Raw genomic sequence first — 60,948 nt, 5'->3', positions numbered from 1 at the left:
ATTTGACAGGATGGTCCGTCAAATTTCTCAAAATTTGACAGGCTAAGACCGTCAAATATGGGCTTTTTTCACATAGTGAGAATGAGTTTCCTATAGATATTAGGAAACTAATTTATCTCTAGATTCGGTCTTGAATTGTTTTAACTAAGTCCTCTTGCGATGCCACAGATGAAGGCTGTTTCAGCAGCGTTATCTTGAAGAGAATACTTAGTAGAAAAATCACCAAAATCAGCTACGTTATCTTGAGGAGAATCTGTAGAATAATCAGCATTAGATTGAGTGTGATTTGGAGCAGAAGTAACAACCTCAAATACATCAGATTGTGCGTGACTTGGAGCAGACATAACAACATCAGATTGAGCTACGTTTGGATCTTCTGAATAATCTGCAGCAACATTAGGATTGTCTGAATAATATGCAGCAGCAACAACATCATGATTGTCTGAATAATCTTTATTAACAGGTGCTTATATTGTTGTAGCCTTTACTTCAATCAATATTTATATTTTACTTGAATACATTAGGAAACTAGTTATGCCTTAACTTCTTCAATTTAGAATTCTCATTCAGCTCAAGTCACACTATTTTATGCAATACTTAACATACATTTTCTTTATAGAAGGAGCGATCAGTAGACCATCAATATTGACGTAAAAAGTTGGGCAATAATGTGTCAATAAAACCAGTAAAAGATGAACAGGATTCTGAGATGCTTAGTTCGACCCACATGTGCTCCACAAGCCATGTGTCAATTGGTGGAGGCAAGTCAAAGAAGAAATTAACTGAGGTACTAGAATCCTGATAGAATTTGTTTTATAGTTAGTGAGGTAAGTCAAGCTATGAATTTTTGTCAAGTTGTTATTAATTTTCTGAATGAGAGATTTTGTTTGGGCTTTCTCCCTACTAGCAATGGTCCATTTTTGTTTTCTTTTCAAAAGTTTGAGTTGGTTTAATATTTGGATTTTTTGTAAAAATATTTTAATTTTATGGACTCCCGGCTAACATTGACCCATTTTTTGTCTTCTTTTATGAAGTTTGAGATGCTTAATTTAATGGTCAAACATTAGACTCAATGGTGAAAGTCCAATAACTGTACATTACTTATATTTTAGAAGGAAAGTTTAATCACTCTGTCGAATTACTGCTTTCGATCTTATTAAAATTTCAAAAACTGTCACATAGTCAAAAAGTTAATTACCAAAATTAGCCTAGTTTGAGAAACTTGCATTACTATGCTTTCCTTATCCTTTTACTTAAAACAATTTCCTAGTCAAGTATAGTCTCTGTGGTCGTATCATTTGTAAGTGTCAGGCAGAGAAGGAGTTCAAGGTGGAAGTTAAAGCAATTGGAAAAGTAAGGCATAAGAACTTGGTTGGCCTAATTGGGTTTCCTATCACAGCCACAACTTAAGCATTATATGAGTAATAAAAATGCCTCGTGTGATAATTAGCATAAGCTATCAACAAAAAGAAGAAGAAGTGGTATTTGTAAGGGAATGGTTAAGAGCTGATAAGATACACAATATGGGGATTAGGCGTTTCAGAAGCTTTGCCCATGCCTGAAGAACCTCAATCACTTACACTTTTGGTTACATTGCTATTAAAATCCTTTCAACGGGGGAAACTAGCACTTGCTGGTCTAAGAGAGAGAAACTATCAAAAGAAAGGTCTAGGAAGATTCGGTTTTCTCCCTCTTTGTGGAGAAGAGTATTGAATCACCATACTTTCTGTGTGTAGTTTTTCCTCTAGGATTTAATGGCAGCCTCTTCGGCTGGAGTTTCTTGGAAAGATCTTCTAAAGGGTGGTATCCCTTCTTCGATAGAGAAGAGACTTGATTTTTTTCCTGAAGTATTCAAGGGTGAAACGATTTTGTTGCCAGAAGAGGAAATAAAATCTGAAGCAGCAAGATGGGAGAATTCTCTGGTGGGATATCTTCTAGGGAAACGACTTTATTTTTATGGATTAAAAATTGCGGTTCAAAGGATGTGGAAAATAAAAGGAAATCTGGAAATGCTATCCATGGAAGATGGATTTTTTTTATTTAAATTCAGCAATTCAGAGGACTGTAATATGGTTCTTAATTCGGCAGTATGGAGTATTGGAGGAAGACCATTAATTCTGCGAAAATGGTCCGTGGATGCTAAACCTATGCGTGAAATGCTCTCTTCGATTCCAATTTGGGTTCGGCTTCCGCAATTACCAATTCAATTTTGGTCTCCAATCTGCTTGGGTCGTATAGGAAGCAAAATTGGAATTCCTTTGCATTCGGACGAGGCTACAGCGAATAGATCTCGACTTGGGTTTGCTCGTATTTGTGTAGAGATTGACTGTCTATGTAAATTTCTAGACATAGTAGTTCTAGAAAGGGAGAATGGAGCGAAGTACAATCAACGAATTGTTTATGAATGGAAGCCGTGTAAGGTGTGCGCAACCTTTGATCATAGTCATGATCAATACCCGAAAGTGCAGAGAAAGAAACCTGTCATTATGGTCTCTGCTTGGGCTGCAAAGCAGTCAAGAGTTAATGAAATTGCAACTGATGTAACTTCAGTTGAGTTGGGCGGTAAAGAGGTTGAAGTAGGAGCAAATATGGTTAGTTTGGGTGAGTTTGGGGATGATGCAGATGCAGTCAGGGAGGATCGCAGTGGAGAAGAAGATAATGACGTGGCTTTAACAAATTCCAAAAATTTAGGAGTTTCAAATTCGAACTCAACGTGTGGTTCGGAGTTGGGTGGAGAAACAAAATCGTTTGTGAGAGAAACAAATCTGATGCCGTATTCCACTCCAACTAAAGATGGATGGAATCTCGTAGTTGGGAGACGTGGGTCTTCCTCAAAAAAACCTGGAATGGATACGGGTATACCAATTGGAGCGGAGCAAAATGTTGGAGCAGAGAGAGAAGTGGATAATCCGGAATTGGCAGCTAGTCTTGAGGTTGTTCTGAACGTCCAACCAACGCACATTGAAAATTCTTTTCAAGTACTGGATAATGAAACAGCAAAAGGAGGAAAAGAACATGGTCTATTGGTTGAGAACAGTAATTATTATGAAGCAACAGAGTCTGCTATCAATGGTAATTCTAAAATTGTCTAAAAACAGGGTGGAAAAAATATGAGGAAGAAGAATGTGGTGGAGGTCGCTAATAGAACCACGGGATCGAAATCTATCCCTAGTGAGGGAAATCAAATTAATAGTTCTTAATGTCAGTGATAATGTGGAATGTTCGGGGAATGAATTACGCGCGAAAGAGAAGGGCGATTAGCGATTTCATTAGTGATGAGAAGGCTGAGTTGATGGGGTTTTGTGAGACAAAAATTCAGATTGCAGATGCAGAAAAATTTCAAAAACAGTTGTGTAAAAAAATTGGAAATTCATCGATAACTATGAGTCGCACTTTTATGGACGGATTTGGGTGGGCTGGAATCCATTGTATTTTTTTGTGCAAAAGATGTTCGAATCAAGTCAAGTGATCCATTGCAAAGTCACTAGGATTCGGGATGGTTTTGTTAGTATTATGTCGTTTGTGTATGCTGAAAATTTTGAAAACGATAGAAGACTGTTATGGACAGACCTTAGCCACTTAGTCACGGCGGAACCATGGATTGTATTGGGAGATTTCAATACGGTTAGATTCCAAGAAGAGAAGGTAGGAGGGCGCCCTGCTTCAAGACGATCAATGCGTGATTTCAATGACTTCATAAATACGATTGGTGCTCAAGATTTGAGGACAAATTCTGACTGGTTCTCATGGAGTAATAAATCTACAGGAGGTCGACGTATTCTTTGTAGGTTGGATAGGATGTTAATAAATATGGCATGGATGGTTAAATTTCCTCAGATGTTCCTGAATTATTTACCATGTGGAGTTTCGGATCATGCCCCATTGAAATTGGAATTTCCAAGGAATTCTGCTGGCGGACCAAAAGTTTTTAAATTTTTTTCGATGTGGATAGGCAAACCAGGATTGCGAGAAGTGGTGTTCAATGCGTGGACTCTGGAAATTATGGGTACTCCAATGTTTAGACTCACAAGAAAGATTCGTGCGGTGAAAAATTCCATAAGAGTATGGAATAGGAATTACTTTGGTTCTATTCATAGTCGAAAAGAAGAAGCAAAGGATAATTTGTTTCGGATTCAAAACCAAATCCAGAGAGAGCCGATGGACAATAATCTTCAAGGCCAGGAGGTGGAGGCTTTGAGGGTCTATAATTCTGAGCTAGACAATGAAGAAAGTATGTACAGACAAAAATCAAGGGTTCAATGGCTTCGAGAAGGGGATAGAACTACACGGTTTTTTTACTCATCAGTAGCCGCGAATATTGCGAAGAATGGGATTATGGAGTTGATTACGGATCAAGGAGCATTACTCACAGATGAAGAAAAAATGGGACAGTGGACTACTCAATTTTTTTCAGCTATGTTTCGCAATCCGAATCCTACTGTAAGTATGCAAGTGCCTTTTATTTCAAAATTTTCTGAAGAACATGTGCAAATTTTATCAAGTCCTATTACAAGGGAGGAGATAAAATCTGTTATATTTGCTTCCCCAAGGAATAAATCTCCAGGACCAGATGGATTTGGGGGTGAATTCTTCGTCAATTTCTGGGATATTGTGGGAGAAGATGTGTGTGTGGCAGTGTTGGATTTTTTTAAAAGGGGGAAGTTGTTGAAGGAAATAAATGCCACTTTAGTTTGTTTAATCCCAAAGGAAGAAAATGCCAATCGTCTTGAAAAATTCAGGCCCATTGCGCTTTGCAATTTTATATACAAGATCATTTCCAAGTTACTAGCAAATAGGTTAGCCATTTGCCTTCCTGATATTATTTCTCCTAATCAATCAGCTTTTATTAAGGGGAGAAAAATCCAAGACAATATTCTTCTTGCCCATGAAATGGTCCATAATTTTAATAGTTCAAAATCTCCTGAAGCCTTTTGTGCCAAAATTGATATTAGGAAAGCCTACGATTGTGTTAACTGGTGCTTTTTGAAATCAATACTCCTTCAATTAGGTTGTCCTTCAATTTGGATAGATCGAGTTATGGAATGTGTGTCAACTCCCAGCTTTTCTATTCTTATTAATGGCACCACTCATGGGTTTTTCAGAAGTGAAAGAGGTCTGAGACAAGGAGACCCACTTTCCCCTTATTTATTTACGATGATTATTGAAGCCTTCTCTTGTATCCTTAATCAGTTTGTTTCTTCAAATTATTTGAGTATTCCTAGAGTTATGGGCAGTCCAGGAGTTTCCCATCTGATGTTTGCTGATGATGTTCTAATTTTTTCTAACAATGATGAATTGTTAGTAAAGTCTATTCGAGATATTCTGAACTCTTTTTACAACGTTTCTGGTCTCCAAGTTAATGAAGCAAAGAGTCAGATTTTTTTCAGTGAATCATGTAAAAATCAGAATATTATTCTTGATTCTCTTGGATTCTCTAAGGGAAGTCTTCCTATTAAATATTTGGGTCTCCCTTTATTTTCTTCAAGACTATCTCATACGCTATGTCAACATTTGATTGATAGAGTTTCTAAAAGGGTTGAGGGGTGGAGAGCAAATCTATTGTCGTATGCGGGTAGACTTGAACTAATCAAATCTGTTTTATCTAGTTTTCAAGTCTATTGGTTGGCGTCTTTCAATATTCCGGTGAGTGTTTTGAAAAAGATTGAGAACATTCTAAATAATTTTTGTGGAGTGGTCCATCTCTTGTGCGTTCTATTCATCCGATTAGTTGGGTTAGAGTTTGCAAAGCTTATGGGAAAGGAGGACTTGGCATTCGACGTCTAAGGGATATAAATAAAATTGGTATGGCAAAATTGTATTGGAGAATGGTGGAAAACAATTCCTTTTGGACAGAGTGGATGAGGAAGAGATATGTGAGGGATGCCGATATTTGGGAATGCCAACCTCCAAACAATGCTTCTTGGGCATGGAGAGGCATCTTAAATGAGAGAGAATTTGTTAGAAAGCATGTTCGATTTCTAGTTGGAGATGGGAAAGACACATACATTTGGAAAGATCCTTGGATACAAGAAGGGAGCATTATTTCTAAATTTGGAAATAGAGTTATAAATCAATTTGATAGTCATTCAAGTGCAGTTATTCGAGACTTTATTGTGGAAAGAAGGTGGGTGTTTCCAAGACCATACAATGATCGTATGCAAACAATTATTGATCTTATTTTAGCAAAACCAATTCCTAAAATGTTGATGAGGGATAAAATAGTTTGGAACCTAACATCAAACGGCCAATTTACTTCGAAATCGGCTCACGAAGAGCTATGTGAAAGGCAAGAGTCAGTGGGCTGGAAGAAAATTATTTGGAATAATTATATTCCAAAATTTTCCTTTATTGTGTGGTTAGCGGTTCAGAAGAAGCTATCTACAGTGGAAAATCTGAACAAGAGGGGTTTCAAATGGGTGTCTCGATGTGCCTTGTGTTATAACCATCAAGAGACAAATGACCATTTGTTCTTTCGTTGTCCATATACACGATGGATTTGGACTCAATGTTTGAAGAAGTTTGGAATTTTAAGAGTAGGAATGGGATCAATAGAGGACAAAGTACAGGTGATCAAGAGTGTGCGAATTCAGTGTAAACAAATTATGGAAATGCTTCATACATCCTTTTGTGCAGTGGTTTACTTTTGTTGGAAGGAAAGAAATCAAAGAATTTTTTAATACATTAAGAAATCAAAAGAAGCTATATTGACACAGGTTGGCGAGGCGATAAAAATTCGGTTTGATAGTTTATCAATTGAGGACAGATTCATGCATACTTATATGCAGATTTTGAACAATTGGAGTTGTTGTTATTCCATTGTTAAATCAGTTACAAAATAGAAATGTTGATCAAAACCAGAGGAGAATGTTGTGAAGATAAACACAGATGGAGCTCGATCAATGCAGCGGTCAGGATTTGGATTTATTGGAAGAAATAGCGTTGGGTCAATGCTTTTTGCAGGCTGGAGTAATATTGAAGCAGATGATATTATTCAAATTGAACTTCAAGCAATATTAGAGGCGATGAGGTTTGCTAGATCAAGGGGATTGAACCGACTTTTGATTTCTTCAGATTCATTATATTCAATCAAATGCATAAAAAAAGAAATCATTCCATCATGGAAAAATGATGAAAAGTTGCTGGAAATTACAGAACACAGATTTTTCTTTGCGAATTGTTCTTTTGAATTTGTTTGCAGAGAAACAAATCGGGCAGTGGATTTTTTAGCGAAACAGGGCACTTATTCAAATGGTTTTTTCGTTGATGAAGAAATGTGTAATGTTCCTCAAGAACTTTTGAGAATTATTGAGGAAGATTTAACTTGTATTTACACTCGACAGTAGTGTTTTCAGGGCGGTGTCCCTTTAACCCCAGCTTATCAATCAAAAAAAAAAAATGCCTCGTGTTACACATGGAAAATCAGCTTGATTGTTTCTTGATTTGTAGCCATTATACTTAATAAGAAGACTGATAGTTACTTAATCCATGGTCTGCAGAATGATGGAACTTTGTATGGAGCATCCTTTGATGGTAACATTAGTTGCACTGACATGGGGGTCTGGAATGTCATTTCCTTTGATGGACCTTAATCCTGATGGATGCGAGGTGTCTATTTATTTTTATTAACTGTTTTCATTCATCGGATCATGTTTATTATGTTAAAGAATCTGTTCTCTAGTATGTATGTGCAGAATATTCTGAGTATTTAATAAAGTTTTCCAAATTGGTACCTTGGCAATCTTGCTAATCTACATAAATCTCTTGTGTTTTGTGTTCTCTACTTTGAATTTTTGTAGTTTTCAATCTTGATTGGTCTAAGGAAGATTTTCCGCAATAGTAGAATACCCGTGTGTTGGGTGTTTTGAGGAATACACCGTTGTTGTATGAGTTGATGAACTCATTTTTCATTGCATTTATTATGTAAAGAAGCTTAAGATGATGATATTTAGGGTGTAACTATTCCACTAAAACATATATATATATTACAAGCACTAATACCGACATCAGCTAAAACCTGAAACAAAATAGCTCAAATTTCTAATTTGGTTATTTCAACTAAAAGTTCAGTGTACTAGTTCGACAAAGGAGAAGGAATATGGTAGCAGCTAATGTTGTCTGATTATTAAATAAATAATTTATTTATTTTTATTCCAACTCATTCTAAATTCTTTTTTTTTTTTTTTTTTTTTTCTCTTACCATGTGTATCCCCAACCTTTGGGTGAGACTAATCGCATGGTCACACGCACCGCCCCCTTGGAAAGTCCTGCGTGCAACTGGTTCTAAATACTTACTTTACTACTTTCCTGTGAACCTTGGCCTTCTTAGTGAGTCTGCGGCTATGATTCTGTACGAGATCTTATTTGTCCATTAGTATAACTTATGTCAGCGAGCATGCCAAAATGCTTTAATAATATAGGTTTCATATTTGAAGTATTTTCTTACCACATATTTGACAAATCTGGTGGGGGGAGGTTGGCCATGCCAAGTAGAATTTCACTAATGCATTTGAGTTAAAAATCGATGTCTAAAACACTAGATTTTAGACATTGCTAGTATAAACATCGGTGTATTAACCGATGTCGAAAACTTTAGTCATTACTTAAAAATCATTGTCTAAAGTCTTTTTTGTACTAGTGCTTTCTTCCGATTCCTAGTCTGTCACATTTTTCGGACAAGTTTACAGAGATACTAGGTGAGATAGGGGCTTAGATTATTTAAGGTTGTAATGCAAAATAACAAAAAAGAAAACTAGAGAGGGTGGGGGGGGGGGGGGGGAGAAGTAGGAAGGGCGAATACAAGTAAAATAAAATTAAAGCAATACTACCTTGGTCTTCATGACTTAGCTCCCGAAAGGTTTAAGTATGAACTTGGCCAGATTTTGGGGTCTTTGAAGCTCTCAAGAAGAAGATTTGTGACAAACTTTGGGAGGAGAGAATTTTTTTTTTTTTTTTTTTTTTGTCTTGGGAGGGTGCTCTATTTATAGGCTTTAATTTGAAGACCCTTGGGGACATAATAATCCATACATCACAAGTTCAACTTAATTATACTTAAACCACATAAAATGATCTTATTTGCCTTCCATCAAAGAGGTTTTGATGGTCATTTACACTCTTATTAGTCTTACCAATCAAGATGATCAAAAGATAAGAGTTTTAATGTCCTCCAAGTCTGTAGAGAATTCTTTGAGGAATATTATTGCCCAAAGCCTTGACGAAAATGATAATTTCAATAAAAAAATTGAAAAGGGCATGAATTTATCCACACTTAGAGGGACTTAAGGGTCAATTACCATCTCAAGGGTTCTAACAAACTGGGGCTAAAAGTGTAAATGCTCCCTAAGTTCTAGATAATTCATTTGATGGGTAAAAGGATCTATTTTCCATGAACTAGATCAAATTACTTTGATCTTTTGGTGCATGGCCTAGAATTATCCACAAGAGGAGGGACTCAAGGGTCAATTACCTTGCTTTGACTCCAAACAAACTAAGGTTAGGGGTAATTGACTCTTAAGAAGGTTGAAAGGATTCTACCCTTAAAGATTCACAAATTTACAAGAGAACTACAGAAGAAAAACTAAGAGAACAATTAATGAAGGGGTAAAGAGGGTAACTTACCTTGATTGTTTCTTGGGAATAAAGGAAATAGAGTGATTAGTGAGGATTAAAGTGTAAAATACCTTAACATAATCTATAACATATGGGAGTGAGAATCAAGAAACAACAGAAAATAGTTTGATCCTTACTTAAGGCATGGACCAGAGAAAAGTTTCAAGGTCCTTGGGGTATCCACAACTAGAGAAAAAATATAAAAGGCCTTGGGGTACATAGGCTAGGCCAAACTTTTGCATGGTCCATGCCTTTGGCACGGACAAGGTCAGATTTGGGCCCTCTTGGAATGGGCATGTGGCATAGATTTTTTGAGTCAAGCATTTCGAGCTCAGTCTATATAAATTGGGGTGTCTACAGCTACCTCTATTTCTAAGAGTTGCTTATAATAATTACAAAGATGTAGACTTAAACCTTTGATAGTCTGAAGAACCCTGAACTAATGCATTTTTCAATTTTATCCTAAGAAATTTAGATCACAGAAAAATTGATATAAATATTGAAAAGAATAGAAAAGAAAATGGCCTTCCCATGCTTGGACTCTAATAGGGATTTGATTAGTTGTTCTAAGCTTCCTGGCTCATGGTTGACGTTAAAATTTTTGAAAGAAACTACTTGAAACGGAAGGTAAATTGTAAAAATGTTGAAACTTGATTATTTGGCACTATGTCAAAACACGCCTAAAACGACTAGTAAAGACTATCGCTAATTGCGACAGTTCTTAGCAGTCATTTAACTGACGTTTCTTATTAGATTAATTGTATGAGACACCAATGTATCAAACAACTCTCTCTCTCTCTCTCTCTCTCTCTCTCTCTCTCTTTCACACATATCTGTTTCTGTCTCACATGCAAATCTCTCGCTTTCTCTCTCTCTTCTCTCTCTCTCTCTCTCTCTCTCTCTCTCTCTCTCTCTCTCTCTCTCTCTTTCGTTCTCGTACGCTCTCTCTCATTTTGCACTCTTTGTCTCTCGTCCTTGCTCTCTCTTTCTCTCGCACACTCTCTCTCTCTCTTAAAAACTCTCGATCACACTCTCTATCTTTGTATCTATCTCTCGCACACACTCTTTCTCCACAACATTCAAGATCTAGGGTTTGTGAACTCGCTTCCCAAATTTGTCTCAAATCTACAAATCTTAATCAGATCTAGGGTTTGCGCGCACACACACACACACACACACATACACATACATTTTCTCTCTACATAGCTTCCTAGACCTAGGGTTCACGCACTCTCTCCCTCCACGGATTCCTAGATCTAGGGTTCGCAAAGATCACAAAGTGAAAATGAAAAAACTCAAAAACTAGGGTTTATGTACTTTGATTGGAACTCAAGATTAATAGCATCTCTCACGGCTCTTCGATTCAATAAAAACAAAAAAACAAAACGACTCTTCCGATTTCTCTATTCAAGTAAGGTTTTACTCTCTTTATCTTTCGTTCCATCTTTCGAGATTTGAGATTTTGAGATTCTTTGATCACATGAGGTTTCTACACTAGTGGATCAAATTACTTTAGGGTTGTTGAATGATTTGAGTAATTTTTTTGGTAATTAGGGTTCGATTGGTTTTTATTGGGTTATGTCTTCTATTCTTGTATATGGAGATTTGTCGTGGATTCAAACCGGATCTTTTAATGATCCGTTAACGACCCACATGACCCGTTTAATTGGTAATGTGTCGGGTAAAATATTGGGCCCATTTGGTTTGGTTTTGGATCCGACCCGTTTAACCTCTTTATAACCCTAAGTATATGAAGGGTAAGAGATGAAACCCGAAAGGGTGTGAGAAATATATGAGAGACAGCGAGAAATTGTAATCTAGTTCTTCTTTGGTTAATATAGTGAAATCGCCATTTTTCGCCCGTGGACGTAGGTCGTTGATGTTACCGAACCACATATATCTTGTGTCTTGTGTTCTTGTTGATTTATACTTCAGATCATAGGGTTATTTTCTAACAGTTTTGTTATGATTTGTTGAGATTTGGTAATTAGGAAAATTGAAACTTTGACCAGACACCCAATTTAAGGCTGTTTTTTTTCAAAAAATTGTTTCAATTTATCTTACTTGAGCTAAAATTATTTTATTTTTTTCCCTATTTTGGGAGTTCTAGATTATAAAGAAAAATGTTGCAGGAAATAGCCATTTTTACTTGATTTGTTTGCTCTTCAAGTGCTCAAAGAAGATTTTGTTTGAATGTATTTATATTTGATTTCAAGATTTGATATACTTTTCCGCATTGGCATTAACTTAGCCTCTTGTCACATGGAGTACGTGTGCGCTCAAGTAATCCCCTAATATAACCTCACCCAAGAGTCCAAGGAGTTCCTTTGATTTCACTAAGGCACTCACATACTCAACAAAATGCTCACACACTTAGAAAGGGGGATCCACCATAGGTGTGATGAGGGAAAAAAAGGATTGAATATGTTTAGTTCATAGTTCTATTCATGTCTTCAGGATGTATGTTGTCTATGTGAAGGTATGTATGTTTAGGAAAACTACATGCTTTTATACTTTGCAGGTATGCCAAAGAGATACTTCAAAAGGAAATGCTTCCCCATGTTAGAGTTGAGGAATATTGTGAAACTAAGAAAGCTTATTATTTTGGGTAGGTTCTGCTTGTCCGTCTCTTGCTATTGTCGTGCTTTACTCTTTGTTTATGAGCAATTGAATTTTCATTTTGACATAGTGTTGTAAGCATTGGATTATTAATTGTGAGAGCATCCTATAGAACCATTCTGTAATGTGGATTACATAACGATGTTCTTGTTTTCAAGGACATATAGTGATAAGAAATGCCCATTTACTGGCAATGTTTCCTTAGGGATGTCCATGGTGATTTTCTTGCTTTTGACACAAGGTTCTTTGAAGGATATTTTTATTTTTTGTTAGATCATTCTTTGAAAGCAAAACATAATATTTTCCTTTTGGAAGGACCACTACTGAAGGGGGTGTGCATTCCTAGTTAAGGCTTTTTGATAGACTAGGTCATATGCTGCACACAAAATTTCTTGTTTTTGTTTTATTTGAACTTGATTCAAAGCTTTACAAATTCCCTACTACTTTAGTGTTTAGCATTTTATCTAAATTTTGTGCACGTATGCTCAAACGTTTGTCTCAGAGGAGCTGTGAAATTCTTTATTTTTGTATTTTCTATTTAAGTTGATATATGGACTTTGTTGGTTCAATTGTCAAAAGATGGTTGGATGTTTGCTTCTTGCATTGCACTGTTTACACATTCATAGGTCAAAAGAGGCATCTATTTCCCCATCACCACAGAATTAGTAAGTGTGGTAAGGTATTGAGGTGTTGTAACCACTCATGTTCTCCTGAAAACTAATACAGGAACCTAAAACACTAAAGTAGAAATGGTAAAGCCTGAAACATGAGGAGTTGCAGTCCAGGAAACTATGCTGACAGCAACTAGAACCTTTGGGAAGTTCAAATGTGGATAAGATGCACTTGGGGATTATTAGTTTCCCATAACTGTAAATGCCTTTTTTTGTGGTGATATATGATTTCAAGTGGTCCAAGGTGGATGACCTAGGAATGAAGCAACCTATTGTGGTCTTTCCAAGGCCTCAGCTTGCAATAGTGTTTCTAGATCGCACTATAAGAAAGTATTAGCGTCTTGAATTACTCAATGAATTTAGTCTAGTCTAGTTCTTAAGAGTCTAAAGCATATTAGTTTAAAAGCTTTCAAATAGGGGACATTAAATGCCACAAATCTGTCATTCATCTACAAAGTTATCCATAATCTAATCCTCTCTTTTTTATTGCTTCAACTCCCTCCTGTTGTTGCTGCTCTCACATATCACCAATCGCAACATGGCTTTGGCTACTCTCTTTGTAGCGAATTTATCCCTTTAGGTCCATTTCTTTTTCCACTTATAATTATAATGTGTTGTTCTTAATTATTAGTATCCTAGTTAGTAATGTATGATTATAGGTGATGTGTGTTTTGTTTAATCTTTAATGGTTATTGCATATGTTTTGCTTAGTAATGAGTAATGGTAGGTTACATTTGACAGTTAACCGTGTACTATTGAAATAGGTTATGTGAACTTGTATTCTTTGCATCACACGTGGTTATTGCATATGGTAGGTTATTGTCCATGTGTTCCCTGGGGTCATGACAGCAATGTAACACCACCACTAAAGCATAATTATATTAAATGTTTATGTTTCCTTCTTCAATCCTTTCTTCCTATAAGTTGATGCTTTTTTTTTTTGGTTACTTATTGATAAGGTCCCAATAATATCATTTTGGGACCGTAATTTCACCGAGATTACCATCATATAAATACTAGTTCCCTTAAAATAATAATAAATTTTATTAAATCTCAAATTAATGTGACTAACAATAGTTTGTTACTAATTTCAGGTGAAAAGGGCACATTCGGAAACCAACAAAAGAAATAACAATTATGGTTACAATACGCGGGCCGAAAGGAAGTTTCTAGAAAAATATCGATCGATTTGGGCACCACGTCACCGCGCCGCGGCTAGCCAAGACCGCGCCGCGGTCATTTCGAGGAATTTATCCTCGAGATTTTTACAGAAGCTTCTAGAAGCTTCGGTGGTTGTAACTGATTGGGTCATTTGAATCGAATTATCCGCTAAATCACCCCGATTACCCGAATAAGAACATTATAAATTTGAGGGTTGATTTCAAAGAAGGGGTCCCCTCTTGGGTTCCTCTTAGGCTCTTTTCTTCTATAATTTTCTTTAGTTTCCTCTCTTTAATTCTCTGTAATTTTCTATTGAGAGATCTCTTGAGTGTAGTGAGAACATCAAGAGTGCTCAATTCTTTATCTTTGTAATTTGTTGGAGAGCTATAAATAAGGATTTTAGATTGATCATCATCTTCTTCACCCATGTTCTTCATTCTGTTATTAATTTCTGCAATATGAATCTTGCGATGATCGGCTAGACTCTCCGTAGAGAGGTCAAGAATGCCGGAGCAATTTCATCCTACTTATGTTGTTTTAAATTCTTTCTTTCTGCTTTATGTGTTAATTCTGAAATTCCTCTTAGAACAAGACTAGCAAGCTTATACATTCAAATCAATCTTAGATGATTGTTACTTAGATAAGCTCAAGAACAATCATGCTATGTGAAGAATTGAAGTATAAGTCAGTTACACTTGTTTGAAGTTAGAATTCTCATGAATACTCTTTGGTTACCATCAATGTTTAACTCGATTTATCTTCCGATCCACGAGCAATGACTTGCTACGTGGATTGAGTTATAATTAGAACAAATCAGCATTTTGGATGAATTGCAAAGGTTGAATTGACCTCTCCACACCCTCTTTCCTCAATCTCTATTTGTAGTTTCAATTTCATTTACAAATTAGTTGTTAATTGCTTCTCTATTTTAAACAAATCAATTTTGTTTTTTTAAGAAAAATCTGTTTTCCAATTCTGTTTTGGTGTGTTTATCCGAATGAGTTTTTGAATCCAAACTGTCCCTGTGGAACGAATTCGACTTGCCCAAAGTCTTAGTTCAAATCTTTATCTCTGCATCTCTATTGCAAGCTTTACAACCGATCACTTATGTTCATAGGTTCTTATTTTATTTTACAGACAGGAATGCCAAGATTCTTTGTCGTCCCAAACGTCATGGAGAAGATCATTGGATATCTTAAGACCAGATACAACAACAAGCCAATGTTTGTGACTGAAAATGGTGAGTAAATCAAAGTGGTAGAAAGCTAGTGATGTAGATGTGGCTACGAATATCAGGTTTGGATCGGGGTAATTTGGGTATCCAAATCATGATAAGATAAATCCATCCGATTACTTGAATTGGATTCAGATCTCATAGATAGAAACCATATCTAATATGAATAAGAGTGAAACTATTATCAATTGGGCTTGGACGGATTAGGAATCCAATTTATTGACTACCCTTGATATAGGGTTATAAATTGGAAAGCTTGGCTTTTCTTGTACTTTAGTCATTCATTAAAATCAAATATCAAAGGTACTAATTTGGGGATTTTTTTTTTCCGAATCAGTAAGTTTCTTTTCTTCAATGTACAATTTTGTGTTTTTCAATTTTCAATTTTTTTTCCGGATCAAAGGTACTATTATCAATGGGATTCCTTTTTTCTATCTTTTATCCACCTTGTGACCTATATTCTGGTCTATATTTCCTTGGTGATCCTGAAATCATGAAAGTTTGGTTACCAAAGAGAGAAAATGTGATGTTTTGTCAATTTCAGGTGATAAGATGAACACCTTGAATTGCGAATTGTAATACATTGGGCGAAAAACTTTTAGGAATGGGATCCCTATAAGAAGCATTGTGGAAATTATTATATATTTTGGGGGTTATTGACTTTTTAAAGCGGTATTCGAAAACTCTATTCTTGAACTTGTGGCTCAACTGACTTGGGTTTTCTTGCATCTGTGCATTGAGTTGTCAAAGCTGCCAATTTTTTAATTGTTCAAAATCTATTCATCAAAATGATCTATCTAAACCATTTTAAGTTCTCTGTTACCTCATTAGTAAATTAGGTGTGATCGATGCTATGTAGATTGCATAAATGTAGATTGACCAAATATTAGAACAAAACTTGGGTAAATAAGATTCATTCCATAGGGACAATCGTGATTCAAATGTTCATTCGAATTGAAACCAAAATAGAATTCTGCAAAATAGATTTTTAAAATAGATTAGAAAATTGCAACTAAGAAATGAAATAAAATTGAAATGAGAGCAAGAATAGATATTGAAAACAATGTAAAATGAACTTAGAGAGATCAAATTAACCTTTGCAAGTCATCCTATTGCGGAATAATTCTCATTTTTAACTCAATCCACTTAACAAATTGTTGTTCGTGGATTGGAAGATAAATTGATTAATTACTTGAATGTAAGTAGAGAAATAACAATTATGAATCCTAAACTTAGAGGAGATTATCCAACTTATATTTTAAATTCATCACAAAGCATGATTAAGCTTGAACTCATCTAAGCAATAATCATCAAAGTTAGAATTGGAGTTACAAAGTGGATGATCTCACCTTAAGAGGTTTTACAAGAACACATTTAAAGTAGAAATGATAGAATTAAAATAACTATATTAAGATGAACTCGCTTCGGCGTCATTGACCTCTCTAAGAAAAGTTTAGCCGATCATCGCAAGGAACAAATTACAACAATAGTAAAATAAGAGAAACATGGTAGAAAAGAGAATGAGAAGAATCTATGTTGTAATTCGATTCCTTCTTGATGATCCTTCAGTAGAGTTACAAGGAAATTTAAAGAACAAAGATGAAAGAAAAAATACACTATTGAGATCTTACTTCTACAAGAACTCTTTCTCTCAAAGAAAAACTAGAAAATTGTAGAAAATTAGTAAGAAGAAAAGAGGCATTTCTCTAGAGATTGAGGTTTTATTTATAAAGAAAAAAATGTGTAGAAGAGTCCAAAAGTAGCCTCTAGTTTCTTTGTACAAGAGAACAAAATAGGAGAACATGAGTTAAGAATTAGGGCATTCCAAAGTGGGCCATAATGCTTTTGCCTTGAGATTTGGACTCCAAAATGTTGATTTTCTGCACAAGAAACACACGTAATCAAATTTATGAAATTATTTATGTATAATTAAGCCTAATTATCATCTAATAACATGCAACATGATGTTTCGAGGCTATCTTGATTATTATCTTAATACAGAGAAATATAGACAAAAATTAAGATAAATGTCCAGGAAACGTGCGTATAATTCAATGTTTCGAGACACTCATCAGGTGCATGCTTCTAGTTTTGCATCACATAAATTGGGATTTGTTAGGCAGGGTTTGGCGGTTTCTTTCTACTCAATATAGTTTTGAGGCTTAAAAATAGTTCAATGGCAGGACAATTTAACTGGTCCAACTACATGTAGAATATATAATATTTGCTAGTACTATGTTTTCTTTATCTAAATTAGTGTTCTTGAGAATTTTTCATAAATTGATATCTTATAGTTACTGTCAAATGCCAATCAAATGGGCCCCAATGTCTGTATTAAGCATATCTTTGTAACAATACAAATCAGGAAGTTTTCTCCCCCATGTTTTATTTAGTCTTGTTCAGTCACATGAGACATTGACAGTAGATATAAGGGTAATCAGCATTGTATAGCTCTTGAAGTATTTTTCAAATTTTTTGTAAGCTTTTACGAGGGTATGTATTTTCATATTTCTTGGCATAGGTTGTCAAGACAGTTGATTTTATAAAGGTTAAAGGGGGCAAAGTAACCAAAGAACCTGGTCCTGTCAAAGGTGGCAGTATTGTAATTGCTTTTGTTGAAGATCCTGATGGTTATAAGTTTGAACTTTTGGAAAGAGGCCCTACGCCTAAGCCCTTGGGTCAACTGATGCTTCGAGTGGGTGACCTTGATCGCACCATAAATTTCTATGAGAAGGCATAAATCAGAAAGCTTTCTTCATTTTAATTTATATTGAAATAGTTACTATCTGTATGTTTCTGTTCAACGATTATGATTTATAGGCTTTTGGTATGGAGCTTCTTTGTAAAAGAGATAATCCCGAGTACAAGGTAACATGGCATTTTCCTTATCAACAAGCTGGACAGAATTTCTTTGTTGATTGTTCTTTCTTCTATGTCGTCTTTATGAGTAATTTTAGGAGCCTTGCTTAGTATCTCGTCTTAATATTCCTGATGGGCATACATTTGGTATACATGTTGTTCAAGTATACAATTACCATGATGGGCTATGGTCCAGAAGATAAAAATGTGGTGCTGAAGTTGACATACAACTACGGGGTCATTGAGTATGATAAAGGAAATGGTTATGCACAGGTGGATACCCTTCTTTTTCTTCCCCAATTCTTTTTTGATTTTGTTTTGTTTGTTATAAGGTGGTTGTCAATATCCTTTAATGAAAAAATAAATGTATTTTTTCTTTACACTACTATTTTTTGGTAAGCAATATTCTGGATTCATCCCATTGTTCAATGGATTCCTTTAAGATGACTTGTTCCTTGTGTTGTACGATTTTACCATATTGCGATTGGAACAAATGATGTTTATAGGACGGTAGAAGCAATTAAACTTTGTGGAGGGAAGATTACACGTGAACCTGGACCATTACTTGGCATCAACACCAAGATCATTGCCTGCTTGGATCCTGATGGTTGGAAATCAGTATGTCTTCTAGTCATTTTACTTCTTCATGCTTATGCTATAACACTTCTTGTCTTTAACTATTTCTAGGGATTGCTTGTACCGCTCTTAAAGGTTTGAAAATGGGTGATAAAACTCTAATTGTCCGTTGTGCCACTACCAGGTTGGTGTTATTTAACTAGGAGAGCATGGAAAAACTGAAAATTTAACTATTTCACTTTTTTTCATAACTACCATATTTTTATGCATTTTTTTTTTTTTACGTTCTTCAATATCTTTAAAATGATTTTCCTGGACTAACATACTGGAAGTCTAGCTTTGATCTGTCTTCATCATCTCTTACTTTTTAACTTGTTCTCAAGTCTTAACAAGCTTTGAAATAAATTAAAATGTTAGATGAGGTTCGAAACACGGCTGCGTTCTTGGCATAACCGTTGGCTTCTACCATCACAGAATTGAGATGGTTTGGACAAAAGACAACCACGCCAAGAGGTACTAAGTACTGACTAATAAGCTAGTTTTATTAAAAGTGGAGCTTTATTTAAATTATAATCTATATGGAGGAGTGATGTTGATTCCACCCATTTTTCTTACAGTACATCATCCGATGGTAGCTGGTTAAAATCTGTTGTTTCGATATGAGAATGTTCAATTTCTTTTTGTCGGAATAATAATTATGTGTTGGTATGAGAATGTTCAATTTCTTGCTTAGTTCATGTTATTAACTGTGCTTCTCTTTATATAAATAGATTTGAAATTATAGTTGAAAAATCTGTCTTTGAGTTCTAAATGTCTTACTTGAGTTGTGATCCAGAGCGGTGTCCCATTCAATTAACAATGTACAGTGTCTATGTGACACATTTTGTTTGGAGATTAAACTAAACACATTGGTCTGCATGTCATATAAATATGTCTTGGTTAGGAACGACTCTAGTTTCAGCTATTATTTTTGCTTTCTATTTTCAATTTTACACTTTTGTTGATTTCTGCCATTTCTAACTCTTTTGACAAATATATTGTTGTAGTCAAAGATAAATCATTCTTTGAGCACTAAATGTCTTGGAACTCTTTTTTATTATATAAGCTTCGATGTTTGATGTGTGGCACTCAATTGTTGATGCCTTGTTTTGTTAGAAAATTACTAAAAACTTTATTCTTATCTTCTACTTCAGCTTGAACATGTTGGATTTATGTTATCTTGTTACAATGCCGAGCTTAGGTATAGGATGGGCAAGTTAGGGAGTTCACTGTAAGAAAACAATGAATGAGAAACAAAATTATAAAACGGATTGTATCCGTTTCTAATTAAAAATGGGTTTAAACTGTTTTACCTATTAAAGCCGTTTTAAACGCTCATTTCCCGTCTCATTATTTGGGAATGAGCCACTCACTGTCTCTCTCTCTCTCTCTCTCAGTCGCTCTCTCTCGATCTCTCGCACTCTCAGTTGATCTCTCGCACTCTCTCGCTTTCTCTTTCTCTCAGTCGCTCTCTCTCGATCTCTCTCTCTCAGTCGCTCTCTCGATCTCTCTCTCTCCGTCCCTCTCTCTCTCAGTCGCTCCCTTGATCCACCTCTCGATCTCATCTCTCTCTCTCTCTCTCTCTCTCTCTCACTCTCTCTCTCACAGTCGCTCTCTCAATCGATCTCTCGATCGAACTCTCGATCTCTGTCTCCATGGAATATTACATCGTAACTCTTTATGGAGAGATTTAGTCCAAATCTCAGAGCGCCACAATGTCAACTGTCTAACCCTGAGAAGGCACATCTCTCTCTCTCACGGGTTAGATTTTCATTTTATTATTTTTTACATTTTGATATTCTCTCCGATAATTTTTAATCTGTAATTTTGATTTTTTGTTTTGCATTAAAAACCCTAATTTTCCTCATATTTTTTATTTTTTTGATGATATGTGGATGCTTAGTTGTAGAGATTTGAAGATAATTGTTTTTTATCTTTCTTCCTGGAGCTAGATTTACATGGATCACGTCTAGTTGAACATGGAGCAGGTATGTAATCGAATCGTTCTTCGCTTCAATTTATTTTGTAATTTCTGATTCTGAATTTGAACATTTGAAATTAATTTTTTGGCATTCGACTTGGATTAATTGTCTTAATACAGTAATTATTGACCTGAGATCAAAATTCAGTGTTGTGTGGTTGAGAAAATACTTCATTGTAAACCCAAAATTTGATTTAATCTGGATAGTTTTAAATTATTATTATTAATTTAATATTAATTGAAGAGAAAATGATTATAACTAAAATGATCAAGGATTTATTTGAAGAGAATTCAATTTATGGAAGATATGATGAACAAGGGGAGATTTGTAAGACTTGTGTGATTCACACTGATTTTTTTATTGTAACTAATTCACATAAAGCATATTCCATTAGCTTCATTTTTTGAGATTTGTTATGAATCTTCATATCTTAGTAAATTTCTATTTGTAGGTTCTTAATCTAATTCTTTGGACTGGGAGATATTGGAATGGGACTGCTACTCATTTCGGTTATGTTGTTCTTGGGTATGTGAAATATTATTTGATTTATTATTTTTATTTTCTTGTTTTCAACCTTGCAATACGTGACAACTATTAGATCTTTCAATTTGGACTACCACTTTGTTGCAACATTGGTGCTAAGTTGGTAAGGCAGGCTGGGGATGTGACAACCACCTCTATTGTTTTTGCACAAGGTCTGATTGCCAAAGGTGTTAAGGTTTGTGAAGCATTCCTCTTACTTGATTATCTTAATTGGATCAAACCTAAACTTGTAAACTTTTCCATGGATGTGCATTCCTTCTTCAAGGGCTAATAGATGAGAGCAGCTCTTAAGAAGTGTTGGGTATGTGAAGTTGAAGCCCAACTTGATGATTTGTACATAGGCTTGCTTGAATTCTTCCATACACCTGCACCTTTGTACAAGAGAGTAGTTTTCTTTCTCTCTTGATCTCCGCACTAGGCTTTGTGATGGACCCTCTTGTGTTATCAAGAGATGAGTCTGGGGAAGGACTGATGTCCTAATCATTTTGTCACTCAGACCATCATATATCAAACTAAGTAGCTAAATTTAATAGAGCATAGCAAAATATAGAGGAAGACTGATGTAGAACATATTGCATGAAATTCGGTGGCTGATTTGGACTCAATGTGCTGTCCAATACTCTTGCTGTTAGCTAGGATCTATGATGTTTTTCGAGCAAGTTCCTTCATTTTACTATTTTTGGCAATAATGTGCTGCTTAATTTCAGAAGTTGCCATTTGGAGTTGTCCTTTTCACTAGATTGCTGCTTAAGTTTAGGACTTTTGATTTATGCTTCTAATTAGATCTTTCATAGTTTTTGAATTGTTAGCATTTTTCCTTATTTTAGTTATTTCTTTCCTAAAGTTATAATTCCAGCAGAAGTAGATTTTGCAGCCTATATAAAGGCTGTTTCTTTTCATTGTAAGGAAAAACTCTTCATTCAATAAAGAATCTTTTTTTTCTTTTCTGAGATCTTATTCTCTAAGCTCGTGGATTCGAGTGTGTTACTCTTTTGGTTCGTGGATTCGAACGATTTTCCAAGAAGCAAGCAGTGCCTACTTCTTCATAAGCTTCCACTACGTCAGTTGGTATCAGAGCAAAAATCCTGTTCAGATGACAAATGCACGAAATGATAGCGAAATTCTTAACGGCGGTAACCGTGAAAACAATATGGTTACAGGGGCTGAATTCAGAATTTTCCAGCGTGAGACCCAACAAGCATTGCAAGAGGTCCAAGCGACTCTTGCGAGGCTTACGGCAGGGACTAATCAGCGGGGCGACGGTCCTATGGGTCGTCAACCTTACCGAGAGAGGGCTGAAGATGTTCGTGAACGCCATCCAGAGATTCCACGTAGGCAGCTAGCCTATGAGGATAACTTGAGTGATGATGAGGAAGATGTTGAAGCCATACTTCGGAATAATCGGAGGGGTTACCAAGGGGAACATGACCGACAAACCTTTCGTATGAAGATGGACTTGCCCAGTTTTAATGGTCAACTTCGGATCGAGGGGTTTCTTGATTGGTTGGTATTAGTCGAGAGGTTTTTCGATTATATGGATATTCCTGAAGATAAAAAGATGAAATTAGTCGCGTACAGACTATTGGGGGGAGCATCTGCTTGGTGGGAGCAGTTGCAAATTACACGGATGCGACAAGGAAAGGGGATGGTTCGGACATGGACTAAGATGAGACGATTGTTACGATCTAGGTATCTACCTCCAGATTATGAGCAGATTCTGTTTCAACAATATCAAGATTGTAAGCAGGGAAGTAGAACAGTTGAGGCTTACCTAGAGGAATTCCATAGGCTATCGTCGCGTAATAACTTGCTTGAAACAGATGCGCAACAAGTTGCTAGGTTTGTTGGGGGGCTACGTTGGGCTATACAGGATCGAGTCGCGATGCAAACAGCCTACACCTTAACCGAAGCCGTTGCGTTGGCTATTAAGGCGGAAACTCAATTGGACAAATCGAAGGCGACAGTCATAGCAAGAAATTCTTTTGATTATAACCGTCCTGTAGTAAATAAAGGTAAAGCCCCAATGACTCAGCCACCTGTGTCTAACACCACTCGCGGGACAGGTAATAATGGAGGTCCAACAAGGCCAATAAACACTGTTCCACCAGAAGTGGCACCTCGTAACCCTTATGCTCGTTCGGGGTCTGACAAGTGCTATAGATGTGGACAACCAGGACACCGTTCCAACCAATGTCCTAAAAGAGGTACCGTTAACCTAGTGGAGCCAGAAGTAGATGGCAGATTTGAGACAGAGGAGGACGAGAATGAAGCAGCTTATAATTATGAAGAGGAAGAGGTAACGGGTGGTGACGAAGGGGAGCTGCTGTCACGCTCTTTGGTAGTTCAACGACTTTTGTTAGCACCAAAACGGGAAGAACCATCTCAACGGCATAACATATTCCGAACCAGATGTACTGTGAACAAAAGGGTTTGTGATGTCATTATTGATAGTGGCAGCAGTGAAAACATAGTATCGAAAGCAATGGTTACCAAGTTGGGCTTGCAAACTGAGAAACACTCTTCACCATATAAGATTGGTTGGATTAAACGGGGAGCTGAAGTGAAGGTAACTGAAATCTACCGCATTAATTTTTCAATTGGAAAGAATTATGCAGATGAAGTTGTGTGTGATGTGGTGGAAATGGATGCTTGCCATATGATTTTGGGACGACCATGGCAGTTCGATGTGGATGCTACATACAGAGGCCGTGCCAATGAATATGTTTTCATGAAGAGAGGCTTGAAGATCGTTTTGGGGCCCATAAAAGAGGAATTTTCAATTGTTGAACCGAAGTCAAAGGGCAAGTCAGTATTTCTAGTGGATGGGAGCGAATTCATAAAGGAAACTAAGGAATCCGGAGAGATTTTTGCTGTGGTAGTTGGGGAAGAATTTGGCGAAGAATCTATGGAAATTCCCCCTGTGCTTAAACCTTTGTTAAAGGAATTTCAAGAAATTATATTGCCAGAACTACCAGATGGGTTACCTCCTATGCGGGACATACAACATCAGATTGATCTCACGCCGGGAGCCAGTTTACCTAATCGTCCACATTACCGGATGAGTCCCAAAGAAAGTCAGATTCTACAAAAGCAAGTAGAAGAGTTGATTAAGAAGGGATTGGTGCAAGAGAGCATGAGTCCTAGTGCTGTACCAGCCTTGTTAGTCCCAAAGAAAGATGGCACTTGGCGCATGTGCATTGACAGCCGGGCAATCAACAAGATCACTATTAAATATAGGTTCCCTATTCCTCGATTGGAAGATATGCTAGACATGCTGGCCGGAGCCAAAGTCTTTTCGAAAATTGACTTGCGAAGTGGGTACCATCAGATTCGGATCAGGCCTGGAGACGAATGGAAGACTGCTTTTAAGACCAAGGAGAGGTTGTACGAATGGTTAGTGATGCCGTTTGGACTCACCAATGCGCCTAGTACTTTCATGCGGCTCATGAACCAGGTATTAAAACCATTCACTGGAAAATTTGTGGTGGTGTACTTTGATGATATATTAATATTTAGCCAAAACAAATCTGACCATTTTGCGCATTTGAGGGAAGTACTTACAGCTTTGCAGCAAAATAAATTGTATGTCAATTTAAAGAAGTGTAGTTTTATGACCAGCAGTTTGTTGTTTTTGGGATTTGTGGTAAGTGCTGAAGGGATTAAAGTTGATGAAGAAAAGATTCGTGCCATTCGGGAGTGGCCAACTCCACAAACAGTGGGCGAGGTTCGTAGTTTTCATGGTTTGGCCACATTTTACAGGCGGTTTATCAGAGATTTTAGTCGGATAGTTGCGCCAATTACTGAATGCATGAAGAAGGGAAAATTCCATTGGGGAGAGGAAGCAAAACAGAGCTTCACGCTGATCAAGGAGAAATTATCATCTGCCCCAATTTTAGCACTGCCAGATTTTGACAAGTTGTTTCAAGTAGAGTGTGATGCTTCTATTGTTGGCATTGGTGCTGTACTTTCTCAAGAAGGCAGACCGGTTGCGTTCTACAGCGAAAAGCTCAGTGAAGCTCGCCAAAAGTGGTCCACTTATGAGCTGGAATTGTATGCTGTTTTTCGCGCCTTGAAGGTTTGGGAACACTATCTGGTGCAGAGGGAGTTTGTCTTATTTAGCGACCACCAAGCGCTGAAATTTATCAATAGCCAGAATAGCATCAACCGGATGCATGCCCGCTGGATTTCTTTTATACAACGCTTCACTTTCATTTTGAAGCATAAGGCGGGTCAATTAAACCGAGTAGCTGATGCTCTAAGCAAGAGGGCATTGTTACTGGTCACAATGCGGACTGAAGTTTAGGACTTTTGATTTATGCTTCTAATTAGATCTTTCATAGTTTTTGAATTGTTAGCATTTTTCCTTATTTTAGTTATTTCTTTCCTAAAGTTATAATTCCAGCAGAAGTAGATTTTGCAGCCTATATAAAGGCTGTTTCTTTTCATTGTAAGGAAAAACTCTTCATTCAATAAAGAATCTTTTTTTTCTTTTCTGAGATCTTATTCTCTAAGCTCGTGGATTCGAGTGTGTTACTCTTTTGGTTCGTGGATTCGAACGATTTTCCAAGAAGCAAGCAGTGCCTACTTCTTCATAAGCTTCCACTACGTCAAAGACACAACAATTTTGTCTTTTGTACGTTAAATGAGGACTGTTTACAATTTGGGAGCTTATTTGTAATGATTTTTTTACAATAAAACGTGGTATTAGTAATCAGTAGAAACATTTTCAAATTGCTCAAAAAAAGATCCTTTATAGATATAAATCAATAACACATACCAAGTTTCTGTCAATAGTTTTGCTAAAATTTATGCAGAATCAAGTATACATATTCTGTCTGTTTGATGAAAATTTTCAATTTTTTTCTTTATTTTTTCTTCATAATTCTTCTATTACTAATAATAAAGTTAGTAGTTGGAATGGTAATGCCTGTCATTAGGAAACCTCATATAAGAATTACTTTGGAGTTACATCTGTTGATAGCATGCAAAAGAAGATCACTTGGAGTTGAGACAAGAAGCTTGTGACCTGCAAGAGTACTCTAAAGCAAAACTTGATCAAGTTACACGCTATCTGGGTGTTCTTGTAGATAGGGTTCGTAAGCTTGGTAAGCACTTGGAGTATAGTGTATAGTGCACATCAAAGACTTCAGCAATATATTTGTTTAATTTGATGTACATTCTTCCTTTTTTTTTCTGAAATAAAGTTATACTCATAAAAAAGAGAGTTTGTTAGCCTATATATATATTAGAGATAACATTTACAATTTGATAAGTAATAACGTTTTCGTCAAGAAGGGAAGAACCCAAATAACCAAAAAAAAAAAAAAGATGAGCAAGATTCCCGTCCACAAAAATAACTTAACAGATAGATTATGGTTCATGTACATTCTCCACCCATTGGTACACAAAATCTTCAAATCTAGGATCCTTATATAATGGAAGAATAGAGGAAATACTAGAGCTTTGGTTACTAAGATTAGCCATCGCTTTTTGATCCTTTTATTACTTCACATCTTCTTTTGCTGGATAGATGGTGATGCTATGGTATGACGACACTTTCTTTTAATGATAGATGAGTATTAATTATTGGCATTGGGGACTATCTTTCTTTATGTTACTCTACCATTTCTATAAATGTTGATATAGCCATTTTTTTCCTATTTGTTAAAAAATTCAGGAATTTTCTATGTCATCTATGGCTTTCCCTGCATTTTTATTTTTGATAAGTACTCCCCTACATTTGTATGTGTAACTGTGGATACTTCATTCATTTACTGGATTTCTTCTACTGATTCGACTCTCTCTGTCCCTCACCTCATACTTCAAAAGCCAGATCCGCTGCATGAGTTCTCTTTGTATGCCCATGTTGTTCCTTGTTTTGGTGGATTAGCAGGATTAAATTCTGCAGAATATTTTTGCTAATTTTGAATTGAATCACTATCTAAGCAGTGTCTTCCTTTCTCCCAATAATTCAATGTGAATTCCTATGTAGCTTCTAGGAAGCACGTATCTTGGCTTTTGCTCTCATTGAGTTTTGCTTTTAATCCCTGATTGCAACTAATTCATGCTTGTGTGTGCACTCAATTTTGTGGCCTTATATCTGTGAAAGAAAATGTTATCCCTACTACTACTTTACTTAAAAGAAAATGCTTGTGTGTGCATTTCAAATTTGTGGATCTGCATTGGTACCTTTATTGATTTGTGTTTTTTTTTGTACTTTGGTATCGATATGGGTGCATTTCAATACTTCAAGTTATCTTGAACAGAAGCCGACTTGTTGAGCTTGTATTTGATGCTGTTGAGGAGAAATGGCTTGACTAATTTGGCTCATCTTGGGAAATATTGCACTTCCCCACTCACCCTAGCAAACAGTAAAATGGATAAGCTTTCGCATGGTCATGTTTTGCTTTGTGTTTTGGTAGGTCACCTCAATCTCCATCCTCTGTATCTTCCTCTCATTTTATAGGATCTCTTTTATCTATAAACAAAATGAAACTAATGAACTAGTGGTCAACTTGATCCTCCACTTCCTCAACCAATGAGCGTCACAAGAAAGAAACATGTGAGGCAGTGACCATAATAGAGACAGTCCCTATGATTATCGTTGGAGTTGTTGGTTATGTGAAAACTCCTTGTGGACTTCGTTCTTTGAACACTGTTTGGGCTCAACATCTTAATGAGGAATTGAAAAGGAGATTTTACAAAAACTGGTGCAAGTCGAAGAAGAAGGCATTCACCAAGTATTTAAAGAAATATGAAATTGAAGAAGGGAAGAAAGATATTCAGTCCTAGCTGGAGAAATTGAAGAAGTACTGTTCTGTAATTCGTGTTTTGGCTCATACCCAGGTATTCCCTCTCTTCTTAGAGATTATTTACTCTTTTTTTTATATTGAGTTGGCCATATTTATATTTTACATCCCCATTTGTGGTTTTATAGATTAGAAAGATGAAGGGACTAAAGCAGAAGAAAGCCTACCTTATGGAGATCCAGGTCAATGGTGATGTATCTCGAAAAAGAGATTCCTGTTGTAAACACCCCATTTTTGTATCTGCCTAATTCGACAATTCGTCACTTAGTTACTGTTAATTCCTAATGATGATCGCAAAGAACTCGAAGGTTTGTGAGTACTATCCTTGATTCATTTTGTTTCCACTCTTTTCATCTCCCCTACTCATTACGACTCGACATAGAAATTTACACACGCTTAGGATCGTTACACCTTACACCCGATTTAGCAAGTACATACGTTTAGATTCGCTACACAGTTTGATAACCTAGAGACTTCGTTGTGTTAGGAAAACATGACTTTGAAACTTATAAATAATCACGTTGTAACTGAAAGAAACCTCATGTTAAAATTCATAAAAATCTGCAAAAATCGACAAAATGACAAAAATACCCTTTATAAATTTTGGACCTCCGAAAGACTTCGAAAGTACTACCATTGCTCTCATAATAGGATTTTGGATCTAACGGGACCCAAACCGATGAAAACAGAGAAATTTAAAAAAATTCATAAAAATGGCCGAAATGCCCCTCAACCTCCAAACTCAACTTAGAGATCTCGATCCTTAGAAAAATATAATAAAAATTAAAGTCAAATTAAAAATTAAATAATTAAAACTTAAAATTTAATTCAAAATTATACAATTAAAATCTGATTCAAAATTAAATAATTAAAACTTAAAATTAAACAATTAAAATCTAATTCAAAATTAAACAATTAAAACTCAAAATTAAACAATTAAAATCTAATTCAAAATTAAACAATTAAAACTCAAATCTAATTTAAAATCAAACGATTAAAATTAGAAATTAAATCCAAATCGAAATCAAAATAAAATCAACGAACAAATTAAAATTGAAATCGGACTCTCACCGACCAATTAAATTGAAAGTAAAACTCAACCACAAATTCAAATCGATCGACAAAACTAATAAATCAAGTGGCCGATTAAAACTCAAAGTAAAAATTGAAATCAAATTTAAACCAATAAAATTGAAATCAAAATTAAACCAATAAAATTTTAAACAAATTTTTAAATCAAAACAACCAAAATCAACCAATCAAGATGTAAGCATCGAAGAATTAACGAACTACGAGTAGCGTGGGATCGTCCCACCATCATTCTCCTAAAAGGGAATAAAGAAATAAAAAAAAGAAACAAAAAGAGAAAAAAGAAACAAAGTTTTTTTAAAATAGGAAGTTGTCTTCCATAAATAGAGAGAGACGTTTCTCTCTCAAAAGGAGAAAAAGAAGGATTCTCGACTCTCTCTCTGCATTCTCTGCTGGCTCTTGACGTCTTCATCTTCTTCTTTCTCATTATCGAACGGACTCTCCCAGACGCGGCGCTCTCTTCTGGTTTTTCTTCTCTTCTTCTTCTTCGTGGGAGAAAACACCTTCAGCTGCAATACACCCATTGCCATAATCACATTGCTGTCTTCTCATCCCTTACAGTCCACTGCAACAGCCCCCCATTCCCCTCATCTCTCTCACGTCCCTCACACCTCTCTCTCCCATCCCTGCAACTCAGTCCATTGCAGCCATTGCTGCAGCTACATTCCTTGCTGCCCAACGCACAGCCACCTCTCTCTCCCTGTAAAAACGTCTCCTCCTCTCTCTATTGATTGCTGCCCAACGCCCAACCACCTCTCTCTCCCTGTAAAAACGTCTCCTCCTCTCTCTATTGATTGCTGTACCAACACCTCAGCCATTAAGCCTGCTCTCTCTCTTGCACCCACGTTTTGCCCAGCCCCTACGTGATATTGCTACAATGTTACTCTTTGGCTCACTGCTACAGCACTTACGAGAACACAACTCTCTCTGCCTGCGCTCTTCCTCAGCCTCTCCCCTAACGGCTCTCTCGATGCCCTCATCTCTCCTCACAGCAACGAATACTCGCAAGCTTTTGGATCGGACCTAAAGGAATTGACTCGGCATTATTTCATTCTATAGGTAGGTCGTTCTTTAGTTTTTTGTATTTATTTTTTATTTTTACTTACTTTTGCTCGTAGGTAGGATTGGAAGGAATTTTTTTTTATTTTTTTTTATTTTTATTTTTATGTATTTTCTATATTCTTATTTGTTTTTTTAGCATGTTGATATGATTAGGGGTTCCTTTATATTTTTTGCATGTTGATAAGGTAGGTAGAATATTTTTGTATGCCTATTTTGTTTTTCTCTTTTTTTTGTTCATTGATAGGATTAGGAGATGCTTTTAGTTCATGTAGTTTTTCTATATTTTTAGATCGATAAGTCAAGGAGAATGTTTGTTTTATGTAAGTTTTATTTTTCTATTTTGTTCTTTTTGTTGTTGATAGGTTAGGAGAAAATTTTTATGCCTCCATCTTATTTATTTTCATTTGTTATTTTTATTTTATTATTTTTACATGTTAGAAGGATTAAAGGTTTTTTTTTATTATGATCATTTCACTCAATTTTGATTTACATGATTTATGATGATGTTCAAGTTTTTTGTATTATCTTAAGATTTTTCTATGTGATCAGTGTACCCCTTGACTTGACAGATATGCATGTTGTTAAATGACTACTATTGTGACAAAATCGAAAGTCATGTATGCATGCTTGTTTTGGTTAGTTTAAGGATTCGATGAACATTAAATTTTTCTTGTGGATTTTTCTTTCAAATTTGAAAATTTTATGCAATGATATTTGTCAATCTCTAATTTGGTAAGTACGATATCCTGGATTTTTTGTTGTTTGATAAATTTCCAATTTGGTGATTTGTGGCAAATCCATAATCTTCTAATTTGGGACTTCATTGTTTGTATAATTCTCCTTTTTAGAAATTATTTGTGGATCATTGGAAAATTCATATTCGGAAACTTTCTAATATGGGATTGCATAGTTTTTTATTTTGGGAGAATATATTCATAAGTTTCTAATTTAGAAATTTCATATTTTAACAATTTTCCAATTTAGAAGATTCTGCATTTTTATGTTTAGAAGGTTCACATTCATATGGAAATTTGGAAGTTCCTAATTCAAAATTGTGATATCTTTGGAAATTTTCTATTTTGGGAAAGTTCTATTTTTTTAAAAATTTCTAATTTGGGAATTTTGCATATATTTTTGAATCATAATTTGGGAACTTCGGATTCCCAATTTGGAAATTCTTTGAGTTATGATTTGGTGGTTCCTATTTGAGATAGTTTGAGAAATACTTGCATGTGAAACTTCTTAATTGATTCAAGATCATGGGACTAATTATGGCTTTTTCAAATCCTTCTGTTTTTGTGGAATTCAAAGAATAATCATGTAATTGGAACAATTTTAGCCATAGGATTTGTTTGGAAAACCCAACATAAATTGATGATGATGATTGGATTGTGACTTTGACCGTAGTCTTTGTATGTTAACCATAGGATGATTTTGAATTGTAGTAGAGACCAATCATCTTGATCAGGCGGGTTCAGTACATAACACCTTCTGAAACTCGTAATCTGACCTCTTACCCATATCTTTGATCCGTGGACCAATCCATATCCATTTGGAGTTATTTATGATTCCTAGACCTAAACTAGGTGGCGACTCCCATTTCTCAAAAGTCTCCCATTTACAAATCGGACCCCTATCCACTATTTAGTGAAGAAGGGTCGAGGCGATTTCAACTGTTGATGCATTATTTCAGAAGGATGAGATGATTAATATCATCGGGGTAACCAAGGGTAAGGGCTATGAGGGTGTGGTCACTCAATGGGGTGTCACTCAACTTCCATGCAAGACCCACCGTGGCTTGTGTAATGTAGCCTGCATTGGAGCTTGGCATCCAGCCAGGGTTTCTTTCACAGATGCCCGGGCAAGGCAGAATGTGTACTATCATCGGATGGAGATGAACAAGAAGATTTACAAGCTTGGGAAGGCTGGACAAGAGTCTCATACTTCCATCAATGAGTTTGATAGGTGAAGCAAATTTTCTTTTGTGGTCTTTTTTTATTCTGGATTTGTTTTTTGGAAGCAAAGACATTACATCTGACTTATTAGTTATTGACCTTAAGTTGGCTTGAGAGATTAGGATTGGGGTATTTGAAGGTATTCACACTTTGAAAGGGTGTTGCATGTGGAAATGTAGAGTAGGATTGGCAGTGCTTGCTTACATGACTCACTTATACATTTTGGTTTGTTTTGCTCCCGATTATTTTCATTTTGCTTGAAGTACTTCTCTAGGCTCTTAATTCTTGTCGTGACCATATGCATCTCGCTCACAGAGGAATTTTTTTCTACTGTATACAGGCAAGGTATTTGATGTTGTTGAAGTAGCTGGAAAGAGTGTTATGTCCTCGACATCCACTGTGACAATTGGACTTGTTTCCCACAGGTAAATCTCAGGCAAAATCAGAGAGGTTTCTCCTGCTATTCTAAAATCCAAAAAGCATGTCTACCTGGTTGACCCTCACCAGGCCAGAGCAAGCCCTGTATATAGACTTCCGAAGACCCTATTTATTTTGGTTTCTGTTCTACATTGTTTCATCAATTATTTTGATTTTGTTCTCTTCATTAGTTATTTGGGTCTCATAGTTACACCCAAAAAGCATCTCTTTATTAGTTATTTTGTTCCTCAAGAATGATTAATTGTGGGTGAGTGTTATGTTGTTCCATTTGCAGGCATGGAGAGAAAGCAGCTGAGACGACTAACCATGGGCTAGATGCTGCGGGGCATGCCATATGGACTGCGTGGGCTATCTTCAAGATACACAAGGCACTCGACCCAAAAAGTGTCATGAAATCCACTACTCTTGCAAAATCTTTAATATGTAGGAGTAGCTGATTATGAATTTATTCAAGTGGATTTTTATGTTGGTTATTAGTTCATTACAGGTTGGTGAACTAAAAGGCAGCAAAGTTGCTCAGTCTATTCCCTCCAAAAAGTGGAAGGATCTTAGAGACAATGACCCGAGCAAAAAGGCATCTGCAGATGAGTTTTCAATATTCTCATCAAGAGCATCATCACTGGAAAAAGATAGGGAAGAGTTGATAATGCTGCAAGAAAAAGTGGAGAGCCTACAAAACAAATTATTAGAGAAAGACGAGCTGCTCAGCAGAGACTTCAAAGAATCAAATGGCTTTGGTTCATGCCAAACTTGATGAACTAAAATGCCAAACTGCAGAGAAAGACTCATTACTTAAATCTGCTCATTTGCAACTCTCTGATGCAAAGGTATGTTATCAATTAATTGCACTATCTTTATTAGTGATATGTGTGGCCTTTTAATAATGTGGTGTCATCATTAGTTCTTTTCATCACCAATTGTAGATCCTTCTAAATTTTTATGGTAACAGGGATATGGCATTAGAACAAATAGAGAAACCTAGATATTATACACATTACATAATCTTGTGTTTAGAATATTACTGAGGCTGATAGGTGGATTTTTTTTTTTTTTTAAATCTGGACCATCAGAAAAAGTTGATTCATAATGTAAATATTTTTAGTAATGATGGCTTATCAGCCAAAGTGACATTATTTCTCACCACCTAAATTTTGAAAGGAATGCCTTGCTATCAACCATTGTTTATAGCAGTTTGTGAGTTTTACTGAAACTGAGATGCATTTTAACAGCCTCTGTATTAGTTTTGTGAATTTCTCCATGGGGTTCATGTTGTTGAAATCTCCTTAATGGCTTTACCTTTTGGACCATGAGTATTATTACCAATTGATCATATAAGTTAACCATCACACTATCCCATGGGTTAGTAGACTCATCCAATTGAAGCAAATCCACATGCAACTCAAATGACTATATTTTCTACTCTAATGCTAACTGGAGTTCCAATATAGTAATCAAACTTTTGAAAAAATCTAGTAGGCTTGTGATATGTTTTTTCTCTATGTACCCTATGAGAGAGCTCACACTTCAAGAGCTTCTTAATAAGAGTTTGTACTGTGTGTGTATGAATGATAGATTTATGATGCTTTGGTTCTATATTTCTATCAACAAGTTTTAGTTTGGATTCTAAAGTAAAGCTTACTATCGTTGCAAAAAAACCAAGAACAAACCAAACCAAAGCAGTGAAGTCAACCATGTCTGCCAACTGGCCATATCATCTTATCAGCATTATAAAATTAAAGGTGCAAACAATCGGATTAGAGAGAGAGACCTCACAAACTGCTGTTCCAATAACATCACCCTTGTCATCATCCAACATTCCAGCTGGCAATTCTAAGATAAGCCTCCCAACAGGAAAAATGTACTAGGCAAAACCAATATTAATGGTGCCTTATCCTAGCTTCTTAGGGTTAGCAATACAACTCTTGCCCATCAGTCATTTCTATCTAGATCCATATATTTTGAATTTCATCCACTATCAACACCATCTCTAACTTTGATTGAAGAAAGCATGGAGAGTTCATGTAGGAACTTTTGTAGTGGTCAACACAATTTGATTGCAGAATAAACACATTGGGCTATCTGCATGGCTTTTGGTTAGGAGCCCAAGGTGTTTTAAACTCCAATTAAAGCATGTCACTTAGACACGAAATTTGAGTAGTCCTTTAGTTTCTTGAGGTTTTGTTTCATATTTTAGTGTGATTTTGGTAATAATGGAGATTTCTTACATGCAAGCTAATTTTATGGTGGAAAACATCTATCATTGAATGGTTTTATTAGTTATACTTACCAATCTTGATAAGTGGCATTGGCTTCATAGTTACTGCAATTTCATGTTGTTTTAGGTTTTCTTTTGACATTGTTGCTGTGCTTTCTTTTCTTAAGGTTTCCAATCCCAAATGTTTCCCAATAAGTAGATCTGGTTATGAGCGTAAGGGACAAGCAATATATTCTATTGCTAACCAATAGTGAAGTACTTGGGAATGGCAGCCGTGGCGGCAGTGGATCTCCAAATGAGGGACAATTGCGGTTTGTTTGTAATATTATGCGACATTTAGTAATTTTGATGGTGAAGTATTTGTAATCGTCATATTTGTTCGTATTGGCTTAGGAACGGTTATAAACTGCTCCTAATTGCCATATTTGTTGTAGTGGTTGTTTGCTATTACAGATAGGAAAAACAAATTAACATATTGGGTTTTATCTAATGTCTGTCTAAATTTTTATGTTCTCTGCTTGGTTAGGACATATCAAATATGAATAGAAGTCGACAAGAGTCAAATGTGGAAGAGGAATCCGAGGTCATAGTTGATGGTCCTGATACATCTTCTTTTACAGCCTTCCTCTACTCTCTAATGTCACCTTCAGAATCTGGCATTCTTTCTAATAATTTTATGTGTGCTTTGTTCTTAGTTGATGGAACATATCAAATCCATAACCAATGCCGATGAAGAAGAGAGGGTGGTGGGTGTGGTTGACCCAAATCACTAGAGATAGGCAGTAGAAACCACTATACATACATGAGCTCTCTCACAACTCCTTGCAACGAAAGTGTTGTTTGGACCATTGTTCAAAAGGTCTGCTCTCTCTAACTAACCTAAGGAAAACACTACTATCACTGGTACATTATCGATCTTTTCAGGTCTTCTAATCCAAATTATTTTGACTTTAATTTAATAGGTGGGGACGGTTTCAAAAGAGCAAGTCAGATTACTAAGGGCTACTGTTGACTATGTGAGTTGCTACGCTTAATTTCAGTTACATACGTTCATGTTGTGATAGATACGTGGTGATTGATTCACACTAAGCTGTAAAATGTATCTCGATTTATCGACATTTCATAACATCTTTACAATGGCAATTCCAAATCACATGGAGGAGCCAAGACTTTTTCTATGTAATGTGGGGGCAACTATGACTCCTACATATTATTTCATTTAACAATTTATTTCTTAATTTCATGGTTTGATTTTGAGTTTCACGCTAGCTCACAGTTAATGAGTTTTTTTTTTTCTTGTAGGATTCAAATACAAGACCACTACAACATGGTTTCAAGATAGTTGTAGATAGCAAGAGATGTGTGCAGGTGGAGCTTCACATGTTGAAGGAAGAAATCCAAAGATCTGGTTGGGTTGTTAGATGACTAAAGATGACACTTGTAAATTCAAGTCAGCAAACTAGCTTTTGATGCTTCTTTTAAGTTTTTTTTTCTTTTAAGGTCTAAGATCATAATAGCCAACAAGTTTTGTAATGTCAAGATATCATCCATATATTTTTTATTTTTTGTTTCATGCATATGTAATATTAATAATAGTAGTAGTAATAACAATAGAAGCAAATGAGGTTTCAATTATTTGAAGGTGAGTGGTTTTGTATTTCAAAAAAATAATTTTTTTAATGATTCATTTTTTTCAATTTATAAATTCAGAAAAAAAAATTTCTTTTATTATAAATCAAGAAAAACGATTGTTTAAGATCGTCATTTTAACGACTGTCAAAGATAGTTGTTTTTTTTTTTTTGCGACTGTCAAGGACAGTCGTTTTTTCCTACTGTTTTGGTCTGTCGCAATTAAAAAACCACTCCTTTGAAAACGACTCCTTTTGCAATTGTAGGAGTAGTGGTTTTTACCGCATTATGGCATAGTGTGGATTTGCTTTGGACGGGATTGGTTCGGGATGAGATCGATTATTCTAAGCTTCTTGGCTCGTGAATGACGGTAGAGATTACTTGTTATATTGAGGCTTTAGATCACAAGAAGATCTTAAGAAGCAACAAGGATGCTTGATTTTTATTTTAGGTTGTTGATCAAGGAAAAGAGATTGATTATGCAAACCGTTGATATGGAGAGTTGGAACACCTATCCATCGGTCTTTTTCGAGAGCACAAAGATTTTGTAATCTGTCATCAGCTTTCCTTAGTTGGAATCATGGAGCAGAGGGCCTCTTTGAGTTAGATGTATGCATTTCTTTGGGATCATTTGTACAACATCTGATTGTATCCCTTTCCTATATTTGGAGCTCCTAAAACACTAGAAAGTTTTATTAAATAGTAAATACAATGCAAAAAAACAAAAAAAATTAGAGGATATTTACACTCTTAACCTTTGATCATCCAGATTGGTAAGACTCATTAAAGGACTATCAAGGCATTTTTGGTGAAGGCAAAAATGGTCATTCTATGTGATTTTCTGGCAATTAATTTTACCTTGTAATGTGTAGACTATTATATCTCCAAAGGTCCCCAAAGGCCTATAAATAGTGAAGTCTCACAAGGTAAAAAGGCGAGCTTCTTTCCTTCCAGTGAGGGAAGAAGATGAAAGAAGGATGTTACAAGAATCTGATTTCGATGATTTTGGTTTTTATTAAGAATTTGGGATTGAGTTATGGGTTTGAGTACAATAAGGTTACTTCAAAAGTTTAGGATAAATCCAATAATTGGATCGTAGGATTTGAGTACAATATTTTGAAATTACGATTAGGATTTAGATTTATAGGGTAAAGGAAAGAGGTAAAGTTACGGTTTGTATAGGATAAGGATTAAAGGTTGCGGGAAAGAGTTTCAAGAATTCAAGAATTCAAGAAAACCAAGAACAAGAAAATTCAAAGAAAATAAAGAAAGAAAAAGATTAAAAGAAAGAGATATGAGATAAAAGCATAGAACCTTAGAATCATAGCTAGGGCTTCTTGAAACTACCCCAAGAATTCTAAGAAACTCTATTCAAAGAAAACTTCTTTATTCATAAACTCTTAGTTAAAAAAGTCCTAATACAATCTACATATAAAGAAAATAAATTTAAGAATCCTAATAAAACTAAAATATCAAATAAATAACCTAATTTTCATAATTTTCTCTCTTCTAAATTTTTAACCATTATAAACTTAAAAAAAAAATTAAATTTATGAAATTACCCCTAAACATTATACTAAACCTTGTGATAATAAAACAAAGAAATAAGCCAAAAAACATAAAATAAAAACCCAATGCAAAAAAAATTTAAAAATATAAAAAAATTGACTCTTCAAGCTTTGATGCCCCAATCAATTATCCCTAACTGCAAAGATTTTGCCATTCACGAAATAAAATTGTTGTAATTCCTCAATAGATGAAATCTCAATGGTTCTCGTACATTATGACTTCTACTTTTCTCCATAACACAAGTCAATGCTTCCTAGGATGGTGTCTTCCACTTTTATCCATCTCGAAGTGAATTTTCAATTCGATCTCTTCCTAGATGTAGAAATCATCAAAACAAATAGATAATTTTTAGACTCTCATTTTCTAATTGGAATCAAACCTTGCAAAACTCATTGATTTATAAAAAATATTATCTGCATTTTCTTTTTCATGGGATAAAACTGGTGTAAGAAGGAAAAGATGTGTTGGCTCAACAATTCCTAGTTCCATTAGTTCAAATTCTTCACACATAGATTCTTCTTTAAGAATTAATAATGGTAAGTCACTCTCACTTAAATCAGGCTCATAGATTTCTTCATTACTCGCCTTGAGTTGAGGTGCATGGACTTTGATCCGATCAGTTTAATTATCCCAATTAAAGCACTTCAATTTATATTGTCCAGGATGATTGCACTTGTAGTATAAGTTTTGTTTCCTGAGTTCTTCATCCCATAATGCACATAGTTGTCTATGCTCTTTATTTTCCTTTATAATATGGTCACAAACAAAGTTAAAACATGCTTGAGAATGACGCGTTTAAAGTGTTACAACATATTTGTTAGTTCCTCTAAGAATATCTCTATTGAGTCTATCTCCCTGCAATGCAATCTACTAATTTCTGTTGCCTAAACCTAGGCTTTGATATAAATTTGATGTAGGACGGTAGAGAAGAAAATGAAAGAAGGGAGTTACGGGAATCTTGTTTAGGTAGTTTTAGTTTTGATTAAGGATTTGAGATTAGACTAAGGACTTGACTACAATAGGGTTACCTCAAATCCTTAAGGTAAACCAACCCCCCCCCCCCCCCCCGCCCCCCCGGCTCCCGGATTTGGTTGTAGGGTTTAATTATAACATTTTAAAACTACGATTACAATTTAGGTTTATAGAGTAAAGGAAAGGGTTAAAGTTAATGTTTATAGAGTAAGGAGCAAAGGTTGTGGGAAAGGCTTTCGAATTCAAAAATTCAAGAATTAAGAATTCACGAATTCTTGAATTCAAATAAAATCAATAAAAGAAAAAGAGATGGATAGAAGGATAAAACCTTGGACTCACACCAAGGATTTCTTAGAATTACACCAAGAATGATAGAGAACTCATGCCCAAAAACTCCATTAAAAGAAAACTTATTTATTCATAAATTCTTTGTTAAAAAATCCTAATACAATCTATATATAAAGAAAATAAATCGAACAACTATCATAAAACTAAAATACTAGATAAATAACCTAATTTTCATAATTTTCTCTCACCTAAATTTTCAATCCTTATAAATTTAAATAAAAAATAAACTAAATTTACCAAACTACCCATAAATATTATATTAAGGTCATGGGCTAATAAAACATGAACTAATTAAACCTAAAAAACATAAAATAAAAGTCCAAAACAGGAAAAAAAAAATTAACATAAAAAATATACTCTTCAAACTTTGATTTCCTCATCAAATACTTTATCCAATTCTCTACTTGAGAGCCTCAATGTCCCAGCAAATCTTTTCTAATTTGATCTCAAGCCTTTTTGAACCTAAGTTTTGAAGATCAAAGTAAAAGAGAAAGAAGATGAAGTAGAATCGTTGTTTAATTTCTTTATTGCTACCAACATTCCCCCTTCCCACTTTTACCCCCTAACTCTTATTTTCTTTTCTCTTTTCTTTTTTTTTTTTCCTCTTCTTCATTTTTTGTTGCATTAGAGCCTAATTAATCTAAACCCCCATCTCACCTAGTGCCCCGATAAACCCACCCCAAAAATGTGACTGAATGAAAATCAAAAGAAAAAGGTAAATATGATCCTTTAGAACCTTTTTGGAACCCAAGCATATGGTATAATATCTTCCATGCTCATCATCATGAAGTGTAAGTGTTTTACAAGGATCAGGTAAATATGGGGAGTATAACCTCTAGGAGGTGATCCCCTTGCCTTTGAGTTAATAATAAGCTCCGTGAGAGTATCTTTTCATAGCATATAGTTCAAGTCCTACAACCATCATCATCATCCATTTAATCTAGATTTCATTAATGGCTAAGTAAGGCTAGGGAGTATAGCCTCATGAAATGATCTCCATAATGAGTTCACACACACTTAGACACATAGTTCACCTTATGCATTCGTACAGTTTACACATGAAAATGGTAAATATAGAAAAGAGCATTCTCATTCATGGAATGTCTCTAGAATTCTTACCTAAAACATTAAATCCAAATCCTGGGTATATTTCCATCATTCATCATCATTAAAGAGTGCTATCCTCATTGATTGACACTCCCAACTCCAAGCAAACATGAAGACTCCAACTAGTGTGAACATTCCATTTACACCAAATACACACCAATTTAGATTCTCATGCATATACATTCATGCATGCATTATCATCTTACTAAATAAAACGCTTTCCAAAAACAATAATTTAAGTCTTCACATATAGCCAAACCTAGGTAACCACGCACCAACTTGGTCGGTAGGGTGGGGTGCCTAACACCTTCCCCATCCTTCAATTGAACCCCATTACCTGGATCTCTCAGTTAGGACTAGTTTGGGAGTTACTTTCAAAGATAAAATGATTTTACAAAACTAATTTTAGGTGACCATTCACACCTTAATTTCATGAATGGTGGCAACTTCAAAAACTAAGTAGAGTGGAGGCTTCTTAAGTGAAAGTTACACGTGTTATCTACATGTGCAATTCAGTTAATGTGTTGCTTGCTAGCTTTATATACTTGATGATGATGAGGAACTAAGAGGAGATAAACTCTGTGGTTCATTTGAAACAAAGCTCAACCACACACCAAATTATAATAAAACCAGTATTACAAATATATACTAGCATTATTACCCAAGTCTTGTACATTACATTCCCAAACATCCAGAATCCCTGACTTGCAATTTGTGACACGAAGGGAATCTGTAGCCTTTCTTGTACCTATTATGTTTATGAAATCCAACCAATTTATACCTATCTATATCTACCACCAAAAGAAGCTAAACATACTGAGACCAAAATCGTAACTTTCTAAGCTTTTAGGTAGAAATTAAACAAGAATAGAATCACCATAACATTCAGACTAGTGTACCATCTTTATGACTTGAAACTCACTGAAGAGGAGGTATTTCTGGTTGAAGAAGCGATTGAGACCCTATTCCGTGCTCGGGTACTTCTTTCAAACAGAAGACTCCTCAGGAACTTCGTTCACAACTAGCTTGTTCACAAATGGTAGGAAAAATTCTGGGATAGGAGGAATATCCACTTCTAAGACTCCCTCCAGAATCTGAACCACATGTCCCATTGTTGGTCTGTCCTTCTCATCGTCTTGAATGCACCAACATGCAACTCTGCAAGCTCTAGTAAGCTCTTCAATGTCAGCATTACCCACCAACCTTTGATCCAACAAGCTAAGAACTTCTTCTCCATTGTGTACTTTCCACACTACCAGAGTAGGAAAGTAATCAACCATGTCATCACCTGATATGGCCAAATTTCTCCGACCAGATATAATTTCGAAAAGCGTCATTCCATAGCTGTAAACATCAGCTTTGGGTGTGATAGGTACGCCTGAAATCCACTCTGGCGCAAGATAACCTCTGGTTCCTCTCATGGTTGTCAAAACCCGGCTGAAGTCCCTACCAAAGAGCTTCGCTAGCCCAAAGTCCGCAACCTTTGAACTAAACCCAGCATCCAATAGTATGTTTTCCGGTTTTATGTCACAGTGTATTATGCAATCTCTGCACTTCTCATGTAGATAAGCCAATCCTCTAGCTGTCCCGAGTGCAATCTGGTATCTTGTTTTCCAGTCTAAGATGATTGAATTCTTACGAAACAAACAAGAATCTAGTGAACCATTTGGCATATAATCATAAACTAGCAACCTTTCACTACGTTCGGCACAAAACCCCCGAAGGCGAACCAAATTGGCATGTTGGATTATACCAAGGGTGCTCACTTCCATTCGGAATTGCTTCTCTCCTTTTCCTAGGCATTCAAGTTTCTTCACAGCTATGTCAATTGAGTTGGGCAATTTCCCTCTGAAAACAGAACCGAAACCTCCTTTCCCCAACTTCTCCGAGAAGTTCCTTGTAGCACTTTTAAGATTCTTGTATGTATAAGTCCTCAATGCATCCTCAGCGGTGTTCAGTGTACCATTGAATTCTCTCCTCCTATAATTCCAAAAGAGTGCCAGGACAATGGCGAAGAAACTTACAACCCCTGCAATTCCACCGACAACGATCCACATCGTGCTTCTCTTGCTCTTACCTCCAGAGCCTGAATCTGCAATTCTTATGTGGAGAACTGCTCCATTGCTATCACCAATTAATAATTCTTGCAAATCCAACAGATCTTCATGCCAAACTAAACATCCATTTCCATAAAAGTACGCCATACAAGAACAGTTTCTTGAGCAAGCTAATTCACATTCTTTCATGTTCCCAACTTTTAAAGACTCTGAACTTGCCGGCAGTTTCATGTTGGGCATCGTAAAAAATGTGTCTTTTCCTCCAGACCCGCATCGTAATGGGGTTTTCCTCACACAACCACCCCACCAAACACTCAGATTGTTCCAATCTTTCAACGAACGTGGTTCAAAACCTTGCAAACATGAACAATACGGCAAAGCTTTCTGATTACAGCTACCAAAGGGCCCACAATAACCGTAGACGTCACAGGGCTGTCTCGGTTGAGTATAAATTAAAAGCCAATCTTGAGTTTCCTCCCCCCAGATAAAATTCTTCAACTGACCTGAGTAATCCAACACCATTCTAGACAAAAGAGAGGTGTTATAAACAAACATTATAAAATAGCTTTCCCTCTCGTTTGTAACATAGCTGTAATTGTACATATAGGCTTTGCTCATTTCAGGAATTGAGCTGAAACGTTGTCCGTTCCAATTCCCACTAGAGTGGTACCTTTTAGATCCGTTCCACTCTAGAAAATACTGACTACTTCCACTCAGGTCTACCTCGAGAGAGAATATTCCACTCCTGGGATCTTCTGAACTTATCCATGAAATGAGGCCTTGTGTTCTGTTAGTGATTTTATTCAATCCAACCTTTGAACCAGGCATAAATGTATTCGTTTGGTGATCAAAGCTCTGCCACATTATATTGGAGGAGTTCAACCCATCTTTCAAAACAAGATTCCCACTGTCAAGAAGCACTGCTATTGTAGGATTAAGAACTTCCGATGCTAAATTTGTTGACCAGATTGGGATTTTTGACTTGTTATTAAAGAGGACTAGATTACCATCTTCTAAGAGTTTTAATTCTGAAGAAGATGAGTCAGGGAGGGGTGTATCTCCGTTTGCCACCCAAACTATAGTTTGAGGTGATATTTTTTTGTACCAGATGCCTATGTAATACTTCTTAGAACTGTTACCTGGTGTGAAGAAACCAAGTTCAAAGATGTTACCTTTGGAGAAAATGGTCTGGTTTCCTGAGAGAGATTGGCCAACAGAGATGATGTCACCTCCAATGGAGAACTGGGTTTTGATAGAGAAGAAGAGAATCAGTACATGAATGAGGAACCATGGATTGCTTCTGATACCCATCTCTGCAAAAACTTGCATCATAATGCATTCAAGAAGAATTGAAGAAATGAAACAAATTTCTTATGAAGAAGGAATAAAAGAGGAAATCCATGTACTGTACTGCAGGGAGTTGGGTAGCTAATTAGGTCCAGGTTTCTTGAGTTCACTGATCATAAATGTACAGACCCACATATTTGATCTCATATGTGGGTCTATGAAAGAGTGGACTAAACTAAACATTCATGACAGTAGACCAAAAATATTGTATCATATGGCATGTAATAAAAACCTGGAGTGGGATAGGGATCTAACTACCTGGAGTGGGATTGGGTGATGTGTTGGTCAGAATAAATGGAGACATACCTTCACTTGAGTGGATTACAACATCCACAACCATGGATAAATAATCTGTACCAAAGCTTAGAAAATTTGTGTTTGGAAGAAATTTCCATTGCTTTTTTGGCGTTTAAGTGAGATTTTTTCCTAGACAGTTAAAAAGACTGAGTGTCATGACCATTGACCACAACTACTGAAATTAGTTGGTTTGGATCAAGCCTAATTGGGTTTGAGTCATAATAATGTCGACCTGTCTAACACGATTGTTAAATGGGTCGTGTCTAGGTTAGTACCATGAACCTCCTTAATTCATTGACATGCTTAATCACGAGCTATTTACGAAAAAGTGATCAACATTAATTTGATGAATTTACAATTCTAGCTCACTGTTCATTTAAATTACCAAAATGTGATGGATAATGAATTCGGAGGTTTTTAAAGTGACTATTTCGGCGGTTTAAAGTGACTAGAAATTGTCACTTTAAACCTGCGAAATAATTACTTTAAAATCATAGAATTCGTTATCGTTCTGAATTTTTTTAACGAAAATATGATTATTCATGTTTTGGTAATTAAAATGAACAGTTCTCCCAATAGTAAGTAACACATTTTCAGCTCACGAAATGATAGTTCACTCTTTAATAATCATTGTGTCCTTTTAATTCATGAAACATATGAGGTATCTTAAATATCAACAATTATTAAAACTTTTTAAAATTACCCATTTTTTTACTAGAATTATGTAAAACTTTTTCATAATACATTTTTTTCCTCAAATTTTATATAATATAGAGAATATTTTAAGATATGTTTTAAATAATTAATGGTTAAGCTTTTAGAGCATTTCCAACGGACTCTTTAAAGTTTGTTGGCTTTTTACTTAGAGAAATGTGAAAAAACGACCTCCAAGAGACTCTTAAAAAGTAAATGTTAAAATAAAGAGGGGGCTTCCACTCTCTACATGTAGTGAGCCTCCAAATCTAGCTATTTTAATGTTTAAAAAAACAAATGAAAAATGCTTTCCCTACTAACTTAGTAAGATTTAAAATCTTAGAAAGATCCGTTGACCCACATGGATTACTACATTGGCAATCCAACACAACATCTTCCTAGATTTTACAGAAACACTCACATCCAAAAGAAAAAATTCAAAAAAAATTTTAGCTTGATCCAAGGTGTTGAAAATGGATGGCTACCGAACTCCTAAAACTTAAAATTAAAATTTAATGATGAAAAAAAAAAAAAAAAAAAAAAAAAAAATATATATATATATATATATATATATATATATATTTCAAAATTCTTAGCATTTCATTCTCTACAAAGCCTGTGGCATCAGATCATATTTTTGGATGTCAAGATGTGTGTTCACGACCGTTAATAGGATCTAAGTAGATTTTAGTAAATATTTGTTTGTAAAGTAAAATAATATTAGATATTAAGAATAGAGAAAGAAGTGTTGAGTCTACTGGAGTTTAGATCAAATTTTATAGTAGCTACAATAACTGTTGTTACTTTTTTAATAAAAGATGCTAAAAGAACATTGTTGGAGACGCTCTTAGTTTAGGAAAGAAAAACACTTTTCATACTAAGTAAGGCAAGTTTCCTAATTGCATTATTTTGTGGCATCCAAAAATATGATCCGATTCACATGATGTAGAGGATAAAATTTTAAGAAAGTTGGAATTTTTTGGGTGGTGGAAATGGAACTTATTTTTTCTACTTAAGATTATAATATTACTGAACGAGTTACATGGATCAGGCTAGGTTACCTATTTAATCTATGTATCAGGTTGGGGTTTATGTTTTTGACAAGATTATTAAATGGGCCAAGTTTGGGTTTGGTAAATCAAGCCACGCCTAGCCTTCACTCTCATCGAGCTCTGTGGTGAGCTCGCTTAGGGGTTAGAGGGGGGCCAACGGCCTCCCTAAGGGGGTTCAAGGGTGGAGCCCCCCAAAGAAATTTTTCCAAAGGTATTTTCGTAATTTTCCTAATATTATGTAAAACCCTAATTAGGTTTCCTAGGGTATTTATATTTCTTATTTTTGGTGAAAGCATGTAATCTGTAACTACGAGTTTTTCTTCATTGTAGAATCGGTGTGATCCATGGATGTACCTCCATCTAGAGGGAACTACATAAAATATCTATGTTTCTTTGTGTTATTGCATCTCGTGTCTGATTTTTCTATTCATTTTCTTTGTTTAGATTGCACCTATTTTCTTAACAACTGGTATTAGAGTTAAGTTTTAGTTTGAGTAGGAGCAATGGCCAAAGAGAAAGTAAGAATCAAGAAGTTCAATGGTTCAAATTTTGGATTGTGGAAGATGCAAATCAGGGATTTCTTTATTATAAAGACCTTTATTGTCCTCTGGGAGAAAAAGTGAAGAAATCAATGAACATGACAGATGAAGACTGAGAGATTCTCGACAAGAAAGCCCTGAGTATCATTCGATTATCTCTCGCTCTATCTGTGATTTTCAATATCTCTAAGGAGAAGACTACAATAGATTTGATGGCCATTTTGTCAAGGATGTATGGGAAACCCTCTACCTCAAACAAAGTTTTCTTGATGAAAAGGTTATTCAACATGAAGATGATCGACGGTGGTAGTGTGGCTGAGTATCTAACGAAATTCAATACAACCACAACACAGTTGGAATCTTTTGAAATTATCCTTGAAGATGAAATCAAGGTCCTATTGATTTTATTTGGATTACAAGATAGTTGGGATAGTCAGGTAATAACTGGGAGCAATTCTTCAGGTTCTGGAAAGTTGAAGTCTGATGATGTTGTTGGCGTCATCTTAAATGAGGAAACTAGTAGAAAATCCTCGTAATCAACTAATATTTCAGGGAATGCCTTGAGTGCTAAGGAAAGAAGAACGAAGCCCAACAAGAGAAACCAAGGTAAAGGCTGGTCAAATTCGAAAAGGGACAAGTCTAGAACTACATCGACAAATGGAAATGATTGCTGAAATTTTGGGAAGAAGGGTCACTTCAAAAGGGACTGCAAAGCTACAAAAAAACCTTTAGAGATCAAAAATCAAGAAGGTATTAAATCTGTTAACTTTTCTGATGCTTTGATCTTATCTGTTGCCATATACGATAACATATGGGTAATAGATTTTAGAGCATCATTCCATGTTACTTTCCATATAGACATTTTACAAAACTATATAGAAGGTGATTTTGGTAAAGTATATGTTGGGGACAATAAGCCTTGTAGCATTGTTGGTAAGGGTGATGTGCAAATAAATTTGTCGAATGGAATGTCTTTACAGTTGAAAAATATGAGACATATTCCACAGTTGAAGAGGAACCTGATTTCAATAGGGTAGCTTGCAAAGTTGGGTATACTCACCACTTTCTTATGTGATTCCTAGAAGATGATCAAAAGGTCTATGGTGGTAGCTCGTGGCAAGAAATAGGGGACTCTTTATGTTACATATGGGACTTACAGTTCTATAACAATGACTTGTACATGTGTGAATGCTAATACTTGGCATCGTAGGCTTAGACACATGGGCGAGAAGGGGGTGAAGGTAATGTACTCCAAGGACAAATTATCTAGGCTAAAAGAGATGAACTTAGACTTTTGTGAAGATTGCATCTTTAGAAATTAAAAAAAAAAGGTGATTTTTTCTCAAAGATTAGAAGGACTCCAAAATCAAATAAATTAGAATTAGTTCATACTGATGTGTGGGGTCAGCCAAAGTTTCTTCTTTTGGTAGTTCTCACTATTTTGTCACCTTCGTTGATGACAACACAAGAAAGCTCTGGATTTATTTTTTGAAACAAAAGTTTGATGTATTTGATATGTTCAAGAAGTGGAAAGCCTTGGTTGAGAATGAAACTGGGTTGGAGTTGAAGTATTTGAGGTTAGATAATGGTGAAGAGTATTGCAGTGATGAGTTTGAAGACTGGTGTGCACAGACAAGGATTAGAAGACAAAAAGCTATTCTTAAAAAATCTCAATAGAATGGCATCGCAGAACACATGAACTGAACCATTGTAGGGCACGCTAGGAGTATAAGTATACATGTTGGGTTGTCTAAGTCATTTCGGGTAGATGTTGTGAACACTACAACCTTTAGTTCCTTTGAAGTTTGGTTTGCCAAAAGAAGCTTAGGTAAGAAAAGAGGTAAATTTATCTCATTTAAATTTTTTTAATTGTACCTCTTATGTCCACATTGATTATGATGAAAGGAACAAATTATATCCTAAGTCTATGAAGTGTATTTTCATTGGATATTGCATTGATGAATTTGGCTATCGATTTTAGGATTCTGAAAAATCAAAAAGTCATTAGAAGTAAGGGTGTCATATTTAAAAATACAATGTATATGAAGAATGTAGAAAGAAGAGAAGCTCATACAAATTCTAGGTATAATGGGAATATTGAGTTTGATGATGCACCATATAGGGATGTGTTTAGGTTGGTGGATGAAAATAGACAGGAGGAAACTAGAGACCCTCTTAATAAGGTTCCTCCACTTGAACTTAGAAGATCTACTAGAGCTATACACAGAAAGACTCCAGCTCGATATATGTCTTCTATATATTATTTATTACCGACTAACAATGATGAACCATAGTGTTATGATGAAGCTATGCAAATTGAGAACAAGGTTAAGTGGGAGCAGGCAATGGATGATGAGATTGACTCATTGTCCACAAACCAAACTTAAGATTTGATTGAGCTATTCAATGACAAGAAGGTTTTGCATAATAAGTAGGTTTACAAGCTAAAAGAAGAACATGATGGAACCCAGAGATAACAAGCCAGATTACTTGTGAAGGGATTTCAACAAAAGATAAGTATTGATTATTCAGAAATTTTGTCTCTTGCTGTGAAGTTGTGTACCATCAGATCTATTTTGAGTATTGTTACAACAAAAGACTTACATCTAGAATAGTTAAATGTGAAGACAGACTTTATAGTGACTTGAATAAAGAAATTTACATGAAACAACTATAGAGATATGAGGTACTAAGAAAGGAAGAGTTGGTATGTAAGTTGAAGAAGAGTTTGTATAGTTTGAAATAGGCACTTAGACAGTGGTACATCATGTTTGATAACTTTATATCCGGTAGTGGGTATACAAGGTGTAATGTTGATCACTATTGTTATTTCAAGAAATTCAATGACTCCTACATCATTCCCCTCTTATATGTAGATGATATGCTTGTTGCACGATGAAACATGACTAAAATAACAAGGTTAAAGGAACAACTTTCTAAAAAGTTTTCTATGAAAGATTTGGGTACATCAAAACAAATCCTTGGTACCGAATCAACAAAGATAGAAAGAACAGAAGATTGTGGTTATCTCAAATACAATACATTGAAAGAGTATTGAAAATGTTCAATATGGATCATGCTAAACTAGTGAGCACTCCTCTTCAAGAAGGCAAGAAGCGACTACAGATGAGGAACGGGAATACATGTCAAAAGTACCATATGTTTCAGCAATTAGTAACCTTATGTATGCCATGGTTTGTACCACACCAGACATTGCACAAGCAATGAGAGTTGTGAGCAGATTTATGAATAATCTAGGCAAAGAGCATAGGAAGGCTGTGCAGTGGATTATTAGGTACTTGAGGGGTACCGCAGAACTATCTTTATGTTATGATGGAGCAAAGATCAATCTGCATGGGTATGTTGATTCTGACATGACAAGGGACCTAAATGGCAGAAAGAGCACTATAGGTTATGTCTTTACATTGGGTAGTGTAACAATGAGTTGGGTTTCAAGATTATAGAAGATAGTTACTCTCTTGACTACAAAAGCAGAATATGTTACAACTACAGAAGTGTGCAAGGAAATGACACGGCTACAATCTTTTTTGAATGAGTTGGGTAAGGTGCTAGATGATTGTAAGTTGCACAGTGATAGTTTGAGTGCAATATACCTAGTGAAGAACTCAATATTTCTTTCGATGATAAAGCATATTGACATCAAGTATCACTTTATACGTTCAGTTATGGAGGATGGAGTGTTTACTTTGGAAAGATTCTCATAAGTGTAAATCCTATAGATATGTTCATTAAGGTAGTTACTATTGAAAAGTTGAAGACTTGTTCAGCTTTGAATTGGTCTTCAAGCTTAGAAGACAAGGATGATTCACACAGAATTTGTTATGGAGGCGTTACTTATCAGATGCAACATGTGTTATTGGGAGATACTCTTGATTAATCTCCAAGTGGGAGATTATTGTGGTTTGTGGAGCCTGATAATACTGGTCAACAAGGAGGTACTGTAAATCAAGTCATGCCTTCACATCGTCTAGTTCGGAGGTGAGCTCGTTGGTGGGTTTGCGGTGAAGCCCCCAAAAGAAATTTTCCAAGGGTATTTTCTTAATTTCACTAATATTATGGAAAATCCTAATTACGTTTCGTGGGGTATTTATATTTCTTATTTTTTATGAAAGCGTGTAATCTGTAATTATGAGTTTTTCTTCATAGTCGAGTTAATAGGATCCGTGGACGTACCTCAATTTAGAGGGGACCATGTAAAATCTCAGTGTTTCTTTGTGTGATTACATTTTGTGTTTGGTTTTTCGATTCGTTTTCTTGTTTCGATTGCACTTGTTTTCTTAACACATGTCTATCTGTCTCGTTCATGGACGATACCAAGATTTAAAACCATGTCTCTGATCCACTGCTAGTAAGTGATTTCACAATTTTCAGGGGCTTTAGTAAAAACAGGATGTTGTCCTCCCATTCTTGAATCCCTTTTTGATGAATTTTTTTTCCATTTATTTTGTAATTACAGATAGATGCTTTCATTCCTTGATTGGTTTGGCTGGTGTACTTGGGTTGCTTTATACACAGACGTTACTTTATCTAACGTGGTTGAGTGGTTGTCGTGAAAGTTTTTCAAAAGCAGAGCAGCAAAGTGGGGCTGATAATGCCATATTATCTCTAATATTTTCCAGATACAAGGCCTTTTATTCCCCCACCACACACACAAACACACACACACACAAACGCACACAAATATATACATCCACACCCAAACACACAAGACACACAAAAGTAATAGAATAAAACATTGAAGAAATCTTCATACCTTTAGAGTTTTGATTGAGTTATATAAGTAGGATGAATGAACAAGCTTTCGAGTTTCAACTGTAGGAAGATAAGAGACCTATATGATGGGTATTTAGCTTCATATCATTTAACTTCCAACGAAGCAACAAAGTTTGACTTTTCAGTTGACTCGACTCAAATGTTCACGGAGTCAAATCAATTTCATGGCTTGCGAGTCGACTCAGATAAGTTAAATAAAATATTTATAAATATTTTATATTATTAATATGCATTTTATAATAAAAATATATTTATTATTTTGTTCTCCAAGAAAATGTTAAATATAATACCCTGAATTCTAGTTAATTTTTCTGAACCAAATTGGTTAATTTTCGAGTTGACTCAATTGAGTTATTGAATTGACGCTACTTTACAAAGTTGGTTCTATGAGTTAGTTAGAATAAGTCTTGAGCCAAATCACCCAAAAATCCTAATCAAGTGGGGATAGTACCTTTCAACTTAAATATTCAAATGTGCCTCCACCTGAAACAAAGACTATTGGTGTTTACTAAACTAACATAATAAGCACAAAGACCCGCTAGGAGGATATTAATATAAAATTCATCTTATAATCTTGACTATTAGATAATTCTTAAAATTTGAAATTGGAATCTCTAGGATAAGCTAGTCAACTTGAAAACAATAAGAATCATACTGAAGGATTAGGATCCACTAGCTAAACATAGATTATAGAATTATAATTGAAGCAGCTGAGCAATCAACTGAGCAAGTGGCAATAAATAAAGAAATTTAGGGGTGTATTTTTTATTATCTCCGTAATATTTCTTCCATTTAATAAAAAAATTGAATACTTGACCTAGGGCCTTGAATTTGATCCAATTGATCATAAAATAGTCCATCTAGATCCTATAAACTAAGGAGTTGGACTGCTATCAACGCTACAAGATATGCGGCAGTGTGGTACATTCTCCATGGATTGAACCCAAACGATCAGAATCAGCAGTTAGATCGAAGTCCAATTTGAGAAAGATCCAAGCCCAATTTGAGAAAGGAATATTATTACTTTTCATTGCAATAGACATGATTCGAATAAGGTCATTTACATAATTTCTTAAAACTAATTATGGTAGAAAAATAACCCAAGGGTTGGCTCAGTGGAAATTTCAAATCGATAAGCTGTTAATGCCTACAGGTCGTGAGTTCGATACCCAGTATGAGCATTAATTTCTCAGGAGCCACCACAATGTGAAGAAAGCTCAAATTTGATGGACCAAGAAGTCAAATTGGTGTCGAAATTTTCATTGTCAAATTTTTTTTTTCGACGGCTCAAAACTATCAAATTAATGAAGGATGAGAGAAATTCGACATCTCTAAGCCATCAAATCTAAGAACATCAAGAATTTTGACGGTCCTAGATTGTCAAAATTCAGTTTCTAAAATTCGTGGTCCTTGCCCCGTCAAATTTTTATGTCGAATTTTCCAGTTTTCACGTAGTGCACCCACGAGGGCGCACCCTCACTTACCTGGTGCATATGATGTGCGGGCGTTACGCGTGCCCCAGAACTAATTCTTGGACAAGACCATGGTCTATGGATTGGGCAAAGCCTACAAGGATACCAGTTATCAAAAAAAAATTATGGTAGAAAAAAATTTATTTTGAAAAACTTTTATTTATTGTTAGTTTCACTAATACTCTTTCTTTTTTACTACTCGCGCCTTCAAAACAAATGTAACTATAAATGTAATTGTCGTTACTATTATTTTCATTATCACTTGAAACGTAACTATCAATACTGATTTCAGAACGAAGATAATTGTCAATGCAACCATTAATGATAATGTAGGCAAATCCTTTCAACTAAGATAGAGATTGGACCCATATTTTGATGAACAGTAATATTAGATGGCTCCAAATGACTTCAAAATATGCATGAATTTAATATTTTTATAAGAGTTGAATCTAACTTGATCCCACTAAGTTTTTATTAGGGTGCCGCAGACAACTTAAGATTGATTGGATTTTAGGACTGGCTTAAAATACAGTTCATCACTTTAAAAATATTTCCATTGCCTACTTTGGGGTAGTAAGAGTGTTATTGATGAATTCATAATTGAATTTGACTTAATTAAATATAAATATGTAGCACAAGAACTACTACCAGATCAAATGGCAATAATTAAGTCTGAAAAATAAAATAATTTATACATTGAAGTAGGTGAGCAATCACTGTGGACAATAAAGAAATTTAAAAAGTGTTGTCCACCAAAGGGAAAAATTATATCAAAATAAAAATAAAAAAGTGATTTTTTACTACTCCATGGTTTCATAACTGAGACGAAGTGTCATTCTACAATTTGGCGAGATAGTCAATGCGAATCTCAATGATTCGTCTAAGATCCTTGATGATTTGTGATATTTTCAAAATATGGGTTTAACTTTATAAAAAGTTGATCAAGTCAAACTGAGTTTTATAACTTTTAACATAAAAAATAATTGGGTTTTGATGACTTAAATGTTTGTTATCTGTGTAAAAATATTTTAATCATTTCAAATAATAAGAATAAAATAATAGAAAGTTATTGTTCAAATTGTAGATTATGATAAAAATAAGAACAAAGTAAAACCTTGGCAAGAAAGAGTCGAATCACAGAGACAACGTTAATCTAGAAATCTTTCTACTTTAAATCCAATCCAATTTTAAAAAATAATTTAAAAAAACTGTTTTCGAGATGGAATAAAGAAAAATGTTTAGAACACGATGGAGAAGCATAGATCAATCGGATTCACCTTCAAAAGCTTTATCAATGATTTTTGGTTCTCTATTTATCTTGATCCACTAAATAAAGCTAATGTTTGTGGATCAAAAAATCAAACAGTTATTTTAGAAACAAGATTAAACGTATGCGACAAATTAAGCCAAAATTATTGGATAGGTATTAATTGTTCTTTGTGAAGCATGATTCATCTTGAACTTATCAAAGATTGAACCAGCAAAACTTGAGAAATAATTAATATTTAATCCGGTAATACCTACTTAACAATTATTACAATAAAACGATTTAGCATTTGAGACAACACTAAAAATATTGATAAAGTCTTGCTCTGGCTTCCTCAACCGATCTAACAGAGAAGTTAACCGATGATCATTGCAAGAACAATAAAATAAAATAAAATTGACAGAATGTAAAAAATAAAATAAAAAATAAAAAAAAGAGTAATGAAAGAAAGAGAGATCTTTATTGCTTCTTGAGCTTCAAAATCGACTAAGGTTCTTCGATTACAACTTCGTCTTCTAAGAAAACTAAAAGCAAAAACAGGAAAGAAAGGCTACTAATCTTCTAACTCTCTAGATGCCATTAACTCTTGGTCTGGTCCTCTATTTATAGAGAGATCAGATTAGGGTTTCTGTGGGAATTAGGATTTTAAAAACATTCCGTGATTACAAAAATTCATAAACCCTAGTCTATTACGAATGCTTTTCAACCACCAGCCTTCAATTTGAATTACGAGGCAAGACTTTTTGCTTTGACCATGCTGCCCTACTTAACCTGGGCGGCGTGGTCAGCCTGGGCCCACATGACTTGGGTCTTGGCCAGTTGATTGATCCTAGTTCCTTGATTGCAATGACTGCTTCAAATCTTTTCAATTACTCTTGAAAATTTACGATCTTTCATGTTACACGAAAATAAAAGTAATTAATCCAAAAATATATTATTTAATTAAAATCCATGATAAATATGAACTAACCATGCATTATATCTAATAAGGGGATTTAGTATGCAATTTATTCATAAAATCCATGCAATAAGGGCTTTAGAACCCATTTTCTAGACCCTGGTCAATCATCAGAACCTAAACACCATTTCTAATTTCGTTGTTTAATGTGTTATAAGAAAAGTTGGTGTGGCAATATAAACTCTTATGTTTATCTTCTGACCTTTTAAGGCCAATTTGATACATTATTTTTGCAAGTATTGTTGTTACTATCTTGTATCATCAAATACTTAATTGCCCAAATTTGCCACCAGTTTCTATAATAGTAACTAGAAACAGAGGTTTATTCCTTGTACAAAGCATAGCTAAGAAATTATACCTCTCAAGCCACAGATATCAAGGGGAATTTAAAAAAGATCACTTTAGTCCTTGAACAAAGCATTGAGGAGATGCTATTCTTCCTCTCAGTTTTCATACTTAAATTTTGTTTCTATAGTTGATTCATTTTTGAAAGTTTTATTAGATTTTTTTTAATATTATTATCTAGGATTCTGATTTTCTTTTCTTTTCTTTTTTTTCCTTTTCCTTTTATTTTTTTTAAATCATGTCTAATGCTCCATACAACGTCAAGACTTACATCTCATTATGTTTGATACTTTGACAAATTTGGTTGATCTTAATTAACAAGATCTTTTTTTGGTTTGTTTAGTTGCATTGTAGCACAACTTAATTTTGGAACGTTAATGCAGTTATGCTAGTCTGGGTTGCAAAAAGTGCCAATCAACAATTCCATGTTTAACAGGTTTGAGGTTGCTGAGATGTAAACCGTTGCTTATGTAGTGTCCTTTGGAATAAAGAAAAACAATAACAACAATTGAAGTCCTAGCATTGGGAAATTTTATGACCAGTACATACAAAATATAAGCCATCTGGCAGTACCTGATCAAATCCACTAATTTGAATATGAATATTTATATGACATCGACCCTCAACGATGCTTGAATCCAAAGAATATTGGAAAAATTACTTAAAGGACCCTTGTGGAAGGGCATCCTTCTAAATAGGCCCTAAGTTTTCAGCGATTGCTTAACAAGACATTTAGTCAACTTTTTCTTTCTAAATGGTCCCTGGACCTCATCTTCCACATTTCTTACGATTGAATGCCCTAACTATTCAAACTCATCGTTTTCATCCAAAAATGGATTTTTGACATCTCAATCTAGTTTTGGAGACTCAATTCTATCATAAAGGATTTAAGAAAAAAGAAGAAACCATTTTTAAGGAATTTTTTTTTTTCTTAGTTTTTGAATGAAAATCGATCAAGAATTAATGGTTCTTGAATGAAAATAAATCTAAAAAAGTCGTCATCTAAAGATTTTAGTCGATCTTTTCATTTTATTTTAGTCAGAAAAACTCAAAAATTAAAAATGGGTGGGTTTTACCAGTGTCCAATTCACCACTTTTTATTTAATAATTGATGAACTCGACAGTAAAAAGTGGTGAATGACAGGTAATAACATAAATCTTTTTCTTGTGTATCCCAAGGCAAATGATCTACAATTCTGTGATGGGGGTGTTTGCCATAGGTGAGTGTCAAATTATGACAGTTCTTTTCGTTTAGGATTTTTTGGAGCTCTCCAACAAGCCATAAGAATAAGGAGAGAGTCTTTCTCACTGCCATTTTCAATCTATGGTTCATTGGAGCTCCCCAACAAGTCTTAAAAACAATGTTTTAGTATGAGTAAAAGTTAGAGTTTGGAATTTAAAGACGACTCCCATGAGGCATGAGTTACACCATTTTCGAACATAATAGGTTTTTTTGTTTTTTCTTTTACTTTGTTGGCAAGGGTTAGTTATCAGTAGAAAAGGCGGGTTAAACGGATTTTGAACCCAGGTTGTGATATTACAATCCACAAGCCTTACGGAGTTAGCCAATTAATTGGGACCTTTCATAGAACATTAAAATTAGTAAATAATCAATTTTCTAAAATTCAAGTCCAGCTTGATTAGAGAACTCATCAGATAGAGTTGATGAAATGAGTCAATTTTTTGTTCAAATGCATACAATATAAAATAATGAAATGCAATTAAAAAAAATAAAAATAAAATATAACTTATACTGTCTAATATTTTAATTGAAAAATAATGCATCCTCAAGAACTAAATTAAAATCATCCATCTTAGTTGGTGAATCATGTTGGCTGGATTGTGTTTCAAGCTTATTTATCGAAAGCGCCAACAACCAGTTCCCATTTGGGAGAATGCCAATAAAAATAGAAACTGAACTATTTTATGATTGAATGCCAATTACAGACCCATGGCTAATGACATATTTGATTAACAAGGTTGGTTTGGTAACGTGAAATTAAATGCTGATCCTGGTACTATCTTTTATATACAATATGGTATATGTAATCATTTAGCAACAAAAATATATATATATGGTATACGTAATTCATATCTCGCATACAATGCACATTTTGTTAGTCCAATTATCTAACCATTGAATCGCAGTTGAGAGAGATCTCTTTGATTAAAAAATAATTTCATCAAATGATTAATCATTCAAAGGAATAATTTTTTTCCTCGGGACTCTGGACCTATTTTTAGCTTCGAAAATATTACAACTATTTAAATGTTTGGGATCATTGTACGTGGTTGAATTTCACTTTAGCTGATTCTTAATTGGGATAACCAATTACATTGTGTATGATAATAGTAAGGAATTTGTTTTTAAGGGAACATGAATTCTTTAGGAAAATGAACTCTATGGAAAATTTAAGTTTAGAGTCTGATAGCAAAGAAAATATCAGGAAAAAAAAGAGTATAATTTTAATAATATATATATATATATATTTTTTTTGTGGGTGGGGGGGGGGGTAAATCACGAGAGAATAATATTAAGACGCGGGGAAAAATGAATGTTGGAAAACATACACAATCATGGCGTTCTTCATAAAAATCATTTTCATGCCCAATCATAAGTACCCTTAAATGTTTCTCTTTGAACTGAATGGGAATCCATGCTCTAAGTAACTTATATCCATCTTCCTAATGTTCATTGAGCTCAATCGGATTATCACCTTATCCTCTAGATATGGAAAAACACAGATCAAGTTTTTGCTTTTAAAAAAAAATAATAATAATAACAATTTATTTTGGGCTTCATCCAATGTTTTGAAAATATACGCCTGTTCAACTCCCAAAACTAAAACTAAAATTCAGAGGTGAAAATTAACTTTAATTTTTTTTTTTTTATTTAAGTTCATAGAATTTTGTCCTTTACAATCCTATGGCATAGGATCATGTATTTGAAATCATACTAATTTAGTAAGACCAATCTGGTTCTAAAATTAAATGGAATTTAAAGCTCTACAAATAGCTTTCTAAATTACATTTTATCATATAATTAACAACCGTTCTTTCTCTCTCAACTAAAACCAAGGAGGGAGGGAGCGAGGGAGAGAGAGAGAGAGAGAGAGAGAGAGAGGAACAATAACACAATCACATGTAAATAAGATTGAAAAAAGATGGACATGGGGATAATACATTACAAGATTCACATTACAACAAGCAAACAAAGAAAAAAAACTAACACAACAATAAACAGTAAGAGAGCAGGGCAATTCTGAACGTGAGTTCGTAACAATTATTACAGAGAATGGCATTGCCCAGTCGTCCTGCTTCACTTGTGCCAATTAAAGCTCTCTAATTTCTGTCTTCATTGCTCCTTTCGTCCAAGTGCTGTCATCATAGCTCCAAGGAGGTAACGTGAGTTTGTAACAATTATTAACAGAGAGCTGTCTTAGGAATGGCATTGCCCTTTTCATCCTAAGCCAATCTACCTCCAAGTTTGGTAGATAACGCAAGATTAAGTTCTCTAATTCCCAAACCAAGTTTTCATTCCCAAAGAAGTTTGTACTCATCCCAGTAATGTTTCCTAAGTCGATATTAAGTCGTTGTAAATTTGGAAGAGTAGTTGGATTGATCCATGCTGGTGTCATTTCTCCTGGATACTCTATGAATCGTAGTTCCTGAAGCTTCTAAAGAGGAGGAATCTCATAATCAACTTTCCCTATGATTTGCTCACTTATCCCATCTTTGAATTCTACCATTAAAAACTCCAGTTATTTGAGCTCAGATAAGACTTTAAACTCCTCTTCTTTTAAATGATCTTCTGAATCTATGATAATCTGGAGTTCTTTGAGTAGTGTCAACGTTTTCAAGTCAGAAAGGTGACACCCATCTTCAACATTGGAATTTGCAAGCCTAAACCTCCAAAGTTCTTCAAGGTTAGCTAGATTTCCAACCTCTCTGGGTAGATACTCTATTTGTTCACATTGAACTAAAGACAATGAGGTTAGTTTCTCCAAACTCGTCACCTGTTGAGGAAGTCTTTTTAAATAATAACAACCAACTAGAGCCAGAACTTGAAGCTTTTGAAGATTTTCTATGGAATCAGGGAGTTCCTCCAAACAAGAGCATATTATTATGAGACAAGTAAGATGTGACAATTATCCTATCCCACTCCACCAATTCATCTTGGAAAGGACATTTTCTGAAGTTTTAAAATGAGTGCAATCAATGCGTAAAACCCTCAACCATTTTAGTTGGGGTAATTTGGGTCCAACATTTAAGGCAAACTCCTCTTCGTCTAAATCCAACCCGATCATTGTCCGCAACAATTGGGAGTAAATTTGATCCATCTTTGAATTCTCAATGTGCAGCCGACGTGATCTATCTGTACAAGCTAGCATGCCCCCATCATCAAATCTGAAAAAAATTTCTTCCTTGGCAATCTTTATAATCATGTCGCGTACTAGATCATGCATCTACATTTTGAAAAACTTTTCTCAAACATGTCCTTCTCTACACCTAAGATTAGACTACAACCAATTAATTCATCAAGGTATTCTAATTCAATTTCCTCTGCAGTCCGTCCATCCCTTTGACGAACAAATCCCTCACCAGTCCACGACAAAACTAGTTCTAAAGGAACTATCATATAATCTTCTGGGAATGCTGCAAAATACAACATACAAGGCTTCAAATGTTTAGGAAGCTCTTCGTAACTTAACCGCAGTGGAGAGAAAATCAGGTCATCTTGGATTGCCAAGTTTTGCTTTAGATGCATAGATATTCGCTTCCACTCATGTAAATAATCTCCTTTCTCTAACATCACCCCTCCCATGACCTTGATTGCCAATGGGAGCCCTTTACATTTAGCAACTATCTCCCTGCCGATGTGCTCTATTTTTTTATTTGGACATTGACCTCCATTGTTGGCAAATACTATTTTGGTGAATAATGACCAATCATCTCCATTGGAAAGAATTTTTGGCCGATGTATGTGGTTCTCAATGGCTCCCATTGATCACGCCACCACCTCATTCCTTGTCGTAACAATAACACAACCACCCTTGTTTGTATGAGACAAAGTGGACTTCAAACTCTCCCACAATGACCCTTCTTCATCTATTTTGCAGACGTCATCCAAGATAATCAAATACCTCTTCCCATCCAACTGGTTACATAGTTCTTCCAATAGACCACTGGCATCAATGTCAGATAACTTCTTGTCCACATTCAATTTTCGAAAGATTTTTTATTAATTTATCATATGTGAAGGTCTGGGGAACTGTCGCAAGCAAGACACGTTCGAAGGAATCCTTCACTTGATGATCATTCATTATCTTTTGAACAAGGGTTGTTTTCCCTATTCCACCCATCCCCACAATCCCAATGACCCTCAAGGGTCCACGTGCATCCATGACCCACTGTTTAATTTTCTTCACATCATCTTCTAGGCCTACTATTTCAACTTCATTCACTAGGATTGGATATCTTGTCGGTCAACTAGTACCAGCACGTTCATCACTCAGAAGACTAACAGTTGAAGGCAGGTAAGTTTTCATCCTCTCTCTAAGATCTCCTATTTCTTGATTTATTTCACTCAATCTCTTTCCCATTTGATAACGATGTTTCAATAATGAAAGAGAGAAGCAACACA

At 35.2% G+C, this 60,948-nt stretch overlaps 2 protein-coding genes, 2 long non-coding RNA genes and 1 pseudogene across 7 annotated transcripts; 4 read left to right on the top strand and 1 right to left on the bottom strand.

Moving 5' to 3' along the window:
- Positions 1-1,754: 1,754 nt before the first annotated feature.
- LOC147381262 (uncharacterized) lies at positions 1,755-3,092 on the top strand. Its single transcript, XM_086430685.1, has one exon. The coding sequence runs from the start codon at positions 1,755-1,757 to the stop codon at positions 3,090-3,092; it is 1,338 nt and encodes a 445-aa protein (XP_086286811.1).
- Positions 3,093-11,924: 8,832 nt separating this feature from the next.
- On the top strand, positions 11,925-15,297 carry LOC147381261 (uncharacterized). Its single transcript, XR_015174671.1, has 2 exons — positions 11,925-12,214; positions 15,195-15,297. It is a non-coding gene; the product is annotated as an uncharacterized LOC147381261 (long non-coding RNA).
- A 4,714-nt stretch (positions 15,298-20,011) lies between these two features.
- On the top strand, positions 20,012-21,842 carry LOC147381260 (uncharacterized). Its single transcript, XR_015174686.1, has 3 exons — positions 20,012-20,526; positions 20,669-20,753; positions 21,199-21,842. It is a non-coding gene; the product is annotated as an uncharacterized LOC147381260 (long non-coding RNA).
- A 4,064-nt stretch (positions 21,843-25,906) lies between these two features.
- On the top strand, positions 25,907-36,499 carry LOC147381259 (protein EARLY-RESPONSIVE TO DEHYDRATION 7, chloroplastic-like). Of its 4 annotated transcripts, XR_015174683.1 has the most exons (10): positions 25,907-26,395; positions 27,544-28,136; positions 28,228-30,247; positions 32,546-32,630; positions 32,918-33,470; positions 35,026-35,169; positions 35,385-35,454; positions 35,554-35,717; positions 35,821-35,874; positions 36,161-36,499. XR_015174683.1 is itself a non-coding variant. In XM_086430661.1 (8 exons), the coding sequence occupies exons 1-3, from the start codon at positions 32,203-32,205 to the stop codon at positions 33,078-33,080; spliced, it is 261 nt and encodes an 86-aa protein (XP_086286787.1). In that variant the 5' UTR covers positions 31,212-32,202; the 3' UTR covers positions 33,081-33,470; positions 35,026-35,169; positions 35,385-35,454; positions 35,554-35,717; positions 35,821-35,874; positions 36,161-36,499. The 4 variants fall into 4 exon arrangements, 1 of the variants encoding a protein (XP_086286787.1); XR_015174685.1 differs by lacking the exons at positions 25,907-26,395; positions 27,544-28,136; positions 28,228-30,247 and adding exons at positions 31,216-32,215; positions 32,311-32,430; XM_086430661.1 differs by lacking the exons at positions 25,907-26,395; positions 27,544-28,136; positions 28,228-30,247 and adding an exon at positions 31,212-32,215.
- A 4,573-nt stretch (positions 36,500-41,072) lies between these two features.
- On the bottom strand, positions 41,073-43,880 carry LOC147381258 (G-type lectin S-receptor-like serine/threonine-protein kinase At2g19130 pseudogene; annotated as a pseudogene).
- Between the last annotated feature and the right edge of the window lie 17,068 nt (positions 43,881-60,948).

This window comes from Akebia trifoliata, unplaced genomic scaffold (genome assembly GCF_017979445.1).
Source record: "Akebia trifoliata isolate Shusen 1 unplaced genomic scaffold, ASM1797944v1 Contig00608_ERROPOS3031104, whole genome shotgun sequence".
Lineage (NCBI taxonomy): Eukaryota > Viridiplantae > Streptophyta > Magnoliopsida > Ranunculales > Lardizabalaceae > Akebia > Akebia trifoliata.
This window is presented reverse-complemented; position numbering and strand designations above follow the sequence as displayed.

Excerpts from the sequence above, each read along its gene's own strand:
- LOC147381262 (XM_086430685.1), top strand. The coding sequence starts at position 1,755 with ATGGCAGCCTCTTCGGCTGGAGTTTCTTGGAAAGATCTTCTAAAGGGT.
- LOC147381259 (XM_086430661.1), top strand. Across the intron at positions 32,631-32,917 it reads ATTGGACTTGTTTCCCACAG|GCATGGAGAGAAAGCAGCTG; the intron begins GTAAATCTCAGG and ends TTCCATTTGCAG.